Below are 72,089 nucleotides of genomic sequence, written 5' to 3' on the forward strand. Positions count from 1 at the left end.
GTAATTTTTGAGTTCGGTGGGGTCCGCTGTGGGTTTTTTCAGAAGGGCAGTGAGTTCAGCGTGTTTCCAGCTTTCCGGGAAGGTGGCGGAGTTGAAGGAGCAGTTGATGACGTCTCGGAGGTGCGGTGCTATGACGGAGTCTGCTTTGTTGAAGATGTGGTGAGGACATGGGTCAGTGGGGGATCCTGAGTGGATGGAGTTCATCAGGTGGATGGTGTCCTCAGTGGAGATTGGGTTCCAGTCGTTGAGGGTGTTCAAGGGGGGAGAATGTTCAGCATATGGTTGGGTGGGTTGATCTCCGGGTTGGTTGTCGAAGCTGTTGTGGATGTCTGCAATTTTGTTGTGGAAGAATGAGGCTAGGGAGTCGCAGAGGGCTTGAGAGGGGGTGATGTCGTTGGAGTTGGCCGAGGGATTGGTAAATTCCTTGACGATGTTGAATAGTTCCTTGCTTTTGTGGGCGTTGTTATCTAGTCGGTCCTTGAAAGCGGCTTTCTTGGCATTTCGGATCAGTTGGTGGTGTATGCGGGTGGCGTTTTTGAAGGCGTCCTTGGTGCTGGTGGTTGGGTCTTTTTTCCAGGCCTTCTCAAGGGAGCGGCAGAGTTTCTTGGATTTCTTAAGATCATCGTTGAACCAGGAGGCCTTCTTGCTGCCGAGTTTGAATTGTCGTTTTTTCAGTGGTGCTAGGATGTCGGCGCTGTTGGATAACCAAAGGGTGAGGTTGGTGGCGGCTTGGTCGGGGTTTGAGGAGTGGGCTGGGGGGTTTAGAAGAAGCGATGAGGAGATCTGGTCGATGGTGATTTTGTTCCAGTTTCTTTGCAGAGTTGGTTGGGGGTGGTTGATGGGTTTAGGCTTGTTGTAGGTGAAGTGAACGCAGCTGTGGTCAGTCCAGAGGAGATCCGTAGTGTGGTTGAAGGAGACATGGTTGCTGGAGGTGAAGATGGGGTCGAGTGTGTGACCTGCGATGTGGGTGGGGGAAGTGACCAGTTGTTTAAGTCCGAGGTTGGCGATGTTGTCTAAGAGGGTGGTGGTGTTGTGGTCGTTGTTCTTTTCAAGGTGAAAGTTGAGGTCTCCCAGAAGGATGTAATCTTTGGAGGGGAGCGCGTGTGGAGTGATGAAGTCCGTGATGTCTTCACTGAATTTTGCGCGGGGTCCTGGTGGTCTGTAGAGGAGGGTGCCTCTGAGTGTGGTCTTGGGGTCGATGTGGATCTGGAAGTGAAGGTGTTCAGAGTTGGCGAGGTTGACGTCAGAGCTGGTTGAGATGTGGATTGATTTTTTATGGACGATAGCGATTCCTCCTCCTGTGTGGCCGGTACGGTCCTTGCGTGTGATCTTATAATCTTCAGGGATGGCAATGGTGATGTCTGGGGCGGAGGAAGCGTTCATCCATGTTTCTGTTAGGAAGGCGACGTCTGGAGAGATGGTGTCTAGTAGATTCCATAGGTCAATGGCGTGTCTGTGGACCGATCGGGTGTTGAGAAGGATGCATTGTAGGTGGTTGGGGTCGGGAATCTGTGGTGTGGTCGTAGCGGAGATGTTGTCGGTACCGCTGAATTTGCAGGAGTAGCATGAGAAAGGTCCATGGGTGTGTCCAGGAGCGGCTTGGATGCAGTTGGGGGCGCGACCAGGGTTAAGGGCTAGGAGGGTGGCGGCATCGTAGGTAATGCGGGATGGCTGGGCAGTGCGAGGGGCAGGGGGTCTGGCGCTGGGCGCGGTCCAGGCGCGGACGGGCGTAGACGGGCTTACCTTTGGCGCACCTTCGGAGCGGATTGGGCGCGGACGCTGCGCGTGAACGCTGCGCGCGGGAGCAGCTGTCATATATGGATAGTGGAGGGGGAGGGGCGAGGGCGGCTCAGCTGGGAGGCGTGGCGGGCTCCAGGGATCACAATAACAACAAAATGGAGGCGGAGGGGGGAGCACAGCGTCGCGCTAGTGAAAAACGCGCACAAACAGTCAAAGCGGCTGATAAAATAATTTAAAGTGCAAATAAATCAACTCGGCAAGCAGGCACACAGCAGGCAATTAAAATTAGGCAGTTCTTATGAGGAAAAGCAGCACAACGATACCGAGTGTCACGAGGGGACACTGGGGAGCGACCACTCAGCCCGAGGGACACATAGAGAAACGAAACAAAATGGCTTCGGCTATACCAATAGGGCAACTACAGAGAAAGTGAATTGTCGGTCTACATGTGACCATAATGTACTCTAAATACCAAATTATCATAATCACAAGGTTATATTGAATATATTAGGCCAATAATACATTTGATCAAAATTCGATCCCAACATAACAGACTTCTGTCTCTGGGTTTAGTTGGGGTACAGCGGCTGCTTCAAATTGGATTTTGGTTTTATATGTGGATGAACACTTGTATTACCATAATACATCCTGCACACCCCCACCCCAAGTCCTCAGGGCCAATATTTAGTGTGGCAAAATACTTATGATATCTTGAAATGCTCAAAGTGGCTTGGCTTGGCTCCTGGAACATCAACCCCATTTGGTTACGGAGTGCCCAAGAGTCATTCCCAACCAGGTATAAACATGACATCTTCAGGCACCCACTTCAGAACACTGCTGGACCTTCTGTCTGTGATCTGAGAGGAGGTCTGAAGGACTGTACCTGCCTCCGCTTGTATCCAGGACAAATATGTGGACTCCAAGGCTCATAAGACTGACCTCCTGTTCAAGCTATAGGGATACAACAAGCTACCAGAGGCCTTTGCTGTAACTACCCAGCTGACCTGTGACATTGGATCTGGAAAGGACCCTGCTGTCAGCCTCTGCCTGACATTTTGTGAGTCCCTAAGTGCCTCCGCTGAGGTCCTGGCAGACCTTAGCAGTGCTCTCCTGGTGGTTAATTGGGACTTAATGGACTAAAGTTAGTAGGTAAAATCTATGACAATGATGAACCTGTTATGGTGTCCAAACCGTGTTCCATTGTGGTCAGACTCAAATTGCCCCTACATTACGCTGGTCTTCAATGACAATCGACTATCATTGGCACTTGGTGCTTCCTGATACTATATCTTCTTAAAACATTAAAAATTTATATTTCCAGTTTCCTTTATTGGATTTTACTTATTTTGGTGTCATTTTGTTTATTACATTTTACTCTATCTGTTGCAACTTCAGATTGGCAGTTGTATTGTTTGCATTTCAACTTTATTACTGTTTTGGTACTGCATAAATACTTTACACATTGCCTCAAGTTAAGCCTGTGTGCTCTGTGCCATAGCGACCAGGGGGTTGAGTTCAAGCTCATTTAGTGACTTTGGGAGATCATCATAACAAGGGTTGTGATTATTCCTTGAAGTGGGTAGCACCCACCTGAAATAATAATCCAGTGTCTTACAAAACCATTTAAATGTGTTATTAACAAGGCAAGCAACATTTTTACTTTAATATTATTTAATGCTTTTCCACAATTCCAGTTTAGAAAGTGAGAATACTTATATTCAGTTATTAATGATATAGCTCGTTTTTTAATAATGGTAAATCAAATATTTGGGTAATATAGTGACACAGAAACTAGACATAGAGTCCGCACTTTAGAAACTTCTTAAGGGGAGCTGCTGCACTTCAACAGCTCCCACATGCATTCTTTTTTTCGACAATGGTGGCACCCCCTACCTGTTTTGGGGCCACTACAAGTGGAAAAACACCAGTAAACTGAAGAGCCCGACAGGGCATTATGGGACGTTCCTCCAGGAACAGTAAATATTTAATAAGAAGCTCTCCTGCCATGCCAGGGAGAGCCACTGCTTTGTTTTTGCCACAAGGCCTTGCAGCGTGGGGCTCCTCCTCTTGGTTGTTGCTTTTTTATATCTGACAAGGTAAAGGAGTTTTGCTGCTCATGTATCACCATTTATAGGAAAGTGCAATCCAAGGAAATTTGAGAGTGCTTCTGGCTTCCACGAGGTTCCCTCACTTCAAGAGTGTTGGATTTTAGCTAAGGACAAGGGCCGTTCACACAGTTCCAAGTCTATCCTAGTAATTTCACTCTTTTGTTTTGTGCTGGTGGGCACAGTCTTGTTCTTGGAGACATAGGTCTCCTCTTGGTCCTTCTTTGAACTAAGTGGTTTAGAACTGAGGTTGTAGGGTCAAGGGGGTCTCTTAATTCCTGAATTTACGGGGGTTAGGGGTGGGGGAGTTAATAGCCAGTGGGCAGCAAGTCCCTTACTGCTGAGGTGACCACATCCGTTAGTGTAGGTCATCTTTTCTATCCAGAGCTCACTATTTCTGTTGTCGTAAAGATGGCAGAAATTAACTTTAGGTGGACAGATCAGACTGCTTACCCTCGAGGTATAACACCTCCTGCGTGACTAATTTCTCACCTTACCTTGGTCCAAGTATGCCAGAGGCAAGGGAGGGACTGTGTCCTCCCCAGGGGCACAGCCCAGATAAATATCAGAGGCGGTGCAGTCGTTAAAGCTCACTGATCTGATGTGTAACTTCACTAGCCCATTTGGGAGGAGGGTGGTGCGACCTCTTTCCTGCCCAATTTTGAATTTCATTGCGCGCCCGGCATCTCAAAATGCGATGCAGGGCGCGCTACGAAATTTGTTTTATTAATTTAATTGTTTACATACCTGCAATCATCCATATTGCGGTGTTTACCACCGCCCAACATACCCCTCCTCCGCCCCGCTTGTCTGCCCCACGGAACTCCCTACACGGGTCGCGGCTGCCCAGCGGTCATCCCGACTGAGGTCCTGAACGGCAAAACCCTTGGATCTGACCGTTTGGTACAAAGAGTTACCAGTGGAGAATCCATGGTTTGACCTGGGTGCACCAGGTGTGTTCGCTTTGGTTCTTTGTGGATATGATACCATTTTGGTTTGTCTTTGGTACGGTCTGAGGACTGATTTTGAATTTGTCTTTGGTATAGTCTGAGGACCGCTTTGGATATGTAGTGTTTTTTTTATCACTTTGTTAGGTAACATAACTAATTTGGCCTACTTTTTAAAATGCCTTGCCTAAGTCGTTACTTATTGTCGTTGTTGTTCTGCTGATGCTCAACTGGAAGAAAGTCAGCCAGTGCCTCTGGAAGGCACCCCGAATTTTGACATGTATGTAAAACACGGCATTGGCCCTATTATGTTTGTACGTTATGGCACAAATATACAAGTTACAGAAAATCAGACCCTGCGATTTTTAAGGAATAAATTCCAGTTACTGATTTTTAGGCGAGTCTGTAGGGGAGTAGACCTGTGCCGGGTCTCAGTGGGCAACTATTGTCTCTAAATCTAGTACTAATCTGGAGTTGTGTCACTATGTAATAAACAAAGTCAAAAAAATATATACATATATCAAGACAATTTGATTAAAAAACGTTTTTACACTTTATTAAATACCTCCCATAAGGGTTACATTCTAAAATTCATAAGACACATCTTATTATGGTGTATGTATTCATATATTAAAAACAGTCAAGAACAAGAGTCGACGCGGCGTTTCGGTGTAGTTAAAATGGTGTCACCTTCATCAGGACATTGACATTAACTGCAATCTAAAGAATAAAAAAACAATGGTTTAGAGATCTTTACTCTATAACTGTGACACAGTACAATAATTTTTTCCTTGCCTCACTTCTAGATAAAGTTTTTACAGAATGATTTATATTACCCTACTACATTCGCAATTTTTTACAGTAATTGAGCTTCGCATGCATTAGATGTTCGATCTTATTGTTGTATCACTTCTGGTTAAAAGATACCTTCATCTGGAGATTTATATGGACCGACTTTGAAGTTCGGTTTTTGTGCGGTACCGCTTGGGCTTCACTTATGGTTTGTTCCTCAAGCGGACTGACAAGCTTTGTATCTAAAGAAAGAACACTGAGTATCATGACTACAGTTGCCTCTCGATATTGGAACCACTTTTTAACAAAGAGCGCAGTTTTACCTTAGTGAGAATTTCAGCCTTTAAACTTGGGCACGTTGAAGCCACCGTTATGCAATATCAGGTGTAGTCTTATGCGACTCGTGGATTCCTTTTCAATTTAGAATCACTATACAAAAGGGTCGAAATAGAGAACAACATTGCAGTCTAAATTTCTATCTTCAAAACCCTCTTTTTAGTCTATCTTTATTTTGAGACTACTCACCGGATTTAAATATCGTATTTCATCTGATGGGAATGGGGAGTTGGTTATAACTACATCAACTTCGATATTTTGTTCCTCAAATTGTATACCTGTGAATAGAAGCAAATATGTCTCCTGAGCTTACTGCGTACGATACACAGATTGTTAATACTACTTGAAATCTATTGTTTCAATGTAAGAAATGCTATGTTTTACAGCTCATTTACTCCTTTGCTTTCTAAATTTGTACTTATTATTCAAGCCCTCCTTTTGATTATATAATGTAAGTGAGAACTTGAATAGATAGCAAAACAAAACAAAACGGGGCCTCAGCTATATCGACAATTAAAAAAAAAAAATACAGCTTTTGGGTCCACCTTTGGCTTTATCAGAGGATTTCCAACCTGACTAATTATAAAATCTGAGTTTGTGTTCAAGTCCCCTCGGTTGTGGAGTTAAAGTTAGGACTTGAATTTAACATCAAAAAGAGGACGGGGCCTCATCTCTAGCTGAGAATCAAAATGTCCCAGTCTAGTTTTACCACTAACAGGGGTTTTCAATTGCTTCGCATACCTGTATTAGAGGATTCGGCCTCCCTGCTTCAGCGTGCCCGTGTCTTTAATAAGTAATTTTTTCTTTGGCACGCGTGGTGTTATTTATGCTGACTCTACTTAGCCTGACCCGGAAGTACCTCCTAGGTCATTCCGATAAACTCGATAAAATATTGCTGTACCGCCTTTAATAATGACTTTTTATGACTCCCACTAATTCTGTATAGGTTTATTATTAATATTGTGGGGGTTTGTCTTCGTGCAGTCGGTCTGCAGTGCTCCGGTTTCGGTAATATTTTAGCCGACCCGGAAGTGCATGAATGCAATGTCCGAAAAAGCGATAAAATCTGTTAAACAGCTCCTAACTTGTATGGTGTTTTCCAAGTGTATTAACTATATGGGTTCAGATGTGAGGAAAACGAAATATAGGCCCCCTGTTATCACACAACATCGCGGTCCCATAAGTATGTGGAGATCATAGCGGCCATTTTGGATTGGGTTCGCTTTACATAATAAAAGCCTATTTAACTTCGTGTCTATAATTCTTTTTTTAGCAGCGATTGATTGGAGCATAATAATTTTAACAAGTGTGATAGTATTATTCCCAAACATTCGATATATTGGGGCTGTTCACATCATCACAAATGATCCTCAAAATACAGACAATACTAACAGTTATTGAGATGAGCAGGGACATTACATCCTCAACTTTTTGTAATCACAATCATTGTTGTCTCTCTCTATACAGTAATTCCACACAGTTTCAATGTTCTATATATGTTCTGAGTGTGAACAGCCACAGTAACATTACACAATCATTGATAAGATATCAAGCAATATATTTTTTGATTATAGCATCGTTGACCTTAATATGCATTGTATTCTTTTCATCATCCACAGTATGCATTATTACATCCTTGCTGTTAAATTGACCAACCTTGTTATGCTCCTCGTTGGTTAACATTCTATGTAATTAAACAGTGCAACATATCATTTATCAGAGATTGGTTAAGCAGTACAACATATTATTTTAAGAATTCAGTTACAGTATTAGTCTTTCCCATTCCTCTCTATTGTTTAGGCCGGTTCTAAACGTATTAAAAAGGGACATGAAAAACTGTTCTCTCTTTTTCCTTTTGATCTGGGTATTGCCTCCTCTCGTGTTGTATTGAATGACTTCTAAGCCACACCATTTCAAGTCATCAATCTCATGTTTATGGGTCAACCAGTGATCCACAAGTGGTGCTGTCTTTTTCTTTGTCCTTATTGCTGACTTATGTTCTGTGATACGCCTTTTAATCTCTCTCGATGTATCTCCCACGTACGCTTTATTGCATGGACAAAGAATAAGATAAATAAAAAATTTTGTTCTACAATTAATGAAACGTTTTATTTTATGAGTGATTCCATTGTGTATTACTGTGTTTAGCTTCATTTGGTTCTCACAGTTGCTACACATATTGCAGCTAAAGTTCCCAGTTGGGAAAGGCATCTTATCAATTGTATTTTGTTTCACTTTTTGATCTTCCCTGAACGTATGCACCAAGCTATTTCTCACTGTTTTGTTTCTTCTGAAACTGAACATAGGTTTTGGTATCTGAGTACCATTCCTATCATTGAGCAGTGGCCAATTTCTATTGATTATATGTTTTACTTTATTACTTGCTACACTAAAATTTGTGACAAAGATTAATCTATCATTTGTCTTTTCTGTTTTCTTATGTTCAGACGAAAACAGACTGTCTCTGTTGAAGTATTTTGCTCGTTTGTAGGCTTTTCGGATTAGATTTTTAGGATAGCCTCTTTCCTTGAGTTTCCTGGATAGGTCATCTGTATGTCTATTAAAATCTCTGCGGTCTGTACAGTTTCTTCTAATCCTTAAGTATTGGCCAAAGGGGATATTATCTTTTTGGCATCTGGGGTGGTTGCTTTTATAGTGCAGTAATGTGTTTCTGTCTGTCGGTTTAGTATATAAATCGACCCCTAAGGTGCCATTTTGCTCTCTAACACTAATGTCTAAAAACTCAATTTTTTCTTTGTTGTAATTTGAGGTGAATCTAAGGTTACTGTCTCCCAGATTGAGCCAAGTGATGAAGTCCGTCAGGGTCTCAATTGTCCCTTTCCAAATAAAAAAGATGTCATCTATGAACCTTGACCAAAGTGTAATGTTTTCAAAGAATGGCGCCACATTGTTGAAAATGTGTTTGTCCTCAAAGGCTGCCACATACAGGCATGTCAGACTTGGGGCACAGGTGGCTCCCATGCTGGTGCCTTTCGTTTGCTTATAAAAGTCTTTCTTGAATAGAAAAATATTATTTTTTAATATTATTTCAACGCACTCCAGTATGAAAATTGCATGAGCGTTGAGATCACCCACATCAGTACTGAGGAGGGCCTCCAACATCTTGATGGTATCATCCTGAGGGATGTTGGTATAGAGGGCCTCGATATCTAAAGTGACAAGCCATTGGTTCTGCATATTGTATGGGTAGCCTTCCACTTTTTCTATCATACAGGTTGTATCTTTTATATATGCCTTCTGGGTCGTTACCAAAGGCTGGAGGAACTTGTCTACATATTTACTTAATGGTTCTGTTACTGAATTGATGCTTGACACAATGGGTTGCATCGGTGGGTCACGTACATTTTTGTGGACTTTGGGGTGTCCATAAAGTGCTGGTATGATGGGGGCTTCATTTAAAAAAAATCTATATTCATCATTACAAATGACTTCATCTTCCTTCGCGTGGTTAAGCAATGAACCTACTTTTAAAATAAGTTCATTCCACTCTCGTCTGCTAGATCTGCAATAATGCTCATGGTTATTCAGAAGCAGCATCATTCTGTTGTTATAGTCCTCGCTGTTTATCAGGACTATGCTGCCTCCTTTGTCACCCGGCTTCACTGTAAGGTTTATATTATTCTCGAGATTCTTAAGGGCTATGGTCTCTTCCCTACTTAGGTTGTTACCTCCTCTTAGAGGTTGTGTTAGGAGGTCAGCTATGTTGCTTTCAACGACTTGTTCAAATAAATCTACTTTTTTGTGGACCATGTTCAGAGAGGGTGTCCACTCTGATTTGGGTTTTAAACCTGATTTATTAATCCCTTGATCTTTGGGGTCCTTGTCTTTAAAAAAATCTTGTAATCTAATTTTTCTAAAAAATCTTTGAAGATCTCTCTCTAGGTTGAATTTATCTACTTTAGCAGTAATGGCAAACCCCAAGCCTTTTTATAACACTGAAGTCTCATCTTTACTAAGGGTTGTATCTGATAGGTTTATAATGACAGCTTTTTTATTTAGTCCCATTTGGATTGACTCCGTGTCCTCATATAGGGTCTCTTTTGTTGTGGAGGTTGAGGGTAGTAATTCCCTCTTCCCCGGCCTCTCCCTCGGATTTGATTGCCCCTTTGTGGTCGGTGATCTAAAAAAGGTAGGGAGTCTCTCATTGGAATAGATGAGGATTCACGTGCCTTTTTATTTTCTTGGTTATTTTCATTTTCAGAATCAGTACTAGTATAAGAAGAATCTGAAAAAGAAACTTTTTTCTTGGGGTAATTCCTTCTGGGTTGCTGCCATTGGTTACGATTGTAGTAATCCTCTCTTGGTCTATCAAAAAAATCCTTTTGAGTATATGGATAAAGTGCCTCTACGTTATAATTAGCGACATCCTTTCTGAATTTGTTAGATTTTTTGTTAAGAAGATAATCTCTATAACCAGAGACATCATTCTGAATGTCCTCCAATTTTTTCTTCGCATCCTCGAGTATGGTATTATCCATTAATTTACTTTCGAGTTCTTCAATTTCTCTTCTTTCTATTATAAGTATTGCGCTGGCTGTTTCGATTATAAGCAACATCCAGTCCCTACTACAGCGATTAGCGATGAGGGTCCAGTTTTCAATTAATTTTGCATGGCGTATGAATATTCCTTGTTCATTCTTTACTTGTAATCCTTTTGGGATAATACCCTTTTTACAGTATTCAATAAGGAAATCTGCGTGTAATTCTGTTCTAATTGATTTCTTCTTACTGTTCCACAGTTCACGCCATTTTTCCTCATCGCTATTCGCTGTAGATATAGAGGAAAAGTTTTTGGAGGTGCCATTTAAAATTTTATTAAATTCCTCCTCAGAGAAACCATATGTTTTTAAAGTGTCCATTTTCAATTAGGAACACAAAGATAAGGATAAAACAGAATAGAATTTATATAATTCCTTCCCAGCTAACCAGCTGTACAGTGAAACAAAAAAATGGTGGAAGGATCCCCTGGCAACTTTCACAGGGAGGGGGGTAAATGTTACAGAAAATCAGACCCTGCGATTTTTAAGGAATAAATTCCAGTTACTGATTTTTAGGGGAGTAGACCTGCCTGAAGCAGGGAGGCCGAATCCTCGAATACAGGTATACGAAGCAATTGAAAACCCCTGTTAGTGGTAAAACTAGACTGGGACATTTTGATTCTCAGCTAGAGATGAGGCCCCGTCCTCTTTGTGATGTTAAACTCAAGTCCTAACTTTAACTCCACAACCGAGGGGACTTGAACACAAACTCAGATTTTATAATTAGTCAGGTTGGAAATCCTCTGTTAAAGCCAAAGGTGGAACCAAAAGCTGTATATTTTAAAAAAAAAATTTGTTGATATAGCTGAGGCCCCGTTTTGTTTTGTTTTGCTATCTATTCAAGTTCTCACTTACATTATATATTCAAAAGGAGGGCTTGAATAATAAGTAAAAATTTAGAAAGCAAAGGAGTAAATGAGCTGTAAAACATAGCATTTCTTACATTGAAACAATAGATTTCAAGTAGTATTAACAATCTGTGTATCGTACGCAGTAAGCTCAGGAGACATATTTGCTTATATTCACAGGTATACAATTTGATGAACGAAATATCGAAGTTGATGTACTTATAACCAACTCCCCATTCCCATCAGATGAAATACGATATTTAAATCCGGTGAGTAGTCTCAAAATAAAGATAGACGAAAAAGAGGGTTTTGAAGATAGAAATTTAGACTGCAATGTTGTTCTCTATTTCGACCCTTTTGTATAGTGATTCTAAATTGGAAAGGAATCCATGAGTCGCATAAGACTACACCTGATATTGCATAACGGTGGTTTCAACGTGCCCAAGTTTAAAGGCTGAAATTCTCACTAAGGTAAAACTGCGCTCTTTGTTAAAAAGTGGTTCCAATATCGAGAGGCAACTGTAGTCATGATACTCAGTGTTCTTTCTTTAGATACAAAGCTTGTCAGTCCGCATGAGGAACAAAACATAAGTGAAGCCCAAGTGGTACCGCACAAAAACCGAACTTCAAAGTCGGTCCATATAAATCTCCAGATGAAGGTATCTTTTAACCAGAAGTGATACAACAATAAGATCGAACATCTAATGCATGCGAAGTTCAATTACTGTAAAAAATTGCGAATGTAGTAGGGTAATATAAATCATTCTGTAAAAACTTTATCTAGAAGAGAGGCAAGGAAAAAATTATTGTACTGTGTCACAGTTATAGAGTAAAGATCTCTAAACCATTGTTTTTTAATTCTTTAGATTGCAGTTAATGTCAATGTCCTGACGAAGGTGACACCATTTTAACTACACCGAAACGCCGCGTCGACTCTTGTTCTTGACTGTTTTTAATATATGAATACATACACCATAATAAGATGTGTCTTATGAATTTTAGAATGTAACCCTTATGGGAGGTATTTAATAAAGTGTAAAAACTTTTTTTAATCAAACTGTCTTGATATATGTATATATTTTTTTGACTTTGTTTATTACATAGTGACACAACTCCAGATTAGTACTAGATTTAGAGACAATAGTTGCCCTCTGAGACCCGACACAGGTCTACTCCCCTACAGACTCGCCTAAAAATCAGTAACTGGAATTTATTCCTTAAAAATCGCAGGGTCTGATTTTCTGTAACATTTACCCCCCTCCCTGTGAAAGTTACCAGGGGATCCTTCCACCATTTTTTTGTTTCACAAATATACAAGTGCAATGCCGAGTTTCAGTGGCTGTTAACGGGCACTTTTGATAAACAAAAATAATTTTTTTACAGGAGAAATTGTTTGAGAAAAGGAGTAGGTAGTCGATGTTTGATTCCCTCAGAACATGGCAAACAGAGGCTAAACATGAGCGAATAAAAGCAGAGAAAGAGGCTCGGAAGGGGAGAATGCAGACATTGACTAAGAAATCTGTAGTGCATAATAGAGAGAAGCAGGAGAAAGCAATTGAACGTGACAATCGGAGGTTTTGACTGAATAGTGATAAATCGTATGCAGCTCGAGAGGAAAATGACACTTTTGTGAAAGAATTGCTAGATGCTCGACCCCCACCTCCGTATGCCCCGCAGAAGGTATATCCTGTTCTCCTTCCATAGGACCAGCTGCCTGGTTCTTCTGCCTCTGCTGTTTCAGCTTCTGCTACTGTTGATCAGACTGCCTTGGTCGCTGCACTTCCTGTCCTTTCTCTGTCTTTGCCGTCTGTGACAACAATGACTGTTGGCATTCCTGCAACAAATATTGCTTCGGCATCCCTTTCGCCAGCTCTTACACACTCGACCCAGCCAGATGCTACGTTAATGCCCATTCCCCTACATTGCAGAGTATTGGGACTCCAGTAGGCGGCCGTGAAGATACAGACTGGACGAAATTCAAGGAACGATTATGTTGATACGATCTGACGTGTGGGAGGCTGAAAAACAGGTAGTAGCTAATCAGGCTGCTTAGTGGGCCCGGAATCCCATTTATGGTGTGGAGAATGTGTGGAATGTGATGAAATATTATGAACCTTTTGTGCAGCAGCATGCCCTTAAACACATGTCGGCTACTTTGATTGGACTTTAGTAGCAATGTTTCAATGAGGCGGCACCACATATCATCTATGATATTAAGCAACTGACATAGTTTTGTACTTTTTTCTACCGTTTTTTAGACCGAGTGTTAAAAGTCGACACTATCAGGTATGACATTTGAGAATTTGACTTGGATATCGTGACTTCAGATGTAGAGGTTATTATTACCATGCAATTGGTTCTTATATTCTCATTAGACATTGATTGTCTACTTTTATTTACAGTACACAACACTGGCATATCCGTGAAATAACGGGTAAGAAACCTTTAATATATATATATAAAAACGCCATCGTTCAACAAAGCGAGTGCAGTAAATTGCGCTCAGTCTCATTTAGGTTTCTCTTCATTGCAGAGGTTCACACAGTATACCTTTTCACTTGACTACAGGTATGACTATATATATTTCATTTAGACACAACATCAACATCCATGGGCATACACAACAATTATATCATTTCTTATGTTTTCATTCTGGAATGGCCCCTGAGGAAGGTACCATCTGAGTACCGAAATGCATCGGGCTCGCAACAAAGATGTGTTATGTTCTGAAGTTGTTTGAAACTATTGAAAAAACATGATGATAATTGATTTTCTGTGAATTAATTGTGGTTATAAAATACATTGGTATTCATTCAAATCATGTGATTTAAAACATGAATTGTTTGATGTGATTAAGCAAAATTAAATGCATGAAAAGTTATTGAAATAATTTATTGATTGAGTTTGAAAATTACTAGAGGTGTGGGATAACACCACGTGAACAGTGCGTGACTGGACTAGCTTTCTGGCTAGTCTTAACTACAGTTTATCCAAGGAGTGACAGCCCTTAACAGTCACTGCACCATTTGATTAAGAGAATTTTGAGTTTCATTGAAATTGGAGTGCACCTCACGCACATCTTTATTATCATACATAGCTGATATGATACCTGGTCAGGTTTTTGGTAATGTTGCAACATTGGTCACTTATCGGAGTCGGCTGCTCGAGAAGAGCCCGAAAGTGGTGCGTCAGTTTCCGATGAGGGAGGTCCACCCTATATATCACCCTGAAATACCAGAGCTTTGGGATCAACATGATGTTGTTACTAGACCAAGGGTAGAGGTCCCTTTCCAAGAACAGTGGGTTTATACCCCATGGAAAAGAAGTGAGGTTTTGTCCCTGAAGACTCAGTTACCTGACCCAAGGAAAAATCCCACTGCATAATATAAATAATTGACGGAGGCCACTTCATCGACAGTAATGACGCTTGCGCATATCGAAATGTTCTTTGGTCTGTTGGTACCCATTGATATTTGGAGACAGGTACACACACAGGACCACGTCGCGGAATTGGGTGGTACCTGAGACCAGATTAAAGCATGAGACCGGAAGAGGATCCCCAGGGAGAAGCCTAAGGCAGAGATACTTGCTTTGCCTGGCCAAACTATTACGTATATGCATTCCCGTATTCCCCCCCCCCGAAAGGTTGATTGGGACAAGTTATCGGATTGCCGCCAGAAGACAGATGAGAGTGTGTCAGATTTTTTCATACAGTTTGAAAGTGCGTTTCTGGATTACAGTGGACAGGACTTCTCCCTGAGATTGCCACACGACTACAGGCTTCTGAGAGTACCTGGTCCACATCTTCTCCTTCTGGTATCTTGAATACGGCACAGTATTATGAGCACAGGGAAAATGAGGAGAAGGAGAAGGTGGAGAAAAGGCATAAAGAATTGAACACAAAGGTTTTGTTGAAACAGGCTTCTGGAGGCAATGGTAGAGGACGTGGTGGTATGGCCCGACAACTCCCTTGTGCTGGCAGGAATACTACGCCTGTAAGACCGAACCAGTGTGCATACTGTAAGGAGGAGAGGGACTGGCGCAGTGAGTGACCTCTGCTTTTGCAGAACGTGGCAGTCCCAAGAGGTCAAGGGTCTCATGGACGGGGTCCTGGAGATGGTGGCGAGGACTGAGCTCAGACAGCTGAGACATCGAAGGGTCGAACTGATCAAAATTGCTTTGATGTTCCTTGAGGCAAACAGTACTACCATGATGACTATGATACGGATGAGGTGACTGGGATGTCTTACAGCTGGGACCGCCGGGGACAGAGTGAGAGACCAGTTAAGATACCTGTGGATCAACGTGGTCTGTACGTTAGAGCAGATGTGCATGGTTCAACTAAGGAGTTTTTGGTGGATACAAGTGCAACGAACGGCTCTATTTCCTGTTCCTTGGTGCCTGGGGCGGCTCTGTCTGGCCATAATAATAATAATAATAATAATGTTTCGGTAGGTTTTTGTGAGCCCCATTTTCAATCCTCTTGCGTAGATTCTTGGCCCTTTCACTGTAGATTCGCCATTCTGGCTGATGTCCAATTGTGGAGAGAATTTGATGGGTTTAGATCTACTGAAGAAACTGCATGCCACAATTTATTGCTCCCCAGAGGGTGTCTACATGACTGTGGGTTCGAATGTGGTGTGTGCTATGCAGTGCCCATCTAAAGATGTGCCTCTCCCTGCTGAATTTACAGATGTTCCACACACAGTGTGGGCAACGGGCGACACTGATGTGGGTTTGTTGCAGATATCGCCTGTTTCAATTTGTGTCAAGGAAGGAGCTATTTTACCCTGTATCCCCCAGTATGAAAAACCGCAGGCAGGTGAACAAGCTTTGATTAAAATTGAGCAAGATATAATTGCGAAAGGAGTGGTTGAGGAGATGTCTACTAATGTTTGTAACAGCCCTATTCTTCCGATCCTCAAACGGATGCCTTTGGGTCCCTTTGAGTATCACAAAGATGTTTATAGATTTGTGATTGATTTGCGTGAAGTTAACAAAATAGTGATTCCCCAGTTTCAAGTGGTCCCTGACATTACGACTCTCTTGACGATGATTCCTTCTTCTGACAAATGATTTTCCGTCATTGACTTGAAAATGCGTTCTTCAAGTATTCCCACTCATCCTGATAGCAGATATCTGTTTGGGGTCACACTCACTGGTAGGAGTTTTAGGTTCTGTTGTGATCCTCACGGCTATACAGAGAGTCAGAGTAGCTATAGTTAGGTATTGAAAGGTAAGTTGGATTCTTTTTCTCTCCCCGCAGGTAATGTGTTAACGACCTGCTTATCGCCTCAGACACAGAACAAGGTTGCAGAGACAGTATAGTTAAATTGTTGCTCCATTTAGCTGACCATGATCATAGGTATCCCTTTCCAAATTCCAGTATTGTTGACAGGAGGTCACCTATTTAGGTCACCTACTGTCAAAAAAGGGTAGGAGATTGACCCCTGAGCGCATCAGTACCATTGTGAAAATGCCTGTTCCGAAAACTCCGAAAGATGTGCGTGCTTTCATAGGTATCACTTCCTATTGCAGAAAGTGGATACCTGGATACTCACTGCTTGTTAAGCCTCTGCTTGCACTAACACTAAAAGATGTGCATGAGCCCCTGCCATGGACACCAGAATGTCAGCAGTCTTTTGAGCAATAGAAAACTGTGCTTAGCTCGCCTCTAGTGGTTGGTACCCGAACTATACAAAGTGCTTCGTATTGTACGTCCATGAGCTGGGTGGTTGCGTGCTTTCTGTTTTAATACAAACATTTGTGGAGAAGCAACAACTGTGTGCTTATTTGTCTGGCGTGCTTGACCCTGTCACGCTAGCCCTCCCGAGCTGTCTAAGAGCAGATGCGGCCATGGCTGTCTCAATACAGCAAGCGGCAAGACTCATACTCGATACTGATCTCACAGTTATGGTACCCCATGTTGTGGATACATTTTTGAATAAGATGAAGACGCAGCACCTCACCAGTGCACGCCTGACCGGTTATGAGCTGATGCTCTTTCAAAAGCACATTACGATCAAACGATGTGCCACTCTGAATCCAGCCACATTACTACCCTTCCCTTCAGAGAATGAGGAAATTGACATACATGATTGCATTTTTTGGACAGAGGAAGAGACGAAGGGATGGGTACACCTGAATGATGTTCCCTTATCTGAACCTCAAGGGGAATTATATGCCGGTGGCTCTTGGCAATTACCAGATGGTACCACCACTGTGGCATATGCAATCACTACACTGCACACGATAGTTGAGACTTCACGAGTTCCCAATCAGTCTGCCCAAGCAGCTGAATTAGTTGCCCTAATTCAAGCCTGTGAGTTGAGCGAGGGACTGGTTGTTAATATTTATACTGAGAGCCAGTATGCCTTTGGGGTCACCCATAATTTCAGACGGTTCTGGGCAGAGAGAGGGTTCCTTACTTTCTATGGGAAACCCAACTAGCATGGTCCTTATATATATAGGCTTTGTCCCCCCTGACAATCCCTAAGAAATTGGCGATTGTGAAGTGCAGCACTCATAAAAAGGTTACTGACAAGGTGGGTGAGGGGAATGGTTTCGCTGATCAGACAGCTAAGGAGACAGCCTGCACTAAGATGAAAAGAATGTTGGTAGCAGGTACCGCTAGGTGGGTGCCCAGGTTTGAGGATATACTTGAGAATGTTAAAGAAATCCAGAGTGAGGCCATGATGGGGGAATTTGTGGTGTGGCAAGAAAGTGCAGCAAATTTGAATGATGAGGGATGTTGGATTGATAAGTCAGGGAAGCAGAAATGGATATTGCCAGATGCATATGTTCTTCCTGTAGTAACAATAGCTCATGGTCCAGCTCACATCAGTGATAAGGGTATTTGCAAGTTGTTAGACACCGTATAGCAGAATGACAATATCTCCAAGACAGATGCCCATTTGGTAAAATACTGCATGGGGTGCATGATGCACAATCCTGGCAAGGGTACCCCTATACCACCTGGTAATTTTGCACGCCCCACTTTCCCGTTTAAGGTCCTCCAGATGGATTTTATTGAAATGGACAGGGTCAATAATTTGAAGTATGTGTTTGTGGTTGTCTGTGCATTCAGTAAATGGGTTGAGTAATACCCAACTAAGGAAAATATAGCCAATGTGACTGCAAAGAAACTCCTGAAGGAATTATTTCCTGCTTCGGCTTGCCCCGTTTGATCTGGAGTGATAACTGAAGTCATTTCAATGCCACGGTTATCCAGCTAATTTGTGAAGGATTACACATCAGACAGAAGTTCTATGCTGCGAATCACCCCCAGTCAGCAGGTTTGGTTGAGAAGTACAATGGTACTTTCAAACTGAATTTGGCAAAGATTCAGAAGACCACAGGGTTGCAGTGCCCAGATGCTTTACCATTAGCCTTTTTGTCCACTAGAGCAACAGCACATTCTAGGACAGGATTGTCACCTTACGAGATTGTGTTTGGGTGCCCGGATATGGCTAGGGCATCTTGCGACCAAGTACATTTTCAGAAATTGAGTATCCTTTGTTGGCGGATTACCTATGTGAGTTAACTAAAAGTCTGCGTTCTATTCATCAACAGATCCATGAGTGCTTACCACCTGTACCAGAGGGGCCTGGACATGCTATTCGGCCTGGTGATTACATTTTGGTGAAATGTTTTCTGCGGAAAAAGAGTTTGAAGCTCCCCTGGAAGGGACCAATCCAGGTTCTCCTCATCACCCACACAGCCATAAAGGTCGCCGGCCGAAAGCACTGGATCCATACCCACCATTTCCTCAGAGTACCTCTGCCCTTACCCTATGACCAGTGGGTGAAAGAGGGTATTGGGGACTCGGAGTGGGAACAAGTCCCACTATTTGTCCCCTTTTCTGTTGCCAAGCTCACGTGGATCCAAATGGATGCCGAAAATATTGAGGTGCTACATGCAGCAGTGCCCCCGGAGTTCAAAGCAATTGAGGAGCCCTTTCCACTGACTCCTCTGTGCCTGAGCCCCTTTTTACTGGCCCCTCTGTGCCTGGAGTCACTAGGTCCAATTTGCGCCCCCGACAGAGGAACATTGCACCAAAGTAGAAGTCAGATTAGTAGGATGGGCAGCGCAAGTCAGGGTGTACTTTGCCTATAGTACCAACAGTGTTAGTTTAGGGTGAGGCGAGATTGGTGCATGGTTCGGATATTGGACAGGATAGATCCAATGTGCTCCCTTGAAGGGGGCACAATATCCTGGGCAACGTGGGATTCATCACGAGCTAGGACTGAGCAGCTCCACCGCCGGGGCTCAAGAGCGCCAACATTGATGAACAATCGGAGTCTACCAGTGATGCTCAGACGGACACTGGGAACACTTGCCCCCCTTTTTGTCATCAGTTTTACTGCATTCCCTTTTCTTTGCTTCACAATGTATCCGTTTGGTTGGCCCATTACTGAGGAAGAACAGTCATTTACACCTACGCGTCCAGAGCGGAGTTTTTCCTCAAAAAGCAAAATAGTTTTTGCATCAATAGTTGTCATTGCACTGATAATTGTACTAGGGATCTCCTATTTTCTGGAAGAGAAGTGTCCTGTGCATTCTTTGGTTGGTACAACAACGATTCTTCCTGAACACATGTTTTTTTACTTTAGCCCCTCACAAGGAAGAGCATCGAAAGTCTTATAAGGATAATGTATTTATACAAATGTTGCATTAGGCCCATGAGGTGTCAAATACAACAAATTGTTGGCTTTGTGGTTTCCTACCCTCACTGACTCATAAAAGTGATAGCTTGTAGTCCCTGCCCCTATCATATGTCACTAGTTGCAAGGGTTGGTTTGCATTGCTCAGTATGGTACCCGCCCATCCCCAATTTGATACTTTGGATAGGACACCTGCTGATTCTCGCACTATAGTACAGAATGTACATTTCCAGCACAGAGTTCCCCCCGTTGGTTTGACAGGCCAAGAGCCGTTTGGTAGATAGTTTTTAAGTTCTTGTATGCATGCATACAAGGAGGTAAAGAATGGAACGTGGTCTTGAATGCAAATAACTGATTTCCTAGGGTTCAACACATCAGAGTATTTCCAGTCTTTTCAGGCTCGTAATGTTACTGAGAATAAGCCAATACCAGTAGCAGTGGTCAACACAACAGTTAGTGTTTATGTCCAGGGGTCCATGAGGGTAAAGGTGGGGGAGAGTAGGTGCAACTCCACATATGAGTTGAGAACAACTGATAGTCCGCCCGTATACTGATACCACCCCCTAATGTCTATTTTGTCTGTGGATCCCAAACTTATGTCTGACTCCCAGAGCAATGGTCGACTAGGTGTTATCTCTTTTTTCTCCTTCCCCCTGTGTATATAGCTCCATCGAATTACCACAAAGACAATCGGCTGCAGGGTCAGAGTGTACACATGCCCCGAGTCAAAAGGGTTATTAACCTGGAAGATATAGATTAGACAGATACCACTCTGCAACAGTTCAAAGATGCCATGAAGGGTATAATACCCTTTTAGGGCCTCATGTGCAATAGCCTTAACATTCGTAGGCTCACAAGAGTTGTAGAAAGGGTTATTAATATACCACCTGGGATACTAACCAATATCACTGTTAAGCTCCAGGCTACAAGGCTGGTAACCTTACGAAACAGTATGGTGTTAGACGACATCCTTCCTTGCTGATCGGGGAGGAGCCTGTCACGTCATTGGCAGTAGCTGCTGTGTGTACATCCCAGACCATGCCCCCAATGTGCATGCTGTCATACAGAAGTTGCATAGGATTTCATCTGACATACACCAAGAAAATGGTACTTGGACTCTCTCTGGATGGTTTTGGGGGTTGTTCACATCCTGGGGTTGGAAGATTCTTATCTTTCTGGTTGGAGTTGCCGGTATTATCTTTACATGTTGTCTCTAGATACTCTGCCTCCCTGCTTGTTGCGCCTATTGTGTAAATAATTTACAAGCCAAAGATATCAGTCCATGATACTAATACCACAATAATGATGAAGAAAGATATTAACGACATTATGTTGATCGATGAAGGTATTTTTTAATATTGACCACGCACATATCAGCTTGTAGTGGTAGCTCTTTTTTTCTACCAGACATTTTTTGTTTCTACGTTTTTGATAAAAAGGTTTAGCGAATGCTAAAAGGAGGGTCTGCTGGAATGAAAATGTTTTAGCTGAGTTTTATATACATTGTATGTCTTAAGTTAGCGTTTGCTGCACCATTTTATATTCAGCCGCCATTTTGAGCCATGATCGAAATTTAATTCTGTCTCACTCTCTCTGCCCTAGCTGAAAGTAGCTGCAATATTTTGTTTGTGTTTCTCCGATGTTGCCATTACATACCTTTCCCACTAGATTGGCTGCTCCCGCCCTTAGAGCGGCGGGCACAGGCAGAGTGACCTTGGCGCCGAGATAGCATGCCCTTGGTCTCAGGATCGCAACCCATCTTTCTGTATCTTTTTTGTTCATCAGCTACCAACTGGAAATTTCCACTCTGGGCGTGTCTTTAGTGGTTCAGAATTGTACATCATGTGTTGTCATGCTTTCTGATGTCAGTCCCTCTGCAGCAATCCAAGGAGGCTTATCAGACCAAACTCCACTCGAGTGTACCTGAATACATTTCTTTGGTTTGTATTCTCTACTGTCTGACTGACTCTTCATTTGTGTGGAAGGCTGAGATATGGTCACGAATGACCCGGTTGACCCAAATTGGGTCACTTCCTTCAACTCTAAAGGGCATGCTCATGGGCTTAACTGTGGGAGGAGAGTGAGCCTCTGTCAGATCTCCTCTCCACTAGTGCACACAATGGGTAAATGGAGGGATTAATACTCTCCCCCAGTTGCCAGATCAGCAGCAGAAAGTCTGCAGAAAAGTGTTGGAGCAGTTTGTTGGCCTGTTTTCCCTGATCATTGGACTCACCAATTGGTGTGTCCATGATATTGACAATACAAATTGTAGAGGTTTTCTGACCAGGTCAAAGCCAAAATTAAGGTTGAGGTAGCCAAGATGCTGGTTCTGGGGGTAATTGAGCCCCCTGACAGCCCCTTTGCCAGTCCAGTGATATTTGTGCCCAAGCCTGATCCTCAAGGCTGAAAGAAAGAATTAAGGTTTTGATTGGATCACAGCAGTTTGAATGCAATCGCCAAGAGTGGAACTCATCCCATACCTAGAGCTGATGAGCTCATTGACGGTTTGGAGGCTGCAAAGTATGTGAGTACATTTGATTTGACCCCAGGTTACTGGAAGATTGCCCTAAAGTCCAGGAGCACAGAAGAGGTCAGCATTGTACACCCCAGAGGCCACTTTCAGTTCAAAGTGATGCCCTTTGGCTCACAGACTCCCACTGTCACCTTCCAAAAGCTGGTGAAAAGAGTACTGTCTGGAGTGGAAACTTTCAGGGAAGCTTATCTGGATGATATACCTGTATTCAATTCCACCTGGGAGGAGCACCTGGGGCCCTATTACACACAGGGTGCACTTTCCCTATTTGCTGCATGGCGCACCTTAAAACAGGTGCACCAGGACAAACAGGGACCGTGCACCCTATTACATTAAATGCTCTGAGCCCTGGGCAGCCGTAAAGTCATGCTGCCCTGGGGAGAGAACATTCAACTGAAAAAAGGAGCGGCTTTAAAGCAGCCACTCCATGTTTCACTGAGCAGATGGCAACTTGCCTGCACTTTTAAGAGGGGAGAGGGATCCCCTTGCTGTTGGGTACAGTGAGTGACTTCACCTGCCTGCAAGGTGATGTCTTGGGGTCCAAAGGACCACCTTTCCTCCTCCAGAGGGCTGCCATCAGGGGGCACACTGATAGTATGCCTTCTGACAGCTTCTTTGCTTCTGCGCTGATGTCTATATTACGACGCAGAGGCAAAGGTATTCCCTCATTTGCATTGGGCCATGACCGCATGCAAATGATGGAACACCCTCTGGTGATAGCACTGGTGCTATATGTGAGCCAGCTCTATGTAGATTACAGAAAGGGCTGTACAAGCGTCTGCAGCCCTTTCTGTAATACCAAAGTGCCCCGGGGAGCACACAGCGGGCGCATATGCACTTTGTGCCCACGGGGCACTTCTATAATACTGACGCTGGTCTACCTGAGGGAAGTGCTTCAGGCCTTGCAGCAGGTGGGACTGGCTATCAGCTAGGGCAAGGTTCAGTGGTGTACCTGTGTCACCTTGTAGGTGGAGGCCATGTAAAATCTTTCCAGCCCAAGATCCACACAATCCTTGAATGGGAAGCTCCAAAGATTTACACACAGGTCAGGTCCTTTCCCAGCCTAACTGGGTGCTACAGAAGGTTTGTGAGGATCTATGAGATCATTGAGGCTCCCCTGACAGAGCTTACCTCAAAGAAACAGCCCCAAAAGCTTATATAGACTCCAGAATGGCAACAGGCCTTGGCCACTATGAAGGAGGATATGTGTTCAGCACCAGTCTTGCTGGCCTCTGACTACAATAAGGAGTTTGAGGTCCAGGCAGATGCTTCAGACCAAAGGATTAGTTAAGTGCTTGTACAAGTAAATGAAGAAGGCCAAGATGAGCCAGTTGCCTTCATTAGCAGGCGACTACACTCCAGAGAGCTAAGATTGAGTGCCATTGAGATGGAAGCCTTTACTATGGTCTGATTCCTGCTGAAGCTCATGCCATACCTGTATGGTACTCACCACCATGTTCAAACTGGCTATAGGTCTCTCAGATGGCTCATGCTGATGAGGGGGAGAACTGAAAATTGTTGAGGTTGTCCATTTCCCTTCAGGGGATGAACTTCACAGTGAAACCCAGACCAAGGACTGCCCATGCCAATACAGATGGAGTTTACAGGTTTTTCCACTTTGATGATGACCACTACTAGGGTGTTGTTTAGGTGCGCATCACCTTTCGTCTGGGGGGGTGTCGGAAGGTCAGCCTTTTTGCCCTGAAACCACCATTCTTTGACCGATGCTGGTGGCTACTGACAATGAAAGTGCCCTGGGCTTTACTAACCAGGCCCAGGGCCAGTACTCTAAAGGTAAATGGTAATTGATATAATTCTAACTGTCAAAGACAACATACCTTCAAGTCCCTATTATATGAAAGGACATGTAGGTTTAGCGACCTGGTGGACTTCATACACTCAAGTGTGCACTGCGGTGGTGTCTAGTGTCATTTTAATGCCAGACCTGCCTTGCAGCCTGGTTTTAAAATAAACTATGTCCAAATTCGACTTTGGAATTAAAAGTACTTCCATAGTCCAAAACTACCTTTATATTACTTACAAATCACCTCAAAGGTCTTCCCTAGGTGTCCCAAGGGTAGGGTGCATTGTTTTAAAAAAGCAGGGGCAGTGTAAAAGATGTTTGATATGCCCTGATATGGAAATACAGCTAAAGTCCTTTTTCCCTACTGCAGTGCTGCTAGTCCCATATGCTAACATGGGGAAGGCTGTATTACATTTAATAAAGTCTATCTTTGCATAGGAGCTAGCTACCTATACCATTCAAAGTATCAAATTAATGGTCACATTAAATCCAACAACTTGCCAATGTTAGATTTATTGTAACTATTATAGGAAAGTAGTTTTCAAACATACTATCCTGAAGTTACCTAAAGCAGCCATGTTGCAGCCTCTACTGATTGGTCACTGTTTGACAGCCGTAACCAAGCTGCTCCCTGAGTAAGTGTGAAAATGCCCCTTGCTGCAAAAATACCGCCATTTGGGAGAAGAAGATTTGTTTCATGGAGAAGCCAGGGAGAGGAAGTGGGCTGGAGAGATAAGCTGGACTTCAAAAGGCAGAGGAGCATATGTCACAGGACACAGACCAGCCAGATGAGAGAGCCCCCCCAACTAGATTAGGAGAGGGACTGGACGGGGAGTGTAGTCCATTGTTAGCCACACCTTTGGGTTGGGTGACACAGCCACGCACACCGAAAAGAGATTTTTTTCCATTTGGATTTTGAGAGAATAGTGCATTCTGTGTCACATGTATGTGACACTTCACAGGAAGTGGTCATAGCAGAGGGTGGTAGCATCACCCCTACTTGTTAGGGTGCCCCTCATCTTTCTAGCCTAGAATAGAGGATAAATATGGGGAAGGAGCAGGAGCTCCTCAGAACACAGTCTGGAGCAAAAGAAGGTCTTCCCTACTGGACCCTTGGGCTGCACCACAAAAGGCTTGCACTCAGAAAGACTGCACCTGCTGCACTCACATGGCTTCACAAAGAAAGGACAGTGCTTGGCTCAAAGGAAAAGGAGTGTGCTCCTGATCAGCAACAGGTAAAACAGAGCTGGAAGAAGTCAAGTCACCTGCCAAGCCAAAAAGAGGATACTTCCAGCTGACCAGTTGCACCTAGATTTTCCTGGACTGCAGATGTGCATTGTGGGAAATTGAGTCCTAGCCCTAACGAGAGAGGCACACCAGAGTCTCTGAACCCTTGACTGGTGTTACTGGCCCCTTATTTTCAGCAAAAGGAATCAAATTTTGGAAACTTTCTGCAAAGTTTTGCAGAAAAGCTCCAGAAGGAGGCTAGCTCGACGGAGAGAAACAAGCTGCCATCGTTGACTCACAGATAGGCCTGACAATGCTGGTTTGTCCTGCTGAAAGCTCCAGAGCTCCTTGATGTTGACACTGCGTGCAAAGACTGCCAGAGGCTCATTGAGGGATCGTGCTGCAGCAGGCTGCCATTGTTGAATTGAAATCCAGATCCAAGGAAACAAAGACTTGTCATTGAGGGGAAGAGCTCCAAGAAAAAGACTAACTCCAAAGGTACATTTGGGACTGGGACCTTACCCTCAGCCTATCCAACCTGTGCTCCAATGCGGTTGGCCTGAAACTTTGACTTTGTCCTGGTTCAGTGCAACCAGATAGCAGCAAGGGACGCTTTAAGCTTTTGATGCTAGAATGTACAATTTTTCATTTATTCTTTGGGAATTCATAACTCTGGTTCTCTACATTGAATGTTTGGCATTATGGTGGTGTTTTTAAGATAAAAACATGCTCTATTTTTATAAACTGGTGTTGGACTTTTATTGTATTGTGTCTTTTACTTATTTCTGTTTTTGGTGCTGTTAAGCGCTTTACACATATCATTATCCTAAGCTAAGCCTGACTGCTTGTATACTAAGTTACCAAGGACTGAACCAGGACTAATTTACTGAGTTTTGACTGGACCTATCAGTGATTGTGGTATTTTTACTAGCTGAGGGTGAATACCCCCACCTACTAATAACCCATTTTTCTACAGTGCAATTCCGACTGAATAGATCTAAACATGTTCCCCATTGTTACATGTTGTTTATGCCACACACTGTGGATTTGTTTATTACTACCTAAAGTGTGTCTCTCCTCACTCGACCCCCATCGTTATCTGTCGCATTTCATTGCTTATTACTATATTGTGGCTTCCTGTTCCACTGATGTGCAACTATCTTATGAAATGTTGCATTTTTATATTGTACATTACACTTGAGAGCATGGTACAGGTGCTACTGCTTTTCCTCAACGCCTACAGCTTACCTGCGTCCCTAGTTTGTTTCATATGAAAGGCCTCTTTACCATGTACAACCCTTCATTCCAACCACTCTTGCCGTCTCCTCCTACCTTTTAGTAAGGTCAGAACCCAGAGACAGGCACAACATTCCTGGGGGTGGGTGTCGGCAAGAAAAATAAACCGCTGTTACTCTGCAAATGACTTTTTACACATGACACCAATTGCATACAATACAGATTGTCATGTCCCAGCTATGTCGGAAAACGGTGAGAGAGTCCTGCCACCACAATGGCACCACTAACTTAATCTATAAAAATAACCTTTGATTGTATGGGTTAAGACTCTCATTTTTACTCTCAGCACAATTAAACAATTGGATAATGTCAAGGAGCAGAAGGGTATAATTAGCGTGGCACCAGCTCAAGTCTGTGCACAAAAACAATCTGAAAGGTTAAATATGCTGTCTCAGTTGAAACAGCGTATCAGCCTGCGATATGTTTCCCAGTACATTTTCATAAGAGTTTATGAAAAGAGCATTTGGCGCCTGTCTGTTTGATGAAAAAGTTAGCAAATAAAGTTAGAGTTACATTAAGCGTTCAATAATAGCCTCCTAGAAACCACCTCCACTAAGAAAAGCCTAAACAATTACAAACTCACCAGAAGTGATTAAAACAAAAAATATCTTTATCAATTTTGAATTGTACCACCGCGATTAAAGCAAAACCAGTGCCTCTAAGTACCACGACTCGGGTAAGAAGGAATTTAAAAACTGGTATAGCCATCAGCAGCCGACTATCATGAGACATTTTAAAGTTAGAATGTAGGGCTCTCTAAAGAAGAGAATGGAGTGACAGGGGTTAAAGGCTAAGATCGGAGAATGGCCTTTGGCTAAAATATTTCACTGTTTATCTTTCTTTGTTTCTCTGTTTGCTTTGGAAAATTCTACCTACTCTGCGTATGATGTTGTAACTTTATGGAAAGCTATTCTGCCTCAGACATTATTGGGCATATAAGGCCCTCTCTTTCTTTCTAGGTTTCATCCTTGAATCTGGCCTATAAAAGAGCCATTTTAACTCCAGGCAAATAGGCTATATTACTATAACGAGACGCTGAAATCTCCACTGAAAAGAAAAGCTATGGTATCGGTCCCATGCTATCGTCATTCTAATGCTCCAATCTATAGTCAGTGTCTCACAATCTCTCTCTTCTCTAAATATGTAGATGTTGAGGGTCGTGGGAAAGATGTTGGCGCAGTAGGAAGCCTCTTACTCGGCTCCCTCGTCTGACCTCTCACCATACCCATTAACCCCCCACCCCACCCCCCGTTGGGGTCCAACATCAAGAAGAAAGCGAAGATAATCAGTGGACTATCCTGGAGATGCTGGTGGGGCAGAGGGACAGCTGAACGAAAGCATAGGTCCTGCTCGTGGCCGAACCGAGTTATCAAGATAATGGTGTCCCTGAACGCGGGCCTACACTGGCTCGAGACTGGCATGCCCTGGGAACACCCACCCTGCAAGGCTGCTAAGTTTTCAGATTGCTTATGTGTGACATTTCCATGGTTTCTGTGTACTTATGAGTGACATTCAACGATCAAATGTGCGACACTTAGAGTGATACTTTCTCTTGAGTAAAACCAAGTAATGAAGTGCTTGGAAACAGATACATATCAGAATGTATACCTTTTTGACAATAAAAAGATCTAAAATGATATTGAAACTGCTGCAAAACTCCTGAAATGAAAGGTCACTAACCACCTGTCCTCTCAACTAGGTATGGCTCAAATGTGACAGAATTTGTCAGAGAGGCTCAGTAGGAGCACAACGCCTCATGGCAAAAAAAACCTCTAGATTCTGCAATTAAATTACAGTGAAAATGAAGGGGTAACACAGCTAAATAGCAGTGTAAATTGTAGCAGGAAGGCCCAATATTAAATGGAATGATAGTAAATAGCTGTGCACATTCTGTGACAGGTGAGCATTCTACAAGAATGGCTTTCACTTGCGTTCTAATGTAGCCTTAGAGCCCGACATAGCGGGCTCTACCGGCCATTAAAGGCCTGCTCCAGTGTTAAATGCCCAAGCTAAATGTGAGGTCCTTTAACTAAAGAGTGGGCCTTTAATGGCCAGTAGCAAAAGACACACAATTGATATGGCCATATGGCCAGGTCTAAACTGGGGTGACATGGTGAGCAAAAGAAGGATGGATTTAACCCTGATCTCTTGACTGGGAGTGATTTTTTTGCTTTGTTCTGCATTCAGTAAATCAATTGTGTGGCTTTTGCTTTTTGCCCTAAGTGTGCCGGGTATACCTAGACGTGGGTCTCGGGCTCACTGTGTCACTGGATTCAAGCTATCCTAGCTGATGAGGGGTGAAACCTCGAAACCAGACCTAGGATGCTTGTTTCCGGTCCAGGGAGGACCTGGCTTGGCAGTTCGGGCTGGGCTGTTCCCATGAAGCACAGGGTCAAGACTGATTTGCATATGCCCAGTTCTAAACTGGGGTGGCCTGGTGAGCAAATGAATTATGGATTTAACCCAGATCTCTTGACTGGGGTGAATGTTTTGATTTGTTCTGCATTCCGTCCATCAATTGTGTGTCTTTTGCTTTAATGGCCAGTACAGCCCACTACATTCTGCCCCTAGAAGGCGGAATGTTCTAATTTGCAAAAACAAAGACCTCTTGGAGCCCTAGGGGGTTTAAATCCCCTCGGGCTCCCGAAAGGCCTTTGTTCACAACAACAGCTGTGAAATCTTAAAAACGTTGGACTATTGCTCTCCAGGTTTCTACCAGCCAGTAGAAACTCGGACCACTCCATTGCCTTCAATGGAGTGCTCAACATTTCTTTTATTTTTATTAACTGCATGCGCGCTAGCGGTTTTCCCGCTGCGCGCTGTGATTTCAAAAATCCCGCGTTACGTGACAAGGTCAGCTCCGTCATCCGCGTAGCGCAGGTAACGCCCATGACGAGCTGACCTTGTCATGAGCGCTGAAGGGGTTAAAAGAACATTTTTTGCTTTCCTTCCAACAATCGTCATATAGCATAGCACAGCATACTTATAGTACAATCAAATTAACATAGGCTTTTATACAATACAATACAATACAATACAGTAATTTTTATTTGATTTAGTTCTCTTACTAGAACAACAAATTTATACACGATACAAATTCAATTTTTGCTAAAAGAGATTATCACATTAATATCATTTTAAAAAAGACTTTAAAAAGTTGTACAGGTTAATACACACAAATTCATTTTATACAATAAGAAATTAATTACATACGATACGTATTACAGCATAGGCAATATACTTCCGGGAGAGAGAAAAAAAAAAGGAAAAAAGCAAAGAAAAACTACGGAAAAAAGGAAAGGAAGAAAAGAGGAAAGGACAGCGGCCAAAAAGGGAGGCAAATTTCCAACCTAGAAGCCCTCTTCTACATACTACACCATATGCGGAGAGAAAACAATAATGGTAGGGGAGAGCGTAAATAGAAAAAAAGATCGAACAGTGTATAAAGGACATAATGGAGGATTATTCCAGACAATCAAGCCAACTCCAATCCCTCCTTCCATCTCCGTATAGGATCCCAGATTCTCAATCCTAATTGTCTCCCTCTCCTACCTTTCCGTGCATAAATTGCTTTTTCTAGATTATAAGCAGCCAGAAGACTTGCCAGCCATTGTTGTAATACCGGGTGTCTTTTATCCAACAGTGCTCAACATTCCAATGCTCTAATAACAGGACAAACAGCCTGACATAAGTGCCACCACATATCCAAATGTGTCCTTCGAGTATGATACAGGCTAAGAGTGACAGCAGCAGGGTTATGGTTTACCATGTTTGCCATCCTACCTTCCTTATACTGAGCCATCACTTCCTTGGGCCCTCTACTGTGCCACTTAGTTCATAATGATGCAGAGCGCTTGGAAAAAGAGCAGTCATTATTTTTGTTACTAGAGTTCAGAGCAATCACCCTCAACGGCACACCATTTTTGTGACAAATAAACAATGTGATTGTCATTTCTGAACTAAACTGCTAAATATACGAGTCAGCTGGCTAGTGGGTGAAAGAAAGAGAATTACCAACAATATATTAATACAACATAGACATTTAAAACAGCAAAATCGTTACTGAATAATATATACCATGGAGAAAACCATGCCTTTACAGTAACTTCGATCACACGTTATTTAATCAAATGATTTATTTGAAGCTGATGTATATTACAGTCGCTTTAAGGTGTAGCCCACCTACTGCATAGGTGCTTCATCTTTATGTATCTAATTATGTATAGCACATCTTCCTAGTAGACTAGCAGTAGTATGCTAAATAAAAGTCATATAGTAGAGAATCGTCAATCCTACACTCACCTAACACTGTGTCCAGAAGTGCGGTGCCTCTGTACTGGGTGCCAGACAGCTGACCAGCCTTGAAACTGCCACATCTGGGAGGATAGGAGTGCCCGTCCTTTCGAGAGTGGTGAAGTCCGGTCGAGCTGTCAGCTGATTAGAGTGCATTTCTGCTCGGCTCGGCCTGCACCAGTCAGAAGGGAATGGGCTGGTAAAAGCATGGGGCACATTTTAAAGGGTTTATGTCATGTTTGCACCAGACAACATGGTACATTGTACATGCTCGATGCAAATCCAAAATGCTCTTCATCAAGCCAAGCAAGGACCCTTTGCATGGCCCTAAGTGGCTTGATAAATATAGAGTACCGCATAATGGCTGTGCTGCATTACTCTGACCCAGGGAGGTGTTCCATGGGTGTTGCCACACCCCTTTGGTTTTGCTTTGTTCGCCCTAAGTTGGCAGGGTTTGCCCAGACGTGGGTCCCTTGCTCACTTTGCCACTGGATTCAAGCTAGCCTGGCTGATGACAGCTGATTAGTCGGAAACCAGTCCCAGGATGCTTGTTTCCAGTCCAGGGAAGACATGGCTTGGCAGTTCGGGCTGGACTGTTCCCATGAGGCACAGGGTCAGACTAATTTGCATATGGCCATGTCTGAATTGGGGTGGCTGAGTGAGCTAAAGAATGATGATGGATTAAACCCAGATCAGTTGACTGGGGGTGAGTGCTTGCAATGTTCAATACTCTGTCCATCATCCCCTTTGGTTTTGCTTTGTTGCCACACAACTCCCATGGATTTTGATGCATTCCCAGATTTGCCATTACTGGTAGACCTGGGCATGCTCCAAAATGCTATGCTTTGCCCGGGGAGGAGTAATGAGGAGACATATCTTTATTATAATTATTTAAGACAGGAATGCACTGTATTGGGATTAATACAGTGCATTACTGCCCTTTCCCTGTAATGCAGTGCAGCTCAGCATGGTGACTTGCTGTGCTGCATTACTTTGACATAAGTATGCCCCCTTATGTCTGGTCAGTGGTGCAGCAGCAGGTGGACACAAAAAGAGCATCCATGTGATTAAACGTGGCAGCACAGGCAAATCCCACTCTGACCACCCTGGGTGCGTACAGCCCCACTTTTGTGAGCAGATACAACAGCAGGGTGATGTGAGAAAAGAAATTAACTCCAAACTGGATCTACCACGTGGACAGTCATCGCTGGAAATAACAGAAGGTACTGCCAACTCCACTTGCACTGGGCCTGGCATGTGCTTGCTCCTGTTGTATGTTACAGAGTGTTCTGTCTCTGGTTCTGGATGAGATAGAGCAGATCCATGTGTTCCAGAGCCTGAGTCCTTTCCTGGCCACAGCAGACTTTTTCTTTCTTCAAATTCTTTTTATTAACCATGAAACATATGCTTCCAGAGAAAACAGTACAATATACACAGAGGTGGTTCAGCGTATACAAATACGTAGCAGCGTTCACATTGCAAATTCCCACTAGCTCGCCGTTACCCCCTAGGTGATCGGAGATGTCCCAACCCACCTACTCCCTGGCCATGGGCCCCCCACATACAGCTAGTCGTTGGTCCCTGTATTTCATAAAGGCCCCCCATATCTTTTCCCACTTTGCTCTGACATACAGTCTGTTCAGCCCGTTGATACCAATACAATTCATTTTTACAGCACTCCACAGTTGGTACCTCCCGGCACCCCATAATCGAGCAATGTTCCTTTTTGCTACCACACCCACCAGTGCGAGCCAGATTGTGGCCCAATTGGGCCAGACTATATCCCCCGTCACTCCTAGGACCATAGACCCAACAACTGGTGGCATCACCCATGCCAGGTTTTACCAATATCTTTGAATCCTAGGGCAAGCCCACAGTATATTAAAGAATGTCCCGGTCTCACCACATCACCACGCACACTCCTCAGACACACAATGTCCAATACGATATTGCACTGTCCTGGGGGCATATGACCTATGGAGAATTCGGAGTTGAATTAATCAGAACCTTGCCCTCACGCAGACTTGTTTTTTATTTAATCCCTGCAGTGTTGCAAAAACAATGGGGCATATTTACTAGGAAGTGACAGAGCGTGGCGTAAGCCACCTTGGTTTAACTCCATTCTCTGCTCCTTCCAAAAATCAGGGATGCACTGTATTTACAAGGCATGCGTTTCCCCCTGTGCTGGTGCACATTTTAGCTGCCTTGCTCCAATGCTGACACACCTGGACCATAGTGCAAGGGTGCCTGCTTTGTAGGGGAAGATTGTTTATGTACAGGAAGGTGTACCTTCCTGCACATTAACAATCTGAAATGGCATTTTGAAACTTCTATGTGTGCTGCTTAATGCAGCACACATAGAAGTTGCAAAATGTCAGTTTTTAAAAATTGGTTGTTTATGTGCAGGAAGGTCACCTTCCTGCACATAAACAATCAATGGCCTTTTGCTGCTTCTATGCGTGTTGCACAACACAGCACACTTAGAAACAGCAAAAACGAGGAGAACTTAAACATTTTTCCTCATTCTTCCTGTTTAAGACCAGGTCTTCCCGTGTCTTAATTTTGGCGAGCCTCATATTTACGCTGCGCTTGTAAATATGGGGCAGAGTCATAATCAAAGGGTGTTGCGGTGGAACCCCTACTGCAACACCCATTGCCCTCCCCTTTCGTGTTAAGTATAATATGAAAGGGTGCCTTATTTACAAGGCAGTGCTAAGCCACGTTAAGGCAAAGCCAATATAGCCACAGGAACATGCGTCCCCACCGAAGCCTGAAGCATTTTTAAAATTAATTATTCTACAGCGCCTCAAATCACATTCAATTCAGAGGAGCTGTAAATGCGTGTCTAATGCATACTAGTGCAGTGATGCAGGCACCAGCATTAAAATGCATTAATCTAACTATTGATGTGTCACACTTGGCAGGGCTGCCTCTGAAGTGAGTTTCATCTCCTACACTCAGTCAGCTGCACTCGCTCACCCTACAGCACCTGGATAAAAACATCGTTGTGGGCCGTGTGAGGTCGGAAGGGGTAGGGGCATAGTGCTCACAGTGAGAGACTTGCCCAGCTTGAGTGTTCTACAGACAGCCGATGCCACATGGTGGCAGACTGATGTAGGCAAATGGCCTGCAGATAGCACAGCACTCAGACTGGAGGCTACATGGAACAGACTTGTCGGCGGTTTCAGCGACCATACTGACAATGTTGATGCCTTTCTAATCATGACCTAGAGGACACTCAAAAGTGGCTGACATCACAAGGCGTGGCCAGCAACATGGTCAGCTAAGACGTACCTGCTGTGAGCTCCGCCGAGCTTGAATGATCCGACGTGCATACACTTGTCCGCAGACCCAGAAGAGGCGATCCGGGACCTTCTAGGAGTCCCGTGAGGCTGGGGAATAGATCGGTGCCCTGCAACCAGTGACGGAGAGGGAGAAAGGCCGGGCTGACTGGAGGAGCGGAGCTGGCGGCCGGCCTCTCAAAATGGCGGTGCCCTGAGACCCGCGATACGGAGAGAGGCCAGGTAGGACTGGGAGGCCGGCGTACGTCTGGTGAGGGCGCGGCGATTGCCCGGGGCTTAGCGGCGGGCACCCGGACGCCCTCCCCCACTCCCGAACATTTTCCTTGGTCCGGAGCTGTGCCGGGCCGCGGCCCCAGGGGACACGGAGCTGGCTGCGGCCCCGGGCTGGCGCTGGGAGTGGCCGAAAGTAACGGCGCATCTGGCAGAGGGTGCCGCGGGCAGCAGAGTTGAGCGACGCGGGGGCCCACCGGCCTTCGAGCCTCGGCAGATCAGAGAGGCCGCAACAGCACCGGCGAGGTCCTGAGGAGGAGATCGGGAGGAGCGGCCCGGCGGGAGCCGGGTGAAGTGTCCCTCCCCCTTGTCCGGACGCTGCGGGCCCCCGCACCAGATAACACATCTCCAGGGGCCCGATAGAAGATAGCCGTGCAAAGGGAGCTTCAGCACAGAGGCCACAGACCTGGAGGCACACAAGGCTGATGACCGACGTCTGAGAGACAACCCAGGTACAAATAACGCGCCCACATAGCACAGAGCCACTGTGCTACCAGGAAGGACCATGTACTGCCTAAGACCGACTACGCTGGCAGTCTATCTGGACACCGCAGGTGAGAGGTGGCCCCCTGCAGGGGGATAGCGGTGCCATAGGGGGAGACTGGAGGGCCCCAACAACAGGCCAGCTGGTGCCGCCGGATAGTGAACGGACCGATACACATTGTGCAGAAGACCATCCTTGTGGGAGGGTGGGACTCCCTCGCCGGGCCAAGCAGTGCATCTGCGGAAACCAGGCACACCATGGGGAAGAGAGATCCGCCTGCCCAGGCCCGAAGCAAGGCACCATAGATCGTTATGCGACGGCCTCCACTACCACCATGGAACCGGAGGCCCAGGGACAGCGCTCGGATACCGCGCTTCTGATGGATGCCATTCAGGCCTCGCGGGAAGACATAAAAGAGTCCAGGGCCGCTCTAGAAGTTAAGTTTGGTGAAGTAGGATCAGAAGTTACGCTGTTCCAACAAGACTTCCGCAATCTAACGGCGAGAGTGAGCACGGCGGAGACCAGGCTGGGAGAAGCGGAGGATACGCTTACCACGCTCCGGAAAGACATGGCGGACCTCCAGGCATCGCATAAACAACTACTATGGAAGGTGGATGATGCGGAAAATAGGGCGCGCCGCAACAACCTGCGCTTCGTGGGATTTTGAGAGGGCCTTGAAGAGACCAACGCGGAGGCCTTCCTCCACAAGTGGCTGAAAATGACCTTCCCGACGGCACGCTTTTCCACCTGTTTCATCGTGGAAAGGGCACATAGGGCGCTGCTGGCAAGACCCCCGGAGGGTGCCCGACCCCAACCGATAATAGCCCGATTTCTGAACTTTGCAGACCGAGACTTCTTCCTGAAGGAAGCAAGGAAAATGGGGGAAATCAGATATGAAAATACGGTAATAATGATCTTTCCGGACTACAGCCAAGAGGTCCAGAAACAAAGACGCTCATTTGACTCGGTGAAGGCAAAGCTGAGGGACCTAAAAATACAATACATGTTGCTTTTCCCAGCAAAACTGAAGGTCGTCTACCGAGACCAGACTAATTTCTTCACGCACCCGGATGACGCATGGCAGTGGCTGGAGGAGAGACCTCCGCGGAACAGAGCGGAGGACGGGAGGTGAGATCCGCAGAATGGATCAGGCTGCGGGGTAGCCCACTGGGAACGCCCAAAGTCCCAGAGGTCAAGAGGCCCAATGACACGCAGGAGGTTAACGACGACCCCGTATTCCCACCCAACTCAGACTGTCAGACACGGGAAAGGGTTGCTTACTCCAGAGATCGGGGACGACGCGGGATCTAGGTTTCGCTGCTTGGAAAAGACCACACGCTCAGACGAGGAAGTCGACAAAACTGGCGGCGAGTCGGCAGAAGAAGATGTTGATGTACAATCCTTACACCCACTGGTGACGGCAATCAAAGAAATGGAACAGGATATGCCGGGGGAGAACACGCCCTCACAAGAAGGGGTCCAGGACTCAAACTCGTGATAAAGGACTGCTGCGGACAAGAACTCTATGGCTTCGCTGGAGAGCACGCAAGTTACTACGCCCTATACAAACTTTCCTTTTCAAGCCGTTTGATGTATATTGTCTTGTTACACGTGTTTCTGGCAGAGGGGAGTTTTAGTTAGTGCTTGGACTACTGTCCGAGAGTTGGGGTACTAGGGGACCAAAGGGGTGGGCGATAGACCTTCTCTGCCTAAAAGTCCTTGCGGTAGCTGGAAACGATGAGGGGGCTGGAGGGGAGGGGAGGTGAGGAGGGGGGTGGGGAAGGGGGAGTTCATGGCTCCATGTTGGGGGTGATTTTTTGGGTACTGGGTTGGGGAGGAGGGGTTGTTTGGGGGAGGGAGAGAGACTTGACATGTCAGAAGGGTCACCTTTGCAGCGGCACAAGACACTCCATCAGTGGAGGACCAGAACACCACCACAGCAGGGTATGGCAAGATTACACAGGGGACAGAATGAAGGCCTAGAGGAGCTCTCGATATTAACGTGGAATGTAAATGGCCTGGGTAGCAAGATTAAAAGGGGCCTAGTGAGCGCATACATTAAAAGGATAGGCCCAGACATCGTCCTGCTGCAGGAAACACATCTCCTGGGTGCGAACTGTAGCTTCCTAGCAAGAGGGCAGTATCAGGTATTGGCACATGCCGGTTTTACCAAAGGCTCAAGAGGGGTGGTGATTTTGATTAGACGGAACCAACCATTTAGGGTGGCAAAGACGTGGGTAGATACACTGGGGACATATGTTGGGGTGAGGGGCACCTGGAAAAGGAAGGAGTACACGATAATATCAGTGTATGTACCCCCTAAACTGCAAACCACTACACTGTCGGGGGTAATGGAGGTCCTTCTTGACTCAGCCGACACGATACAGATACTGGGGGGAGATTTTAATGACGTGATGACACCAACCTTAGACAGAACAGGTGATAGGTCTAGAGATGTGACCCCGACACCCTTAGCCAACGCGATCAGCGCCATGGGGCTATTGGATATCTGGAGATGGCTACACCCGGAAGATAGAGCCTATTCCTTTTTCTCAAATGCACATAGGGCCCACTCAAGAATAGATTACGTGTTCCTCGCCAGACACATTTTGTCAAGGGAAGACACTGCCGAATATAAAGCCAGGGGGATATCAGACCACTCCCCGCTCCTGGTCAGGGTAGGAAGACAGATTCATAAACAGAGGTCCTGCAGACTATCGGCATGGGACTTACAAGACACGAAACTACTGAAAGGTATAAAGGCAGATATCAAAGTATGTATAGCAGAAAATGAAGGCTCGGTGAGATCCAAAGTTGTCCTCTGGGAGGCCTTCAAATATGTCCTGAGAGATAGGGCCCAGAATAGACAGGCTGAGGCGATCCGAGCTGTCAGGAGAGAGGTGGAGTCATTGGAGGTACAGATACTGGAGTTAGAAAAGGCATACCAGAACAATAAAGAGGCAGGAACTCTACGGAACTTGCTAGACGCCCAAAGTCAGTACAGAGACCTAGTTACCGGAGAGGCAAAAACACAGGCACTAGCGACTTTACATCGTCTATACGACGTAGGGGACAAGTCAGGCAAACTAATGGCGTGGCTGAGCAGGAGGGAGAGAGATGCCAGGTGGGTGGAACGAGTGCGGAACACCCAAGGAAAATTAGCGAATTCGGACGCCCAGATTGCGGACGCCTTTGCTAAGCACTATCAGTCTTTCTATGAGGCACGGGATCTAAGCTCACAGGCAGAGGTCATGCGGTATATGGAGACTTTGGACCTCCCAGTATTGGCAGACGCTGACATGCTAGACCTGGAGGCGCCCCTGACGCTGGAGGAACTTAGACAGGCTCTGACGAAACTCCGTGAGGGAAGTCCCCCGGCCCGAATGGATTCCGGCGGAATTCTTTAAGAAGACAGCAGACCTCTTAGCACGTCATCTGCTGGGGCTCTTTGAAGGGGCACTGGAGGAGGGGGAACTCCCTCCGGACCTCCGCATGGCCACGATCGTTCCGATATTTAAAGAAGGTAAACCGCCAGAGAAGTGCTCCTCTTACTGCCCAATCTCACTACTAAACATTGAGGTGAAACTCCTGGCGACGATACTGGCGCTCAGATTACGGAGGGTGGTCCCGGGCTTGGTCCATCCAGACCAGACGGGGTTCCTACCTGGTAGGGCGACAAGATTTAATCTACGACGGTCGCATAACTGGTTGCAGGAGGTGAGCAGGAGGCAAGACCCCCACTGGTTCCTGTCGCTCGACGCGGAGAAGGCAATCGACGCCGTTCACTGGCCCTTTCTAGAAGGTGTTATGGAGAGGTTGGGCTTTGGACCGAATTTCAGGAAATGGATGAAGTTGCTGTACACAGATCCCAGAGCCAGAGTCAAAGTAAACGGGACCTTATCCTGGGACTTCCCAATTAGGCGAGGGACAAGGCAGGGTTGCCCCCTGTCTCCCTTGCTCTTCACGTTGACAATAGAGGTGCTGGCAGCGACAGTCCGTCAGCATCAGGACATCAGGGGTTTCCGGATGGGCCCATTGGATGCAGTAGAGGAAAAGATATCCCTATATGCGGATGATGTTCTACTGTATATTACGCATTCAGATACCACAATCCCGGTGCTCTTTGCAGAATTGGAGCGCTACGGGGCGCATGCAGGCTATAGAATCAACTGGCATAAATCGGTACTATATATTCCCAGAGGTCGAGACGAGTGGACGACCCTTCCGGGGAGGTTACAAACGACGGCAGTGGGCTTCACCTACCTCGGCATCTACATGACGCTAGAGAGATCCACCTCATATGACAGGAATGTCGGACGAATTATACGTAATTTCATAGAAGAAGCGAACAGGTGGCGGCTCCTTCCCCTCACGCTCCTAGGACGGACAGCTATGTTCAAAATGATGACGCTGCCCAAGCTTCTATATGCGTTTCAAAACTAATACTACCCCCTCCCGCGGAAGGTGTTCCAGGAAATTAACTCGGAAGTCCGCACCTACCTGTGGCTTGGCAAACAACCTAGAGTGGCACTGACGACTCTCCAGCGCCACCAATACAGTGGAGGGATCTCACTTCCTAACCCAGAGGCCTACTATTGAGCAGAACACCTGGTGGCCATAAATTATTGGTTTCATACCCCGGCTAACCACCCCACATATGCACTAGAGCGGCACAAAATGGGCACCCGCTCATATAACTATTACCTATATGGAGGCACAGGGAAAAGGAGGCTACTGCCAGCTACAAGGCTTACGCTGGGGCTATGGAGAAAAGCGAACAAGGCCATCGGATGGGAAAAGAAGCCGTCACGGCAAACGCCAATATGGCACTGCTCATGGCTGACTGAACTGAATAAACTGAAGGGGTTCAAAAAATGGGACGACATAGGTATCTCGACCCTGGGAGATGTCATTGCGAAAGGGGGGCTGAAGCCGTTCACAGCCCTAAGGGCAGAATTTGCACTCCTCCCCACACAACAATTTAAATACGTTCAGCTGAGACATGCATGGAGGGCGGAAGAGCTCAAAGTAGAAGACCTGCCCGAACACTCTCCCTTTGAGGGCTGCCTCCTACAGGAGCAGATTCCAGAGAAGGCAGTGTCCCTTACATATAGGACGCTTATGAACAACATGCCTGACGGGATTGGGGTCCTGCGGGCCAAATGGGAGAATGACGTGGGGGAAATAGAGGAAGTGGACTGGGACACCGTGCTTATGCATCCAAGGGAGGTAGCAATTAAATTCCGGCTGAGGTTGATACAGTTCAACGTCCTCCACAGGACCTATTTTGACAGAGTACGCCTCCATCGAATTGGGAAAATAGGAGACACAAAATGCCTGAGATGCGGACAAGAGGGAGGGGACTTCTATCATACAGTTTGGCTGTGCCCGAGAATTCAGGTGTACTGGGTAGGAATTCTGAAAGAATTAGGAGAAATACTGGACACTCCCTTGCCAACAGATCCCAAACTAGTCCTGCTGGGCATGACGAATGACGTAGATCTTGCCCGACCATTGTGGATCTTCCTGGTCCTGGCCCTGGTGGTCGCTAAGAGAGACATGGCAAAGTACTGGGGGGCAGCCGAACCACCACAGCTAGAGGAATGGCGACGAGGCCTAGACCGCTGCATAGCAGCTGAGAGGGTCACTTACAAAGCACGGGGATGCCCCAAAAAATTTGGCAGGGTCTGGAGTAGATGGAGGAAATATAGAGGTATGGATGGGGGACTATGAGGGAGGAGGGAGGATGACACATCCAGGGATAGGAGGGCTCAAGGGACACTTGGGAGGGCAGGCTGGCGCGATAATCCACCAGTGCCGTTAATGAGGGGCCGGAATTGTTATGATGTATGGCTGTTCTGGAGGGTGATGGAGGGATGGAGGGAGGGGGGCCAGGGAAGGATGACCAATGATGACATGTCTGTTGCACTGCACTATGAAAACATGCAAATAAAAATGTTTTTAAAAAAAGAAAAAAGAGTGGCTGACATCCAAGGACAAGACTGGGGCTGGGCTCTACAGTTTGCCACTCGACCCAGATGGGGGCCATGTGAAACCATATTCTTGTTGCCAGCGACTGATAGCACCCAGTAAGTGACCTGTGGCATAGCGCAAGACAGCGTGCCCTAGGCAGCTCACTATGCTGAGAATAAATAGTGGTAAAGTATACAAAGATCCATCAGAATAGCTCACAACCAAAACAGAACCTCTAAATATTGTGATTGATTGACTGCTTCCTCCTAAGGCTCTCCTGCAATGCTCCCTACACCATTTGAACTTCTGCTTTCTAAGGCTGGCCCGCTTGTACATTACATTACTATTTGGAGGTGCTCTGGAGGATTGACAGATTAGAGCTCCTTGCTGGTGAAGCCACCTTGATGTGGTACAGGTGTTATTGCTTCAATGTGGGGACCCTCATTCTGACAGTCGGTTGCATCCCTTGAAGTTTGCTGACCTCTGAATCTGAGAAAATATCTATGGTAGCTCATAATTATTTTTTTTTTTAAATCAGCTTGAAGGAGATGCCGATGAAATACTCCTCTAGGAAACATTACCCGCCAAAAGAACTAGGTCCAGAAGGAGCAGCAGAAAAAAATTACCCTTCGCTGTCAATTTTTGAACACAGATCGCTTGAGCACCTCTGAAGTGCTTCTTCATGGAGATCCTTTCAGCCAGCTGTGAGATGACTTTCAAGCCGTACGCAATGACGTGGTGAAGGACCTAAAAGAAATTAAGGAGAACATGATAGATCTGGTTCAGAAAGTCCCAACTCTGGAAGATTCTGGGATGCCAGAGAGGAGAAGCTTGAAACCTTTCAGCTGGAGGTGTTTGATCTAAGGGAACAAAATGTTGATTTGCAGTCTCACCTTCAAGACTTTGAAAACAGATCTTGCAGGTCTAGCATCACAGTCAGAGGCGCCCTATAAGATGCAGAGAAAGGTGACTTTGAAAACTATGTTATCAGGCTTCTCAAGCACATCCTCTCAGAACTAATCCAAAATAACATTGGATAGAACATACTAAATTTGCCACCTTTCTAACTCACCCGAAAACCCCAAAGGCATAGTAGTTTATGTCCATCTCTGTTGACAGAAAGAAGATTTCATGGCTGTGGCCAGTAACATGCCTCCAATGACATTTGAGGGGGGCAAAGTTCTAGCTGTACAAGGATATATCTTCATCACACTACAAAAGAGGCGTCTACTCAAGCACGCCACCAATTACTTACGAGACAAAGGAATCAAATACAATGGGGTCTTCCTTTTCACCTAATCTTGGTCTCGAACAACAAAACCCACTTGATACACAGTCCAGCAGAGGTGAACAGCTTGCTTGGCATCAAAGAAGCACCCAATGATCGCACTCCACTCAATCGTGGATGAAATGGACAACGGGCCACAAGATCCATCTGGAAAAGCTCCAATAGACCTACTATGGAGGAAAGCTCTTGTGAAAGCCCACCGGTAGGACCCGCAACTCTCGGTCATTGTTGCCACCTGAATTAATTTGGGCCCCTTGTAGATCCTAAAATTGCCAGGTTTGTATTTAGTCCAGGAACGGGAAAGGGACGACTGGATGAGATTCCAACTATAGGCCTACCCCCTTGGGGTTTGGTGAACCGTTTGATCAAACACTACATTTTACTGTTACTCCCAGAGGAAGTTGTTGTGTAGGTTATTGCACCCTAACTTTGTCACCACCCACTTCCCACAGGTTTCATCTCCCAGACATGCACTCATCTAGCAAAATCTCCAAAGGCAATCACGAGAAGCTTCACAAATAGCAGATATGGCTGACCTGATCTAGAACTGCAGAACTAATGACCGTCAATTAACTCCCCCGCTAATCACCTATCACTCCCCCGCTAATCACCTATCACTCCTAATGACACTCCTCGGTTCAGATAGCAATGTATATTTCCTCCAAGAAACTCCTAAAGAGGTAATGATGTCAGCAGAAATCAAAGTGGTTTACCTGTTGTTGGACCTGGCCCTCTCTGCAGGGTCATCATCAAATGTTTTTCCTGAACCCCCATGTTTTCTGAACCCATTTGTATTGGCTTTTAGGGCTCTGTGTACTTTACCACTGCTAACCAGTGCTAAAGGTTTTGTGCTCTTTCCATTAAACATGGTAAAATTGGCTTACACTGAATTGGTACAATAGATTTATTTGTAAGTCTTTAGTAAAGGGGAAATATCTGTACTCAATACCTGCAAATTAAATGCTACTAGTGGGTCTGCAGCACTGATTATGCCACCTTCTTAATTAACCCTTTTAAACATGTCTCAGGCCTTCGATTGCAGACTCTGTGTGCAGTTTTATACTGCCATTTCAACCTGGCAAAATAAACCTTTTGCCATTTCTAAACTTTCCTTTTTAATATATGTCAACCCTAGTCTAGGCCCTAAACAAACCATAGGACAAGGTGCAGTGTATTGCAAAAGTTAGACATGTGCTTTATACCATTGCATTTCCTGGTAGGGAAAAACTCTTAAATTCGTTTTCACTACCACGCAGTCCGCCTCTCCTCTCCCAAACGATAACATTGAGCTACCGTGTTACATTTAATAGGTGATAACTTCCAATTGTGAGCAGGTAGGAAGAAGGAAAAGCTTAAGAATTGTAATTTGAAACACTATTTAATGGTAAAATTGGATTTTAAGTCACAATTCAGAAAAATGCCACTTTTAGAAAGTTGGCACTTTTTTGTCCCAACCACTTGGTCAAGTGTGTGAGTAGACATTTGGCCCAGTTAGAGGATGTATCTATCCAATTTGGAGGCAAATACTATGTTAAAGTCCCCTCCAATGAAGATGCCTGTGCTGGGGGTGGGTATGATGCGGCCTACCACTTCCTTAAGGAAACCCTCTTGATGGTCATTGGGAGCATAGAGATTTGTTATGGTAAAACAGTGACCTTTTAAATCAATGCACAGTGATAGGAGCCGACCAGGCAGTTCAGAGTGTGTTTGTGTCACCCTCCCTGGGAAGTGAGGGGCAAAGAGGATTGCGAAACCTGCCTTCTTCCAGGGGCCCAAGGAAAAATATAGGCAGTCAAACCACTGGGAGTGTAGACGCTCACAGTCTGTCTTGAATAAGTGAGTTTCCTGAATGAGGCAGATGTCACATTTGGCATCTTTGAGAAAGGAGCGGATTGCTAGATGCTTCACAGGTGCATTAAGCACATGGACATTCAAGGTAAGGATATTAACCATAGGAAGGAGGTTGTGTGGGATCTGAGGAGAACTAGGGATGCCCAGAAGTTCACTATAGGCTCCTGTAAATGGTGTGGCTGAATGGTGTCTGCAGCACATATATGAGTGTGAAGGTCGTCAGGAATGTAAGGAAAATTGAAGAAAAAGTAAAGAGTCAACAAGGCAGTTCCCCACCTGGGAACACATGGAACAATCACTGGAGGTTCCACGTTGTCAGACGCAGATCTCCCCAGTCTCCAACGTGATGCTACCTAGGAGCTCTGCCATCAAGAAACAGCAACAGAGATGGAGGGAGAATCCATTCTCTGGGCCGCGGTAGTACGCCAGCAAAGGGGAAGCTGAGCCCTCCCATGACAGAGAGTTATCCCAGGCCAGATTATCTGAACTAAGACAGTCTCAAAAAGTCAAATCCTTAATGCTCATTCTCTGGATCAGACACACTGTCACAAACGTGCAAATTGCAGTGTAGCGCCAATCCTTCCCTGCGGTTTTCATTCCCGGAAGGCTTGAAGACTTTGTTCATCTTTGGGGGAATAGAATAGTGCAAATCTGTGGGAGGGCATGCTGCACACCTCAAGGGTGATTGGGCGGATCGTCCAGTAGAGTCGCTGCATCCAACCGAGAGCGGGGTTCTTCCAAGGATATAACTCTGTGTTTCATTGTTCCAGTGAAATTGCAGTCTAAAGGGGTGCACCAAATTGTTCTTGATTCCTTTCCCACAGAGAAGCTCCATCACTGGCCGCAGGTCCCTATGGCGCTGTAGAGTTATAGGGGAAAGGTCCTAATAGAGCCAGAGTGACATGATGGCTTCCATCTGCCTATAGTAATGTAGACATGTGAGAATGTCCTGCGGTTGTCCTGGGGATTGAGCTGGGCAGCCCACTCTGTGATTGTGGTCAAGAATGATATCTTGTTTAGCCAATTCTGGGGCTACATGTCAGAGCAACCCATATAAGATAGTCCTCCAGCCTGCGAAACAGCGCCTGCTAGGTCACTCCTTTGATGAGGATGTTAGCCCTCCGGTATCTGTTTTTAAGATCTTCCAGCTGGTAGTGGAGTTCCAGGTTTTTATCTCGTAATTTAAGAAGTTCCCGACAGTGCCCATCCAATTCCTCCCCATTAGTTGTAGGTTTGCTCCAAAGAGTCGATTCGGTGACCCAGGTAGCCAAGGCCTCATCGAAGGTCCTTCACTTCAGTCGCTATATCCTACTTAAGGGCTGGAAAATCGTCCCTAGGAGTCCCAAATATTTTCTCCAGGAATTGTCACAGTAGCGTCATCCCCGTGGGCATTTACTGTGGCTGCCTGATCTGGCTGATGTGCGGGTAAAGATGCCTGTGGTGCTGTGTATAAGCTCCCATTATGTCAAGGGAAAAATTCAACCACCTGCACTGTGCACCTGGTAGCATCATGGAGAGGCCAAAGGCCCCAGGGTCCACTCCCTCCTCAAAATTGTGATCCCAAAAGAAGAAAGGAGGACAAGGAGTAATGAAGAAAGGGCAGAGCCACAGATGGGAGGAGACACCTTTATTTGTGATACCGTTGGCACCCTTTGCACTGAGAACGAAGAGTGGAACAAGTCCACTGCGGCACTCTGGAGGACCTGAGAGGTAGCCTCGACAGAAGTTTCCCACTACCGGTGGTCCGAGGAGGGGGGGAACAATCTAGGGATCACAGGTGGGTGTGTAGGCCTGCCAGAGGGTGTCCAAGGGGTAGCCAAGAGAAGATCAGTGATGAGTGGAAGGAAAGGCGGCCTAGAGAAAGCCAGTCTTGGACGTGGACCGGAGCTCTCCAAACATGTCACTAGGCCCTGCCAGCCAAGTCCCACAGCCATCCACTTCATATGAGTCTCCTCCCAGGCAGAGTGTTCAAGTGGTGGGGGTGTCGCTACAGGCCAGCACCCCTGCGGTGTGATAGGGTGTAGGGGGAGGAGGGCCCAGGCAAGTACCAGACCTCAGGCCTCACAAGTCCCTAATGTAGCTCCCGGGAGAATAGGAATCGGATGGTGACCGCACTGAGTTTAGGAGCCCCCCATGCCATGGCAGAGCAGCTGCATGGGGCAGGGACAGCAGGAGGAAAATATACAGCAGTCGTCCCTAGGCCTCAGAAGACAGAGGCAGCAGCAGGCCACATGGAGGGTGGCAGGTGTGGGGTTGCTGGACCTAGATCAGTACTCTTTGTGATGGGGCATGCAGATGGGACCAGGCACCAACAAAACTGGTCCCTTCGGGCCCCTCGCCTACTTCTCTGGCAGTTCAGAGTCCAAAGGTGGTCTCAGTATGTGCGGACCCCTCCACTGCAGTAGCGCCTGGCGCCGGGACTCACAGAAGCTGCAGGCTGGTGGAGACCTGGACGATCAGGGGGAAGGTGCCCTCTGGGCCACATCAGGCCCCTGGAAGGGGATTGGAATTGGGCACCAGGCGGGAAGGTGCAGCTGCCCACAGCTACAGGCGAAGGGCCCGCAAGACTGCCCCAGGTCAGTGCAGATGCCCCAGTGGTGCTCCAGATTTGCCGGAGAAGGAAGGCACCCTAGGGGAGAGGCCCCCTCACCCAGGCATGCCTCAAGCGCCGCTAGTCAGAGGGGAAGTGGCAGAGGACAGGAGGTTGCCCTGCACCATCCAAGCTAATCAGGCTTGCAGCTTTGTGGTAGCCACCAACTTAGCAAGGCAATCGCCCGCGCCAGCCTGCAATCTGCTGGCCAACACATTTCTCCACATGGGCCAGACCAGAGCAGCACCAATTCTGGAGGCCTAGGCCCCACTCCGGCATCAGTTTCTGGTGCACCAAGGTCCCTGAAAGAGATGGATCTGCCCCGATGCAGAGTGTTGACTGCAGAACCATGTGGAAACACTTTCACATAGGTGCCATCTTGGACACGCCCCCCTTAAGTAGCACTTTTAAACACTTCTCAGGCCTGCTATTGCAGCCTGTGTGTTCAGTTTTAAACTGACATGCCAACCAAGTAAAACAAACCCTTTGTAGCTCCAGGCCTTGCTTTTTAATGCATTTGAGTCACCCCTAAGGTAGGCCATAAACAGCCCATAGGGCAGGGTGCAGGGCAAGGTGCAGTGTATTTAAAAAGTTGCGTATGTACTTTTAATTTTATATGTCCTGTTAATGAAGAACTTTTAAATCCATTTTCCACTACTGCAAGGACTGCCACTCTAAAAGGATAACAATGGGTTACATTATTACATGTAATGAGGGATAGCATTCAATTCTGAGCATGTAGGAATTTTGAGTTTGTGTCTTTAAAGAATTGTAATTTAAACCCATCTATAATGGTACATTTTGAATTTAAGTCACAATTCTGAAAATGCCACGTTTAGAAAGTTGCCATTTTCTTCTTGCAACCATTTGTCCTGAGTTACATGACTAGGTGTAGCTTGCAGGTGGTCTTTGTATTTTGATCCCGGACACTGAAACAAATGGGGCCTGGGTGATGGCAGGATGGGCCAACTCTGAATTGATGAGGGGGCGGAGCTTTCACCTACCAGACTTGCACATCACAAAGACTTGGCCTCAGCACACTCGAAAAGCATTTCACACTAGTCGTTTGCACTCCCAGACAAGCTGGTCCCAGTGGAGGGAGGCAGGAAATTTCAGACACACCTCTAGGGGAAGGACTCTAGAAGCTTCTTCCACTTCAAAGTGGGCACCAGTTTAAATAATCGACCCTCAGACTCAAAGCTTCAATAGACATCTGGACCTATGGAAGACTCAGAAGAAGGACTGCTGTGCTGCTATACTGTAAGAAAGGGTGCTGCTCTGCTTCCCTGCTTCCCTACTGGCTAAATGAGAAGTAATGGACCTGCATCTTGAACCCATCACCACCAGAGTGACTCCCAGGGTTAGTTGGTTGCCCCCTAATCAAAGCCTCAGAGACTGAAAAGGCTCCAACTGCCTTGAAACCTGCACTCAGACTCTTTCCGTGTGGCAACTGCAGTAGTTGCCCCCTCACTAAGAAAACTAAACAATTGACATTCAGGAATGGTACTCAATGGGATCAACGGAAACTGACCAATTGCAATAGTAAGAATGTGGTCTATATGATTACCTGTCCATGTGGCCTCAAATACATAGGCATGACCACCAGAGCAGTTAAAGTACGTATAAGTGAACACAAAAGCAACATAAGGTGCAAGAAAAGCACCAGCAAGATGGCCACTCATTTTTGGGAAACACAACACTGTGTGAATGACCTTTCCTGGACAATTATTGAGCAACTGCCAACAGAAACAGGCCTGTTTGAAAAAGAACAGCGCTGGGTGTTCCGTCTGGGCACCCACATCTCAGGCCTCAATGATAAAATAACATGGGGCTAACTAACCTGAAATGCAGTCTGGATAGTAATCTTTCCATTAGGTCATGGAAACTCGTTTATTTTGTTGTGTTTTATTATATCTCTCCAAAGTGTCCCTAACAGTGCCCCAGCAGTAATACCAGTGGCAATTCACCAGCAGACAAGTGAACAACACTCTCGTTCTATTTGCCATGTCCTGTAATTCAGGGGCTTTTTTGTGCCCTTTCTAGAAGGCCTTTCAAACGAGTAAACATAATGAGGGTTACATAGGTGCCGACCAAAGACATAGCACTGTTTCCCAACAATCTCAACGTGAACTTTGCTGTGTCTGGACATTAGGGACCCAGCTGAATCATTGCTTTCTCAATGATATAAACCATTAACTATACTCGAATTTTTTGGTACACATCCCCGGCGAATACGTTAGACTAGGGACGTCCCCCCACGTTTTTGGAGTTTCGGAAGAAAGGTACCATAGAAACTACCCTGTGTCCTTGCAGCGCGCATGCGGTGCAGCAAGGACCCGGCATTCCTGTGCGCATGCGCATTCAACGCAAGGGAGTTCCCTTTTGCAAACACAGGTGCAACAGCGACGCGCAAGCCGGATAACCCAAACATGGACATATCCAGTCAATTAAGTGAAATTTTGAATCTAATTGGCACCACAACAAACTATAAATAAGGTAAGGCCCCACACAGACACCGCACTCTCAGCGGAGTCGCGTGTGGGGCAGTCAGGAGCTAATCTCTACAAGGCATCGTGAGTATAGAGTTTAAGGACTAAACAGGAGGTCTACCGGCCACTATGTAAGTACAGCATACCCTGATACTCTGCATCATTCACAGGTAGCGAACCGGCACGAAGGACCCCTAGGTTTTAAGGCTCATGAGGCACCAAATATGACATAAACAAGTATGCCTTTTTACTGTGCTAACTTTTAACCCTCCAGTTACCATCAGGCCACAAGATGGGCAGTAAATGTAACAAATAGAGTGTGTGCTTTATGTTGATTGTATGTATGTCATGTCCTCGTTTTTTCCTTTTTTTCACAAAGGCACGATTTCACGAGTAGAATGACATCCAGTGTCTAGAGATCGCAGGCCACACTATATATAATTGTATATATTTTTCCACAGGTCACTGTACCTTGCAATTGATAAGCAGTGAATTATCAGAAAATATTTTCCTCTTCCATTCCAGGTTTGAAAATAGCAGAAATCATCAGCGCTGTAGGTACATTATAGCCTGCACCATAGTTTTACTTTTTGTAAATTAACAGATTTTAAGTAGAGATACGTGAGTAAGGTGGGGATTTGTGTACCCAGTCCTGAAGAAGGAGTTCCGACTCCGAAATATGCTGACACACACACACAGGAGGTGATGCACATTGTCCTGCATAAAACACCTCCACTCTCACCTTTTTAATAGTACCAGCCCGGGGGCCCATTAAACATTTTTTAGTCTACCCCACGAGCCAGGTCCTTTTTAACCATCACTCACCTATAAATTCACTACTCACGCACATAATTTCTAAACCCTCACACGCACCACACATAGACATCCAAGTAAGTGCTCCCGCGTAGTCGTAGGTTGCAGCACGCCGCATCCCGTAGAGGGGTGCGAAGACCCCAATGATGAAGCATGACACCAAGGGTCCTTTTGGTTTGTGAGGGGTATTTTACCAACACTGGGTGTTCCCCACCATTGTAGGGAAACCCTTCCATTGAAAGGTGGATTCTTACTGTTTATACATAGTCTACCAGGGAGGACGAATCCATACGACTACTCTCTCTCTCCCCCTTTTTGTTATTTACAACCTGACCATGTGGCTTAGTCTCGATCCGGGGCAACCAGATAACCACAGTTGGTGCTTTTTGCTTTTATGCACTATTTTCACCTAAATCATTAACATTGCATATCTTTGGTTCTACTAATTGATTTTTTTAAAGAATTAAACAGCATTGTATTTAATAACTAGGACAGCTGCTTCCAAATACTTGTACCTTCTTTGTGATTTTATGGGCAGGTTATGCAAACTTTGCTGCTTATTTCTCACAAATTGCAATTTGAACCACTACGTTTACTTTTAAGAAATCCTACTGTTTTTTTTAAAACAAAATGGTATTGCTTTTATTAAATTACATTATACATGCGACTAGGCACACAGTTACATCACATCTAGGCATAACAGTACTCATCGTATTTCAAAATCAGAGACATGAATCAGGCATCTGAGGGATACCACCTAAACAGTTACATCACTCGGGAACAAATCGCGTACCCACATACTATCTCCCACACAGTTCTGCTGCCCATTGTTTTATTGAAGGTCAATCAGCTAATCAAACCCCTCCATAGACTCCAAACTCCATGCTCTCCTATACATGTGAGCCCCGTTAGTGGTATTCTGAGGGTCTAAATTTGCACTAGAAGTTTTACTTAAGAGATATGTTTGGTATGGACCCCAGCAGCTCTTCGGACGGCTCTGGGGAGGGAGCAGTTTGGTATATACATCAGCATCCGTATTACAATATAACATATCAGCGTGCCATTTTTTTATCAATGGTAGCGGGCCACCTGCCCATCGAAGTGTCACACTATGCTTAGCCAGAAGACTCCCGATAGCTAGCAAAGTGCAGAATCTCTTGTCAATGGTTAAGATCCACCCAAGTAATGCCATCTTGGGGTCGAGTTCCAGATCTGCACTAATGATGGTCCCTAGCTCCTGAAACACTCTGCTCCAGAATAACTGATTCCCAGGATACTGCCAAGCGAGATGTAGAAATCATGCCCCTACCACCCCACATCTGTGACAACAGGAGCTCTCTGATAACCCATAGCAAAACTGCCGCTCAGGGGTACAGTAAGCTCTATGCAAACATTTTAAATGAATAAGCCTATGCCTCCCATTAAGAGAAATGGACCAGTGGGCATGGCTACACTGCGCAGCGTAATGTCCGTGAATTAGAACGGCTGCTGAAACACCGACTTCCTTCCTGCTATCTGACACAAGAATCCGACTCCCGAGGAACGGGTGAACTGTCGGATCTAATGAGGGTGCTGGGAAGCTAAAAATCGCCTCCGAAGGACCCAGACTGACAGAGCTGCGGTGACCGCCCGGGAGTGGTGGCCTTCTCAGACCTTGGAGCCGGGGCCTGTAGTGAGCGTAAGCGGCTGTGCTGCGTGATTGGCCTGAGCCCGTGGAGAGACTGCCGCCTGGGAAAAATTAAAATGCTGCATAGTACTCCAACACATAAAACAAATCTCCCCAGACATAGTACTACTACAGGAGTCCCATCTGCTAGGCAACACCTGTAAAGCGCTGAATAGATGGGGCTACAAACTGGTGGTGCACTCCGGCTTCACCACTGGATCTAGGGGGGTGGGTATCCTGTTAAAGCACTCCTTCCCGCTTTCCATACAACGCACCTGGATTGATGAGCCTGGGCGATACTCCTCAATCTCAGGGCAGTGGGAGGGACAGACGCTCACAGTGATGGCAGTATATGTCCTGCCGGGCAACAGGGTCGTACCTTCAAGGACCTAGGTACTATCATGCTCTCACTCCCAGAAGGTCACTTAATCCTAAGAGGAGACTTTAACTCCGTGGCATCAGGAACAATTGATTGCCATCCCCCGCGACACTGGTACCTCAAGTAGATGGCTCCTGAACTTTCTAGATGCCTTAGGCCTTATGGATGTATGGCGGGCATACCATCTGTATAGTAAACAATCCACCTTCCACTGGGGGCGCAGAACAGTCTTTTTCGAATAGATTATCTACTGGTTCCCGCATCCCAGATAGCAAATATTAGTGAAATTAGACACATGGATAGAGGGATATCAGACCATTCCCAGGTGTGGGCTCAACTGGTCTTCGGTGAGAAAATGGTGGGAAGCATTGCACCCATCAACCCTTGGTATCTTCAAGAGCCCGTAGCGCTACTACACGCCCTCAATCACTACTTCTAGGAGAATGAGGGGTCGGTATGGTCGCCCCAAACTCTTTGGGAAGCATTTAAAATGGTAATGAGGGGGCAGGCACTATGGCTAATAGCTGGAGTGCGTAAGGAGAAATTCAAAGACCTTGTCCACAATGATAATGAGATCCTCCGCCTGGAGTTGGTTGAAGAGCACACGCAGGAGAGGCTTCACACACTGCAACTTCAAAGGGACGAGTATAAAGCTATCGTTACTGATATGGCCAAAACCCTAGGAAAGGATAAAGATGACAGAGTGTATGACCTGGGAGAGAAGGCATAGAAATTGATTGCCTGATTTGACAGGAAAAAAGGTGAGTAGACTGGTACTTAAACTGATAAGTGAAGCGGGTGGGAAAATAACAGATCCACAAGCAATTGTCAATGAATTCGCAGAACACCATAAGGTGGCATATCAAAAAAGTACAGACCTACCAGAAGAAGATTCACAAGCCCTATTGTTAGACTTCAAACTGTCCACTCTGTTGGAAAAGGAAAGAAACACACTAGATAGTGCCCTCACGAACGATGAAATAGCGCAGGCGATAAGAAACATCCAACCTGGCAAAGCCTTCGGCCCTAATTGCCTTCCCATCGAATCATACAAGTTAAAACCAGATAAAATTGCCCCGTGCCTATGGACCATGTTTGAGGAGAGCCGGGAGTTGGGTCAGCTCCCACAGGACCAGAGGGTTGTAACATTGGTCACCATACACAAAGAGGGAAAGCCAAAGGTTAAATACTCATCTTACAGGCCCATCTCCTTACTGAACGTGGAGCCAAAAATACTAGCTAAATTACTGGCGAGCCGCCTGGCCAAAATTATAAGCAAGTTGGTACACCCTGATCAGTCAGGCTTTATGTTTATGTCTATGTACTGTTTCTTGCAGAGCGCACATATCACCCTGGGGTCTCATAGCCCCATCTCAACAACGCAACAACGCACTAAACTTGTGAAGGCTACATGGCGTGCTGGGAATACTTGACACAATACAGGAAGTCGCAGTGGCAGTGTCGCTGGACGACACAATGGCGTTTGACACCATCGAATGGCCATATCTCTTTTCAGTGTTGGTAAAGATAGGTTTTGGACCCAGCTTTATCGGGTGGATGAGACTCCTCTACGATGCCCCTTTGGCACAAGTCATTGTTAACGACAAGAAATTAGAGGTGTTTGTGCTGGGTCAAGGAACCCGCCAGGGCTGTCAGCTTTTGCCCCTACTCTTTGCCCTCTCCCTGGGGCCCTTGGCAGTATGGATCGGTAAAGATCCCATGGTAAGGGGGCACACGTGGACGGAAGGGTGGGAGGACTGCATCTCAATATATGTGGACGATATCCTTTTGTATCTTGCCTCCCCAAAGTGTCGCTCCACACAGTGCTTAATATCTTGAGAAAATTTGGCAAAAATTCAGGGTACATGATTAATCGGATTAAGTCCCTGCTGTATGATCTTAAAGGAGACCCTCCTTCCCGACCCAGGGGTTGTCCTATTCAGGTAACAAGGCTGGGCTTCCAGTATTTGGGAGTCTTTATCACCTCAGACCCCAAATTCTGCTATGAGCGCAACCTGCTTCCCCCACTGCAGATATTAAGGCGTGATGTCACGAATTAGAAGGCGCTGCCGCTTTCATAGTTGGGAAGAGCGGAGTTTTTTAAAATTATATTGTTACCGCGCTTCCTTTATGCCCTACAGAACTCCCCAGATCTGGTTCCAGCAAGATATTTAAGGAGATAGAGGGCCTGCAGAGGGAATTGCTGTGGGATGGTAGACCCTGCATAGCTTTACACAAATTTGCACTCAGTTGGTATGATGGGGGGATAGGGCTTCCAGACATCAGAAAACTATTATTCGGCCGCCCATCTCGCAGCTATCAACCTCTGCACTTATCACCATGGGGATGACCCTGGGTGCAGAATGGACAAATGGCTACTGCCGGGTGGCAACTACAACAGGGCGATTTGCTCTAGACCCCGACGGTATGCTTTAACTGGGCCAACTAAGCACTAAGTTTAGGTCTGGTACTCAGCAAACAGAAGCCTGGGGTGGGACCAGAAACTCACGCTAGCGACTCCCTTATGGGATTAGGAACAATTGGGCACCTGGGTACTTCAAAGGGGTTTGATAAGTGGGACCTAATAGAGATCTCAAAGATTGAAAACCTGTGGGAGAAAGGCGAGGTGGTGATATTCGCTTCGCTACAACGGGGGTACAAACAAGCTAACACCGAGTATTTCAGATACCTGCAAGTACGGCACGCACTCGTGTCAAACTTGCCAGCAGGTACCCTTCCCCCGGAATCCTCTCCATTGGAGGACAGATTACTTGACGGCTACCTGCCTGAAAAAGCAATATCCCTGACCTACAAAAAGTTAATTAATAGCACCTCTGATCCCCTTGGGCTGACAAGAGAGCGCTGGGAGCGAGATGGGCTGGAACTGGATGACGAGGAGTGGCAAGAGGCAGTGGGCTCCCCACGGGAGTTGGCGATCCAGATTGCGCCCCAGCCAACTCAAAATCTTACATAGAGTTTATGTCTCCGGGCCCAGACTAGCTCAAATGGGGAGAGTAGATGAAGGAAAGTGTAGGAGACAATGTGGATAAATAGGTACATTGATGTATATAATATGGGAATGTGGGTGTGTTCAGAAATACTGGAAGAAGATACATGACTGTATGGGCGAGGTGCTAGAAACTGTTAATCAGCCTGAAGTGAAAAGATGCCTTCTAAATATGTGAGAACCCACTGACCTAAATAGCAAATATAAACAATGGATCACGCTTGGTCTAATGGTGGCTAAAAGAAACATTGCATAGTTGTGGGGGGGGGGCAGAGATTACGCCAAAACTAGAGGCCTGGAAGGCGGTTATGGACTGGTGTATGTTCAGAGGAAAAACAGAGTGCATTGCACGTGGATGCCCCAAAAAATAGTCCGCAATATGGAGCAAATGGAACGCTTATCGGGGGAATATATGTGTCCCACCTGTTTTCCCCTCCTTTGACGAACCAACAACGCCATAAATACTGTAACCCACTGCGTCTCATTGAAATGTACTCTGTAACAACTGTATTTAGATCTTCGTTGTCACACAATTCTCCTGTACGTAACCTGTATTGTTGAACACTTTTAAAAGACAAAGAAATATAAAAAAAGGAGAGATGGAATGGGTGCCGGAGAAGCAAGCAGTATTGCCACTCTTTATTGCTTAGTGGAGCACCTAAGTCATGCTGCCAATCCAGGCTAACTTTCAGGATTTCGGACCAACGAGTTTCCTGCATGCTGTTGTAGAATTTAGTGATCAGTTTAACGGGTTCCTTGATTTTAAGGAGAGTGGGTAATGCCCCTTGGCCTGTGGTTCCAACAGATTATCGCCCAGGAGGGCGTGCCAGGTGTGTCTAGCCCTGAAAAAATGAAACAACGCTGCACCTGCCGGGCTGCATTTCTGGATGTTGTAAAGCCTCCCAATTAGCCAGTGCCCCATCTTTGAAAAAATAGTACATTGTGTTAATACCCACAGTCTGCAGTGCCCGCCTCGCTCCCGCATCCTGACCCAGCGGGAACCACAAGAACCATTGCAGTGGCATCTCTGGGGAGTACAGGAAAGCCCCGTCTTGCATGTGCAGTAATACCTGCCAGGCCTGTGCTGTGATAGCTAATGAGTCAAATATATGCAGTCACCTGGAGGCTGGATGGCAAAGCATTTGGGGTAACGTGAATGGTTCCGCCGCGTTCCTTTCCAAGTATAAGAAGGGTGTATCCTGTGGGCCATGTATCCCATATTGGGTGAACGTGCTGCTTGCAGCTCTGTAATATTTCTCTAAATCTGGGGCACCCAACCCATAGGGTAAAGTGAGAGAATCCCACCGTATTTGGCGTTGTTTCCCCGCCCAAACCAGCCGAATCAACTGTGTACACAATTGTTTAAATAGGGTACATGGTAAAAGAATAGGTATATTTTGGAACAAAAAGAGAAAGCGCGGAAGAATCACCATTTTCATTATAGCAATTCTCCCCATTATAGCTACTGGGAGCCTAATATCCACATCTTCCATTAGATTTGTGCAGCCTTCCCATAATTTTCCTGGATGACTAACGCTGGATTGGTATGACATTTTATGCCTTGCTACTGCTCTGCCTCAGTGGTCTAGCGCAGCAGGAACTCCATGGCCTGTTCTACAGTAGCTGAAGTGAAAGGAAATATGATGGACTTGTCCCAATTGATTCGTAACCCTAAATATCCACCAAATTGGACCCTCTCAAACAGTATGGGGGACAGATTTGCTTCTGGGTTACGAATATAAAGCAAAGTGTTGTACACATATGTGGAAATATTTAGCATGTACTCATTGAACCCCAGCCCTCTATGCGCGTGCAATTCCTGGATGGCACAGGCCAATGGTTCGGCGACTATGGCGTGCAACAGCGGGGACAGTGGGCACCCTTGTCTTGTACCCCACGTGATATTGAATGACTGGGAGACAGCGTCTCCAACCCTCACTATAGCAGTGGGCGATGTATATAACACAGACACTAAAAGAAGAAAATGTCCCGATGCCTATCTTGCGCAGTACTGCAAGCATGAACTCCCACTCCACAGAATCAAAAGCTTTCTCGGCATCAAGAAATACTGCCACAGCCTTGACTTCTGGGTTCAACTTCTGCACCACTCCAAACAAGGTTGCAAGTAGGGACAATGCCAGCGTGTTCGGGGCAGATGATACCAGGCAACAATGGGGCCAGCCTGTTAGCCATGATTTTAGCATACATTTTGGCATCAACATTAGGCAAAGATAAGGGTCTGTATGAGGAGCAGTTGCTAGGTGACTTGCCCGTCTTTAATAGTGTGACAATTACAGCTTCACGCAAGGAGGGGGGCATAATTACAGACTCTGCCATCTCTTCATAAAGCACTTTAAGACAGTGGATCAATAAATCTTGGAATTCTTAATAAAAGGCCACTGAGCATTCCCAGCAGCCATACCATGCAGCCCGTCTCTTATCTCATCAGATTCCAGGGGTGCCATCAGGTGCTATCTATGCTCTATCACTAGCCCCGGCATTTTAATATAAGACAGGTACTCCTCAAGGGCGACGCTGTCAGTCGGGATTTGGGATCAGTACAGTGTCTGGTAATAGGAGCGAAAACGGGCTGGAATTTCCTCTGTGGTGCGCAGACGATGTCCAGCATCATCGATCATGCCTACCATTTTATCTAACTTCCTCCTGGGTCTCAGTATCTCGGCTAGGTGGCTCCAGGTCATTCCCGCTCCCCGTAACTGCATGCTGTGGCGTATTTCCCCATATGCTTGAGTTCATCATTTGCTGTGTCTAGGAACTCTACCAGTTTCTGCATGCGATTGGTGGCGGTCTGGGTAACATCAGTCCCAGAGAGATCCCTTCCTATATGCCCTACTTCCTTTTCTAAGGTCGCTAACCTGTCACGAATGGAGCGCAACACTCCAGCATGAGTGGAAATCAATATTCCCCTAATATATACCATGAATGTTTCCCAAACTGTAGAAAATGTTTGAAGTAAGACTAGGTTGTTTGCAAAAAAATCTTCTATTGCCGTTGTCAAACCTGCTTTAAACACAGTGTCTAATAATGAGTAGGGAGGGAAATGCCAAGTGAATGCCGGAACTCTTGGTGCGCTATATTGTATTGTGAGCTGAACCGGGGAGTGGTCAGAATATGTTCGGGGGATTATGAGTACAGGCCATGAATCTGGTGTCTAACCCCCCAGATATTAACCAATAATCAATACGTGTGTGAGTGTCGTAGGCTGAGGAATAGTGCATGTAGCCTCTCCCCAAGGGCGTTCTATGTCTCCAAATGTGAATGAGGCCCCCTGTGTGCATTATTCCCATTATCGCTACGGCAGCAGCCACTGTGCGCCTGGCGGGCCTTGGGATCTATCAATTTCTGAATTGAGTGTACAATTAAAATCCCCACCCCACAACTGCGGCATACCCTCCCACTGCACCAACTTTGTAGCCAGCAAATTGTAAAACTGGGGATCATCGTGGGTCGGACCATACACACCGACCAAAGGGAATTTAAGATCTCCCCTGTTATAAAGGGCCACCACGAACCTGCCCTGTGGGTCCCCGATTAGTCCAGTCATTTCCACCCACACTCTTTTATCTACCCATATCAGGAACCCCCTGGCATGTGAGGTATAGTCTGCAGAGTAACATTGCCCTTGTAATTTACTGTGTACTTTCACGCTACGCTCCATAGTGAGGTGTGTCTCCTGTAGATTCGCAAAGGCCACAGAGTGTCTCTTCAAATAGGCTCCCACTCTCCGAACCTTCCTACTATCATTTAGGCCGCAACTGTTCCCGATCATAAGATGTAAAGACTGTACCCTGCCGCTCTCAGGTGCCATTAGATGAGTATGACAACTGTGATGAATGGGCCCAAGTACATGCGGCATGCCTAGTATTGAAATGTCGTATCTCGTCTCTTATACTGCACTCAACCATACACACGCAACTGACCTTTCCACCTACGCCACGAAAAACCACAACTTTCACGGCTATCCTGAATCCCTGCCCCACCCCTATTCCCCCTTACCAAATTGAAACCCCAAACAAAACAAGCCATATAGTGTGATACACTTGGGGACAGATGTTGCCATCTCCTCTGCATCCCTACACCACCATATCTACTCCCCCATTTGCCGTCAACCAAAATAATTATCGCTGTGAGGGGCAACGTAATGTAGTCTTTCTGTGAAACTTGTGTAGTATCCTGTGCTAGGTATTCAACTGTCTAGCCTGAGAAAGCTATTTATAGTTTATCCGTCCCCAGATAACAGTTCCATACAGTTCACAGTTATATAGTTGATCTAAAGGACAGGAAACCAACCATGAACTGTACATTCAAGTCACAACTGTGATTATCAATCCCTACCACACCAAATTTGCATGGCGTATATGTTGCACTTATTGTCCCATTGTTATCCTTGCGGTCCCCCATGAGTGCCAGTTCCAGAACTGTTTATATGTTCACCCTTCTTGCTCCTGGTCAGTACCCAGGGGCGTCTCGGCATGGGGTCGAGAGCCACTAGGCGATCCCTGTCGTTTCAAACGCTGCTCCTTATCTTTAAGAAAGCACAGGACAGCTTAGGGTCTGTGAAAAAGTGAACCTTACCGTCTGCTCTGACCCTTAATTTGGCAGTATATAGCATACTGTATTCCAAGTTATGGTCTCTGAGCCTCTTTTTGGTGGTGGTGAAGAGTCATCTTGCTTTCTGCACTGGCAGTGTGAAGTCCAGAAATAGAGATATATCTGCGCCCTCGTGACGAAGAGTTCACAGTTTACATGCTTTTCGTAAGGCTGTATCCCTATAGTTCAACAATCTTGCTATTATAGGTCGACAGGGCCAAAGAACGATGGGCCAAAGAACGATGGGCTCGCTCGACAATAAAGATTTCAGAAAAAGTATCACGGCCAAGCAGTGTGATGAGCAACTTCTCTACGTGCTGTTCCATATTGCCAATATTAGACGACTCCGCCTGTTCCATATTGCCAATATTAGACGACTCCGCCACTCCCAAAATGCGAATGCTATACCGCCTGGTTCTCGCTTCGAGAACCTCCACCTTGGCCTGTCATATGCGCAAAATCTTATCTCTTTATTTGTCTGTATCATCGTGCTCCATTTCAGATATACTTTGCTCCGCTGTGTTGAGCCAGTCACCGTGCTTATTGAGCCGCTCTGACATCCTGTCCATGCGGAACGACAATGCATCGATTTTACTGTCTATTTTTGAGAGACTTTGATGTATGGTGTGCAGTGCTTGCTTCAAATCGGTGTCTCCTGCTGCTTCCTGATCATCAGATGCATGTCCCAGGATGCTTGTTTCCAGTCCAGGGAGGACCCGGCTTGGCAGTTCGGTCTGGACTGTTCCCATGAGGCCCAGGGTCAAGACTGATTTGCATATGGCCTAGTCTAAACTGGGGTGGCACGGTGAGCAAAAGAATGATGGATTTAACCCAAATCTCTGGACTGGAATGAATCTTTTGATTTGTTCTGCATTCCGCCCATCAATTGTGTGTCTTTTGCTGATCATCAGATGAGGCATCTTGCTTGATTGATGTGAGATCTCTCGATCTATAGGTTTTACGAAGATCAAATTGTAGTTTCGATTGGAGCTTGTCTGTTTTGCCCATGATGTAGTGAGGAACTTCGCAAAGGGGTGCACTCTGTAGGCTGCTGCGCTGATATGATGCAGCACTCCCAGAGGGCCAATGCAGTCAACTTTCCAGGATCTTAGTGTGCTCTAGGATCGCTCACCTGGCCAGCCCCCAGCTCTTGCTACACCCCCCCCGCATTTAAAGTAGAACAGCCGTCCTCCCCACACTGATCGATGGCAGCAGCACTGCGGTGAAATCTTACACCAAAAAAGACCTTGCATACAGGGATATACTGGCCATATAGGAGTTGACACTTCGCAGGCTTTTGGCACTCTCCAGCGTGTGTCCAACCTTCCCATTGCGCATTAATCTCTGGGCCTCACCAGGATGCCACAAGGAAGCTCGCAGAATGTGCACACTCGCACACTACCCCAACACCCAGGCACTCAGGAGTCGTGAATGGCAGTCCCAGACTGTCCGCTCGTGCCAGAGTGCGATAACTATATCACAGTCACTGGCTCAGCATGTACCGCGCACTTAATCAGGCTGCCATTCCTCCCGACCCCAGGTCTGAGCGTCAGTGTAATCGAGCTGGTACATCCATTCTCGGGCCTCCGTGACCAGCAGGAGCAAGGTTTCTGCAGAGCAGAGGGGCACCCGCAAGACAACAAAGTGCCTTCACTTACTGCCCAAGTAGATGTCTCAGGGAGGGGTCCCAGCTGCGACTCACAGCAGCCTTCGCCGCCCACTGGATGAGAACGCCTCCTCTGGTCCACTTCCTAGTGTGTCTCCGCTGAGTCCGGCACACCATTATGTCTCCAGGATTCGTGCCGCTACACAGAGGCATGCACACCTGGTCCTCTCGCCCAGAGTCACAGCATAACTTCAGGCTGCTTAGTCTGAAGGCCTCGTGCTTCTCCATGTCTTGCAGGTGTCGCTGACGGAAAACCCGGCTAGACAGCTCCGATCTTGAAACCGCTAAATTCACTAGGCAGCGCTCAGCAGCAGCAAGGCAGTGACCCATCACAAAAGGGTCACAAACAGGATTTATGCCAGGATTATGTCGGATTAATAGTGGCAATCGGGAGAGCTACCCTAACTTGTGGCCATCTTGGAGTCAGGCAAGCTCTGCCCCCACTAATTAAATTTTTACTGTTTTGGTGTCAAACAATTTATCGCATTTTACTCTAGCTTTCTAAATTAGTATGGCTTTTCCTTGTGTTGTGTTTTCACTTCATTAGTGTTTGAAGTGCTGCATAAATACTTCACACATTGCCTCTAAGTTAAGCCTAACTGCTTGTTCCAAGCTACCAGAGGGATACACAAAGGTTAATTTGGGCTTTGCTTGTGTTACCCTTGATAGAAATTTGTGGTTGCTGCTTGAGGAGAGTTCAGCCCACCTCAACCAGTAACCCAATTTCCTACACCAGGCAATACTTTTCATCTGGCCCCATTAAAAGACAGGCGTGGCTATTTTGCTGGCTGACTAAATTAAGGGGTTGGTGGTACCTAAGAAAGAAGAGATACCTGGCACATTGCTATCCCTACAGGTTACCATAAACTGCTGTACATTCACCTAGGCCACTATATGCCCCAATGACTTTCAGAGGAAGTTCCTATGCAAAGCTATCCCTCTTGTGCCGGCCTCCCAGGACAGGGAGAAACAAATTGATGAGGGGTAGATGTTAACTTTGTGCTGGATAGGTCAGCTTATTGGATGGGCCAGATTGGGTCCATGTCCACTGAGGGGGTCAAGTGGTTGTCTTAATTGGTCCTATTAGACATCTAGAGCTAGCAGAGCCCTATCACATGACATTATAAGTTGTTCTCTGCCTCTTGCTAAATATATGCTGAACTTGAAATCTTTCTGGGTTCACTCCAGTTAGCCACCACTAAAATTAACATATAGGTATCCGCCCTATCGAATTCTCACACATCCTCTTAACCATTGGAACACCCCAATCATCCACCCTGAGCCACAATTGGAGCTGAATAAATCATATTAAAAATCATGCTCCGAGTGCACAATAAACACTCCACCATTTTTTTACAACATAACAATACCCCAGATACCGCTCATCGCCCCTTAATGGGAAACTCTCAAAGTAGTGGTTTGGGGAGAATTTATAGCTATCGCAGAAAGGATTAACAAGGACAGCAGGGGCAAAAGTTTGGAACTGGAGGGTCTACTAAGAGAGCTCTTGAAACCACTCATAAACAGACAAGAGCACGTACAATCTACCAGAAAACAGATGAAATATGTAGATATGGATTGAGCAGAGGACTCTCTTCTCCACACAAAGCAGCAATATTATAAAAGGGAAATAAGGCTGGAAGCTTACTGACATGCAAACTAAGGGCTAAATAACATAAATTCAGAGTTACAGCTATCTCCAGTGCTCTAGCTGAGAACGTACAGGCTGATGAGGACCTTGCCCAGGCCTTCAACTACTTTTATAGTGTTCTTAAACTCTGCAGAAGACACCAACATGTCTGATATGGAGACATACTTCTCTGTGGCTACTATCATGAGGCTCCCACCTAACGTAGCTATGGTTGAATCGGATATTCAAGTAGAAAAAGTTCAACCTAATAAAGCCCTAGGCGCATATGGATTTACATTAGCTTTCTACAAAGCTTTCTTGCCCCTACTAGCCACATAGCATCTCACGCGTCTCCATTACTCTTTCTGAGACTCAGGGGAAATCAGAGTGAAGCTGTAATCACCATTAGCCCCAAACCAGGGCGAAACCCGTCACTGCTTCTTCTAGAGACCCATTTACCTTTTGAGCATTGACGCTAAATGATTTCTGAAGTCAGCACTCGATAAATTTGGTTTTGGACCTAAATTCTAGAAATGGACAGGGTGCCTCTACAGACATCCCACCGCAAAGGTGTGGGCGAAAGGATCACATCACAGCCTTGAGGGTGTGGAGAAGAATTAGACAAGTGTGCCCCTATTCCGGCTCCTGATTGTCCTAGAAATGAACCCTTTGGCTGAGACAGTTTGGCCCAACACTCTAATCGAATGGTGTCCTGGTCTCCCCATCAGGTTCACATGACTCCATCCTTGCACTAATGTCAGAGCTCAATTCCTTTGTCCAAATATCCAGCTTCAAGATAAACATCCCCAAAAATCACAGGTTCTCAAACTACCACACCACCAGAAACTTGAATCTACCTTAAGAGCCTCTTCCCACTATGTTCCTTACTTAGGGATCAAGATCTATTCCTCTGGGGGGAAAACAAATGACCCAATATATGCTGGCCAATCGTCCTGTATGTGGGCAGATTTACAATCCTGGCAGGGGGAATGGCTGTTGTGGGTGCAATCAAAATGACCCCTTGACCCAAAATCCTATACGTGATTCAAACCCTACCTCTCCAGCCCCCTCCATAGTTCCTGGACAAACGTCAATGCCCTCTTTAAATTTCCATTTGAGAGGCAAGAAACCTTGTATGGTGAAGAAGTTCACAATTTTCCTACCAAGCGAGGGAAGTCTGGGCATACCAAACTTCACAAACAACTACTTAACTTTCTGGCTTCAGATTGTCCTAGGGAGGTAGAGAGCTTCATTGACCAATATATTGTGGGAATGCACGTCTGGAAATTACCATGGCTGCATAGTAAAGACAGACTATGTGCTGCATACCCCTTCCGATCATTAAAGTTACTATGAAAGCCTAGGAGAGAGTTTCTACTTCTATCGGCCTCTCCTCCTTCCCCATCCCTCTTGCCCCTTTAATTGGTAACCCAGACTTTACCCCAGTCGTATCATGGGGCAGTTATTTAGTATGGCAAGAGGTTGACTGCAAACGTTTGGGTGATTTCTACAACTCAGAAGGTCTAGGGACGTTTGAGCAGATAAAAGAGAGCTTTGGGACCCAAAGTAAGAAAGGTGGTGATAAGTCTACATCAGAAACCAGTTGACATATGCCTCTATCAAGGCCCATGCCAGCAGGCCTCTCACGTCATTTGAGAAGGGGAAACAGCCTTACAATGCAGTCATTACATCGCACTACACTTACAACGCAGTCATTACATCTGAACATCTCTTATAACGCATGTCACTACAACGCAGGCATTACAACACATACCATTACAACGCATGACACTACATTGCATGTCACTACAACGCAGGCACTACAACGCACACCATTACAATGCATACCATTACAGCGCATAGTACCCCTACACTATCCAACACTTACCCTACTGTTGCACCCCCTGGAGTTAGAATAATAATTTTAACCCCTACACTATCCAACACTTAGCCTACTGTTGCACCCCCTGGAGTTAGAATAGTTATTTTTACCCCAACACTATCCAACACTTACCCTACTGTTGCAACCCCTGGAGTTAGAATAGTAATTTCTACCCCTATACTATCCAATACTTACCCAAAATGCAATGTAATTGTATATATTGTAATGGTATGCGTTGTAAAGGTAGTATGCTATGTAATGGAATGTCTTGTAAAGGTAGTTTTTTAATATGCGATGTAGTGTCATGCGATGTAATGGAATGTGTTGTAGTGGATGTTGTGATGTAAAAACTGTGTTGTAAGTGCATGAGTTGTAAATGTTTGCGTTGTAACGTCATACATTCTTTGAGAAGGGAATACTTATCAAAAAAGAAGGTAAATGGATGCTATATGAACTCTGCAAATTTCTCAGTCATGCAGCTCCCACAGGGAAGACCCATGCTCAGAAGTGATGGGAGATTGAGTTGGCCCGTGTTCGGACAAAGAATGTGCGGCTATTTTCTAAAGAATCCACACCCCTGTGACCAGTCAAGCGGGGAGGGAAGCCATATTAAAAACCTCCATGAATTCCAATTACACACCAGCATGAACAAAAGTATGGAAGATCTCTGCCTTCGGTAACTGCTGGAGAAAGTGCAGAAGTTTCTGCAACCTAATCCAGTGGTGTAACATTAACCCCAGCATAGCTCACCCTCCACTGATTGTGGACAGAACTTCCCTCCCAGCCCGGTGTTCCAGTCCGTGTTTTCAGTGGAGCAGGAAGCGTGAGACACAGTGCGGAGGAGAACACGGAGCAGACCGCGGACCGGGCGGCTTGGCTGCCGATTCGCCATTATTATAAGTCGGCGTCGTTCGAGAACTGGCACGGGGGCTCAATGCTCGTGGCTTGTGGCCTGACTGCCTGACCGGCCGCGATCCGATTGTGACCCCCGTTATGCCATCATTTCGAGCTGGAACTGAGCCGAGCCTGAGGCAGAACCGCAGAGGGTCACTGGTATATACTCCTTCCCCGTGCCAGTTTCCCCTAAGAGAGGAGGTGGGGTGGAGGAGCTGGAAATCGGCTGGGGAGAGGCTGGGACCTCTATTGCATTACCTCTACCGCACTACCGCCAGTAAAGGCCAGCAAAGGCATTTTGGACATTTTGGAGTGAAGCAGTGTGGAAACAACATCAAGGAGCCCTGCCTGGGTCTGTCAGGAGCAAATTTTAGACTGGTGGAAAGCGGTCCTGGTGCTTGGTGCTTCGAGCGGGGGGTGAGTAGGCATATTTGAAAGTCCTGAATTCCCCTCCCCCCCGTCACCCCTGGGCATCCTTGTACTCTCAGGATACACTAAGAGTAAGATGTGCTAAGTGAGCGGCATAAAGAGAGGCAAATAAAAAGATGGGAAAAATAAAATCAAACAAGCCTCTAGATATCGGATTAAGTCAAGTCAAGTTTGTAAGGGGCATGAGGTCAGGAACAATTCGGCAAGCACCTACTCGTAAAATCAGGAGAAAAGTGTTTACAAAAGACCCAACCCTGACTTAACAAAAGTAAAATAAAAGAGGTACCTAGACTACAAAAAAAGAGACTTGTTCCACTTTTAACACCACAACCATTTAAGTTTGGGGGGAAGAACGTGAAGCAGAAATTCCACTTCCTAAGGGATCCAATGGCCGCAATTTACGCGCACACAGACGAGGCGCCAGGCCTGCAAAGCCCAATAAAACCTATAAACCTGATAAGTAAAAAAAAATCAGGAAAAATAGGTCCTTTGTACTTGGATTCGCAAGTAAAACAACAACAACAACAAACAAGTAGAAATATGTTTCAAAATAGGAAAAATGGACAGAAATAGACAGGAAAAAAGCGTAGGAGCAGCTGAGCAAGAGAAAACATCAATTAAAAGATGGCTGATAAAAACAACAGCGCATATACAACAACCCTCGGCCTAGCCAGATATAAGTAATGAAGAAGAAAGTGGAAAAAGCCAAAGAAAAGATTCAAGTCAAACCGAAACCCAATGTAATTTGCAAAAGGTAGAGTGGACTAAATCTTTTTCAATTTCAGAAGAAAAAGAACTTATTGAAGCTCTAGAACTCAATACACAAATGGAAGAGGATTTACGGGCAAATAGGCAAGGGAATACCACAGAAGCCGACCCGTCTCAAAAAAGGAAAATTGGGGAGGAAGGGGGGGCCGCCTCAACAACCATTAAGCTCTCATTTAATTTGGACCAACGGGTGGATCAAAATAATGAAAGAAACGGCCAACCCCAAGAAAGAGTAAAAGGCCAATCACCAATTACGATTTTATCAGTCAGCGGAATTGACTCAATATCGGGCAATCCAATAACACAGTCTCTCCCACTTGGAGTGAACCACTAATGAGAAGTCTACAGCAAGCAATTGATGTCCCAAACTTTCAACCAGACAAATTAGATGTCCAAGTAGATTTAATGAACCTAATTGCAGTCCATATAGCAGGAATAAATACAAAACTGGACATAATTACTGCATAACTCACTAAAGGAAATACCAAAGATGATCAAACCAAAAATAAATCGCCAGACCAAAGTTGTGGATGTGGCCAGATAATAGACAAACTGGTGTCCCTCCGTGAAATTCTGACAGAAATTTTACAAGTTGCACAACCGTCACAGGCAAAACACCGTCACTAGAATACAATGGCAGAAATATCAGAACTCCAGGACAAGAAAAGAGGAGACCTGCCTCCCTGTATGACGATAGTATAAAAACAATGGAAGTTAAGGAAATAAATGAGGATGGCAACAGGCAAAGTGAAAATAAAATAACTGCTGCACATAGTGTACCAGATAATCAAACTAAAAGACAACGCAAACGAGCTCGAAAAGCCAGGAACAACGCCAGCAAAAAAGAGGTGCAGGAAAAAAGTCAAATCTATGCAATATTTACCCAAAGTCTAATAAAAACTCCAAAGACCAAAGTAACAATATATCAAAGGTAGAGTCAAATAGCCAAGGATTAAATACATCTGACAGCATGGGCGCCCCAGTACTTCCATGCAAAGTAAAAATATGTCACCAGAAATAGTCCACATGACACCACAAAGCCATCAGAATGTGGGAGTGAAAACCATAAACAACATAAAGGCAATAACGGATAACAAGGAAAAAAGGTCGGAACATAAAACAGTAATTAAAAAACAAGAAGGAGAAATAAAATTATTGGAACCAAAAGTTTTGATGCCAAACATAGAAATAAAAAACAGGGGGCAATCAAAAATAAGTACAAAAACACGGAAATCAGAAGCACAGACACCAGATCAGTTAAAAAGGGCATCTTTGGTAACATTAGAAACAATAGGATTACAAACAGAAAGGGCAAAAAGCATTAGTAACCAAATAAAAACTACTTTGAACAAAGAAGGCAGGGTATGTAATCTACCAATTGAAACGCAATCACAAAAGGAAAATGTATGGCTAGACATAATTCAAAAAACAGCAAAGATTGAGCTAGAAAAAATCAACGAGGTAGCATTAACATCAAACATCCCCTTACAAGAAAGGGACACTATAGACAATGAGAGCCAAAAAAGAAACAATGAGCGGGAACCAACATTAGAAACAATGGGACTAAATCAAAATCGGAACCAACAAAGCGATTCAGCGGAGCTCTGCGATAAATGAATCTTTAGGCCAGAATATTCAACCAAAGGCAGACTGGATACTTTAAACAGGGGAAACCTAATGAGACTGTTTAAAGAGATTCCAAAATTAAGAAAAATTACATCAGCAGACCTTTTGGCAGTAGAATTCTTACAAATGAATAAAGGGGCAGAAACAGAAGCAACCAGCACAACATGGGCAGCAAAAGAAATAACAGCGTTAATATACGCTACAAGAGCGGACTTAAAAGCTTGGGGCATAACGCTAGCATATCCAACACGTATAAAATACCCATACCTGCTATTAAATGATGAGGCGTACCAGCTAGCCAAACCAAAGAAAAATCCACAGCTTCCGTTTTGAAGGGGGCAAGAAGTACGACCCCGAAACAGCAAACAAGTCAGGTCACAAGTCTAAATAACCCAAACACCAGACATCCCAATCAACAGGCAGAAGAAAACCATGATTGGTCCTGGGTCTCACATATTTTGAACCTACATCGATCCTGATGAAAACAATAAAGATAGACGGGAGCAACGTACAAAAACCTAATCGATCATTCAAAAGGAGGTGATAATAAGATTTTGCTCCTGGAATACCCACAGTTTTAGGGAAATAGAACAAGACCAGGAGACCATCTCCTTCTTGAGAAAATTCGACATAATCCTCTTACCAGAAACATGGAATTTAACATCAAGACACATAGCTGGATACGGAGAACACTATGTCCTGGCAGAAGAAATTTCAAACTACGGACACCCAAGGGGAGGACTGTCCACATACATAACGGTAAAACAAGACTGGAAAGTAGAGGAACTGGATTCCGTAGAAAATTGGGTACAAGCAATGAAATTGGAATGTAAGCGCCCCTCTCACACAGCCCTGTGGAAGGTATTGATTTTAAATATATACATCCATCCTGAAAATAAAAATAAAATGGAAAGCATGTAAAATTTGATAAAGTTGATAAAAACACTGCTAGTAATACATCAAAATTATGAGGTGATTGTCTCAGGCGATTTTAATTGTAATTTAACAGGGGGCAATCTGAACAAGAGAGGGTGCCATAGAGTGCCCGAATTAAACAAATGGAAGCAAGACCTGGAATCCCTGGGTTTTATTATTTTGAACGGAAATACAAAGGGAGGTCAACTAGCCGGAATTACCTTTTTAAGTGGAAAGAAACAATCCACTCTAGGCTACACAATAATCAGTAAGGACCTCTTGTACTTAGTTGACCATTTTTGCATCAACATCCGGCCAGAGAGTGACCATTTTCCTCAGGAAACAGCACTGCACTTAAACTTGCTGCATAAAAAGAGCACAGCATCCCTAGCCAAAATGCCAGAAGGATATAACCAAAGGAGACTTATATGGAGAGGAACTAACACCAAAGAAATAATGGACACAGTGAATAAGCATGTAGAGAATAATGGGTCACTGGGCGATCATTTATTAGTACAAGATTGGGAGAACCTAGAGACGATTTTGTTAGATAAATTCCCAGCAATCCCAGGAGGCAAACCGTCTCATGGATCGAGAAAAGAACCATGGTGTACCATACAGATGAGAGACCAGAAGAGGAATATCGCAAAGGAAGCAAGAGCTAAGGCCGCAGCAGCCAGAATGGAAATAGAAATAGACAATAGTAAGATCATAAAAATTAGAAAGGAATATAAGGAAATGTGTAGGGAGGCAAAAAGGGTACATACTGAAAATCTTTGGGAGAAATTACTGTGGGCAGTTAAAATACCAAACAGCAGCGAATTTTGGGGACTAATAATCTAACAAAGGGAACAGGAACCCATACGAATGTAGGAATAAGTGAGTCAGTTTGGACACAATACATTGATAAATTATATAACAACCTACAAACAGATACACCGACGTGGGTAAATGCAAGCCTAGACAAAGCGGAGGATATAAATCTGAAAGCAACCACAAAAGGTTGCCCTATTTTAGAAAAAGGGCAACCGGAATCCCGTAATTCAAGATCCAACGACACTTACAACTACAAAACACTTAAAAGTAGTGATAAAAAAATTGAAATCCGAAGGTGCCGCAAGGCCAAATGGACTCCCAAATGCCCTTTTTAAGCAAGATCCTGAAGTTTGGGCTAATTACCTCGCTCCACTTTTTAACCAACTATATTGCGAGAATAAGACACCACAATCCTGGAGAGGAAATCTATTTCACCCAATTTATAAAAATGGCAGCCGAACTGAACCTGGGATCTACAGACTCATTGCCCTTATTGATGTGGAGGTAAAACTTTTCGCTTCGTGTATTTTACAATATTTACAGGAGTGGATGGAGGAAAAAAGAATAATCCAGAAATTCCAAACAGGTTTCAGGCATGGTATGGGCCCCATCACAAACCTGGCAGCATTGGCGATCTTAGTTGAAAAAGCAGCAAGTAAAAAAGCAGGATTATTAGCATGTTACATTGACCTGATATCTGCTTTCGATAGAGTGCCGCTAGACCGTATTTGGCTTAAATTGAAAGCATGGGGATTAACACAAAAATTGAGCGATGTAATAATATCTCTATACAGCGAAACTTGGGCTAGGGTGAAGCTTGGATACGGCAGTAGAATATCCTCTAAGATAAAAATAACCAACGGATTAAAACAAGGCGGCTTCCTTTCACAATGTATATTTAATTTATATGTAGCAGACTTAAACAACTACCTGCTAAAAGTAAATGGTCATCCGCCTAAACTGGCAAATGAGCCAATTCAGTTCTTACAATACGCGGATGATACTGTGGTTGAGAGTCAAACTCCAATCAGGCTGCAAAGAGTCATAAATGAACTGACTGAGTACTTTGATAAATTAAGCTTGGAGTTAAAGAAGACAAAAACCAAGGTGGTGTGACTAGCAGGCCCTAGGCCAGGAAATCATAAATGGTATGCAAAGGGCACACAAATTGGGGAAATTAGCTCATACAAATATCTGGGCATTAAATTGGGCCAAAGCATGTCCCTTATGGATCAAAAAATAGATGCAAAAGCCCAATCACAAACTTTTGCCTACAAACAGTTGTATAAGAAATTGCTTTGTCCTTCACATGGTCACCTTTTGAAAATAATGGCAGCACAACTGCTCCCAACTCTGTCCTATGGCCTTGAAATATGGCATGGTCAAGAAATTGCCATTTTAAACGAACTGCAGACAAAAGTATATAAAGCAGTTTTTAACCTCCCTAAAGGAGCCTCCCCGGCACAGATACGCTTGGAATTTGGTCTCCAGAACCAGGAATATCAAAGAAAAGCAACTTTTGCAAAATTGTGCTGGAAATTTCAAGCATCGGAACCTGGATCACTGATCAACTTATGCTTGACCGAAATAAAGGCTC

This window comes from Lissotriton helveticus, chromosome 3_1, assembly GCF_964261635.1.
Source record: "Lissotriton helveticus chromosome 3_1, aLisHel1.1, whole genome shotgun sequence".
NCBI lineage: Eukaryota > Metazoa > Chordata > Amphibia > Caudata > Salamandridae > Lissotriton > Lissotriton helveticus.